A 60,948-nucleotide genomic window follows, 5' to 3' on the forward strand; every position below is an offset into this window, starting at 1 on the left:
GAAGTGGAAGAAAACATAACTGAGTAACCAGAATCACGTAATTGACTAACAGAAGCAAGACTCAAAGTGAGGTTAGGAATATAATAAACATCTGAAAATGAAAAATTAGGTGACGAGACAGAACCAATGCCTGCTAATGGCATATGGGTGCCATCAGCAGTCATAACCGACATAGATGGTGCAGCATTCAAAGACACAAATGATTTAGAATCATATGACATATGGTGAGATGCTCCAGAGTCTAGAATCCAGATGGAAGAAGATATACCTGAAAAACTAGAAGAGTTCAAACCTTTAGTAGAGGAGGCAGACATGGCACGTGACTGAGTGGCAAGCAGCTTTTGAAGCTGCTCTGCAATATCAGATATTTGAGAAGTAGTCTCAGATGGATATGTGTGATCAGAACCAGAACCAATGGTAGTAGGAGCAGCAGCAACAACATTGGATGATGGACTCTTGAAGTTTTTCTTATTTGCTTTCAACAATCTGGGACATTGTGCTTTCCAGTGACCTTTCTCCTTACAAAAAGCACATTCATCAATACCAAGCCCAACCCTACCTTGAGGTTTTCCTTTGTGAAATGGAACAGCAAAAACAGATGGAGGAGCGGAGATAACTCCTTTATTTGAAATCAAATTTGAGTGGGACTTGAGTCTAGTTTCTTCTGCCAATAATTCATTAAAAACTGAATCAACACTAGGAAGAGGATTACGATGCAGAATACTCCCACGAAGTCCCTCAAAATCATCCCTAAGTGCCATCAAAAATTGAACTAAACGTTGCTCTTCTCTTTGATCAGTGTACGCTTTGACAACTTTCAACTTATCTGATTCCATAAGAGCCAACTGATCCCACAAATTAATCATCGCTGAATAGAATTCCTGGATGGTCATATTATTCTGTTTGAGAGCTCTAATATCACTTTCCAACTGATACCGTTTTGCAAAATTAGATTGAGCATACATACGTTTCAAGTGGTCCCAAACCTCCTTAGCAGTATTATATTTTGCGAGTTGCACACCTATTTATTGAGAAACAGAATTATTGATCCAAGTAAGTATCTTCGAATTACTAACATCCCATGTTTCCAACTCTTTTGCATATTTTGCTTCATCCTTTTTATCTGCAGGTTTAACCGAGGTTCCGTCAACATAACTCCACATCCTTTTTCCTTTCAAAATTTTTTTTATCACATAACTCCAATAAGGATAATTTTCTCCAATGAGTTGGACACTAACCGACTGAAGAGAGTCATCTTTATCATTACTCATTGTAGTCAATTATGAAATAACAAAAATTATCACAATTGAACAAAGTACCCAAAAAAGAATTGCCCAAAAAAATATGATACTATAATATATATATATATATATATATATATATATATATATATATATATATATATATATATATATATATATATATATATATATATATATATATATATATATATATATATATATAAATATATACACTAACCAAATTGAAGACTCACTGTATCGTGAATAGCTTTATGGCTATTTCAATTTCAATTGAGAAGTACCTACAAGTATACCTTTATGATACTGCAATTTGCAATTTCCACCGCCGGCAAATTACACATCTAGTAGCAAAACCATAAACATTCAATCAATTATAGGGAAAACAAATTATTGCTCCAAACCGTAAAAATTATAACAAGCTCTTTGATACCATGTTAACAAAAGTGAACATACAGAAACATAGAAAAAGAGAAAGACCCTTTAGCTTAGGGTTTCAATAGAATGAATCAAAATTAGAGAATAAGGGTTACACTAGAGTATAAATATTATATGTTAGTAAAGTACCAAACTACCCTTACAAAGATATAATAAACCAATATAATAATAATAATAATAATAATAATAATAATAATAATAATAATAATAGTAGTAATAATAATAATAATAATAATAATAATAATAATAATAATAATAATAATAATAATAATAATAATAATAATAATAATAATAATAATAATAATAATAATAATAACTAACAACAAGTAGTTGGCAGGGAAGAAATTGATTCTGGACAAAGACAATTAGAAGACTTAAAGGTGTTTTTTTTGACAAAAGAAATGGTTTTGCAACAGTTTAATAACTGAAGACATATAGAATCAAATCAGAGGACAAGAAGCCACGTAGCAGTCTCTGTGTCGAGAGATATTGGTTGAGAGATATTGTTTTTAGTGATAGTAGGTAGATCATATGTGAATATATGAATGGTAATCTCACGAGTTTTTAGAAGAATAAGAAAAAGTATGTTCTAGATGGATTATATTTTTAGAAAGCAAAATATTTGTTAGTTATATAAGAAAAAAAAACACAACACTATTTACACCAGCCATGCAGCCTAAAAAAATACAAATTCTTATTCTATAATCAAGTTTGATTTTGTGTAATTGTAATGTGTATACAAAAACCAATAATCTAAATTCTTAAAAAGATGTAAGTTAGATAATATATCATGCAACAAAAGAATATAGAGATTTGTAGTGAAGAATGAGACCATGTATCCTATTTATAATGAAAACATCATGAATCACATGACCAAAGATATTTTGTCAAATTAAATTAGAAAAGTAATGTCCTTTTTATGTTCGAATGATAAATATACGGTCATTTTAACTCGAGAGGAGAAATTCTTATTACAATAGAATCTAAGAAATTTTTGGATGGAAATAACCCTAAATCTATTTCTTAGGCACAATCAACACTACTAGAAATACTCGTATTACCTGCGGAATTTCCTGCGAAAAATATTCCGCAGGTATACCTGCGGATTTTCCTGAGACTTTATTAAATAAATTAAATTTCCTGCGGATTCAGCGTTGGCAGCAAATTCCGCAAGAATACCTGCGGATTTTACTGCGGAAAATGTATTTTAAACCAAATATCTAACATAAATACAAAATCCGCAGGTAATTTCGCAGGAAATTTTCCTGCGGATCTTCCTGCGATTATCAACTTTTATTAACACTGTAATACAAAATTCGCAGATAATTCCGCAGCAAAATTTCCTACGAAGTTACTTGCAGATTTGACATTTCATTATTTAAATTTATAAAAAATTTAATCATTATATTTTCTACTTTATTAATTATATTTATGGTGTTTTATATTTACTTTAATTTTAATTTCCAATCTTAATTTTTTCAATGTTATTAATTATTTTTATAATGTATTTTAGTTAATTTTTAATAAAATAAATAAATGGTATGCAAATTTTAAATTATAATGTATTTTAGTTAATTACATTTATGGTGTTTTTATATTTAGTTTAATTTTAATTTTTAGTCTTAATTTTTTCAATGTTATTAATTATTTTTATAATGTATTTTAGTTAATTTTTAATAAAATAAATAAATGGTGATAAAAATTTTGTATATTTATATGGTTCTTTATTGTTTTTCCTAATGCTTATATAAAAAAGTTAATAAAATTTTAATGATTAATTATTATTATTATATATATATTAATTAATTAATTTTTTAATGTAAATTGTGTTATTTTTAAATTTTAACTTAAATTTTAATTTTTCAATTAATCTATTCGTATGTTGGAGCCCCTGATAAAAAATCCTTCGTGTTCACTAAAAGAAAAAAAACCACAACTCGTAAAAGCAAAACGCAAGGGAGGAAACCCTAATCGTGAGTAATCTCAATCGACTATTTCATAAATCCTCTCCGTCAACCATTGTGTCAACTCCGTATGGAGCATCTGAATTCTAGGTCGCAGTCTCCGTTTTTCCTCTCCCAATTTCCTCAAATTTCTCCATTTTTTGTCTTTGATTTCTACAATTTCAGTTCACGTCGCTTTTAATTTTCCATTCTCACTCGAATTCCTAAAATATGTTTGCTTTCAATCATCACATTTGCAAGATCTCAGCAAACCCTATCTTTTATGCGGCTAAATCTACCATTTCGGTTCACTTCGCTTGATGCGGAAGCTCGACTCAAGGATAAGAAATCAAGAGATTTTACGGCTTAGTGAAGATCTGAAGGAAGCTCAAGGTTCGAATGTTGGTATTATTGTTGATTGATGCTCTGTTCTTGCTACCAATTGCTTTCAAAGTAAAGAGTTTTTCATCTTGCACACAAGGTGTTTGATGAAAAGTCTCAATCAAGAGTTTTTCATCTTGCACACAAGGAATGCTTTGGTCATGTATTAATTTAATGTTTTTTTTATAGTTTCACATAAGTTGTGTTTGTTGTTGCAGAAAGCTTTAGAGAAATATGATGTCGGAGACTATTTCCCCATATATGGCATCTGCTTAGGCTTTGAACTTATATCGATGATCGTAAGCAAGATGAGTTAGCTTTCTTATGGCTGTTTGGATGAGTCAGATACATGACTAGTGGCCATAGCTATACTAGTTAGGATATATTATTATGTTGCCTTGTTCTATAAAAATTAGTGTTCATGATTTCTTTTTTATTTCAAATTTCCAATACAGAGAAAGTAGAAAGATTAGCTATTTATTTTATGCATATGTTGGACACCTTTAACAATATTTATGATTTGAAATGTTGCGAAAAGTTGAAGACTTTTGACAAGTTACATCCGGTTCTGGTCCTTTTTTTTGTATGTTTACATGTTTGGCTGTTCTTTTTCTTGATGATAGGATAATAATATCCTTGAAGCATTTGCAGCAAGAAACGAGTCAAGTAGCCTTCAGTTTGTGGACAATACAAATATAGAAGGATCTGTATTTCAAAGGTAAACAATCTATGGCAATTGTATCTGTTTGTAGTTGCACATTGATCTCTCGATGGACATACAATGAGGTTGGAAACTGGACTTTGAATTTAAGTTGATGTCTCTCTTTTCCCTGTAACAGATGTACAAAGGAATTGGCCAACTTTATTTCATTGATTTTTCTCTATATCAATGAAGTAGCACTCATCTAAGAGAGAATTTCTTTGCACCACATAGTGAAACCACTTATTTCTGTTTGGCATTACTATAAGAAAGGGACCATTTTTCCACTAGTGGAAGGACCACACAGTGGACTTGACTTTTGCATGATTGGAAATGTGGTGTACATTCATTTTCAACTTTAGGATATACTATAGACTATAGTTATATACTATATGTTATTATGTATTTATAATTTATGTTAATATTTTATAGATGAATGTAAAGTTGATAGCATAAACATTTTAGTGGCATGGTATCAAGTATGAACTAGTTTGAGGTAAACACTATAAAAAGTGTGTTTGAAAACACAGATAGAGGATGAATAAGGAACTTACTTGAGAAAGATCAACCTGTTTGGCATCATCAGCAGTTGGATTATTAGTGATAGCACCACCACTGAAATCTATCATCTCAACTGTGAAAAGTTCACCGCTTGTTGCCTCGGCGACCGGTGGTATCTCTGGATGCCACCGGTTGTGAAGAGGCAGCTCTTGCTCCCATGGTTTCTTGTTTAAATCTACAGAGACTAACAGTTTTGAACCTACACGAGCCATTTCAGTGTGATGATGTTTTCACTAGGAGGAAACTGGTGTGTATATATATAGGAATAGTAGTAGTTTAGTGACTGAGAGGGGTATCTCTATGCAAATGTGGTCTTTTTAATCATTGAGGTAGAAAAATCATTTTTAATGTGGAATTAATCATGCACTTCTTTTTGATAACTTTGATTTCATGATTTCTTATCCTCTATTTTTTCTCCCTGTCGGTATGTGGTGGACCACTTTGCTACTATAATTAGTATTATTGGATTATAAGTGAGTTTAATAAAATCATATGTATTCAATAAAATAATCTATCTTCTATTTTTTATAAAGTTTTGACACTAATCAAATTATTAAAAATTTCCTTTTTTGATAAAAAATATAATTGTTTTTTACAGTGTTCATTGATGGAGAGAAGAAGTTTCAAACAAAGGATCAAGGGCCAGGTGATTTGTACTTCAAGTGTGGGGTTTATGCTGCACCTACTCATATTAGTAACTACATGGAATCAAGGTGGAGAGATATCAAAATATATAAGAAATTATCACCTTTTACTATTTCGTATATACTTTATTTGTATAATATATAGGTTTGTACAAATTTAAAGATGGTTTGGTGATATATATTAAAATTTCTTGTTATGTTAAACTAGAAGAAAGTGTGAGAAATACAATGCAATTATTTCATGTATTCATCCTCTAGTTAACAGTAGAACAAAAGAAGATCAAAGAATTGAGTATTAATCTAAACTAAAACAGATTTTATTACAGATAACACTACTTGCAACAGGTTGGTATGATGGTCAAGCACGAATTTGGCCCACTAATGGTAAGCCATTTCTTCTGCCTTTCCTTCTGTTTTGAGATACTTAATTTTGATAGATCTTAGTGTCTGATTTAGTTGAATTCGTGGTATATATGAAGTCATTGATTATATTGTGTTGTTTTTTATATTATGGTTTTCGTATCCCCTGATGTCAACGTTATCATTAAGTTGTTTATCTAAACGCTATTTTAGATTCATTTCATGGAAAAAGCATTTAAATTAGTACTAGTATATGGATATAAACTTATAAAAGCAAGTAACTAATCATTATGAAATGTTCATTTCAACTTACTTCAATATGCTTCTCATTCTTGTAATAGTGTATTGAATTTTGCTTAATTGATTTGTTAATCCCATAACAAACTTTAAGTATATTGGAATGTTCATTTTAACCCTGTTTTCAGGTATCCTTTCCCTGGTTTTAGAAAATCAGCTTTCACAATTTTGAATCCCAGATCTCAGTCTTGGATTGAGAACTTCATGATTCATGTCTATCTCTTGCTGCATTATCAGCAGCTATATCTTGGCATTTTGACTGTTCAGTTTGTCAATTTTTGATATGTTTCCTGTTTAATTTTTCCATCTCTCTTTTCAATTCTGGTGCTTTTAGCTTTCAATTTTCTTGGTCTAATCACGATGGCCGACGATGACTATGAAGATATCAACATGGGGTTCTCTCTATCTCTTTCCCTCCCTCACTTAATTAATTTGGGTTTTCCCTCTTTGCTTCTTCGCTTTGCTGAAATTATCATTATTATTGAAATTGAAATATTTCTTATGTTTAAAACCTTGCTGATGATGATGATGCAGTTATGAGGAGGAGCCAGCAGAGCCTGAAATCGAGGAAGGAGCAGAGGACATCGAAATACATGACTAAGTATGAGCGAGCTAAGATTCTCGGTACCCGCGCTCTTCAAATTAGGTTTACTTCTGTTCCCTAGGGTTTTGAATTGAATATTTGTAGTTCTATGTTTAAAATTAAGGAATGTGAAGTAGAATCAAAGGATTCTGATTTTTAGATGAAATTAGAATAAGAAATGTTGATAGATGATGCTAAATAAGTACTGGAAAACGAAAATAGTTGATAATACTTGAGTTTAAGGAGTTCCAAAAGGATATCAGGACCAGCTTGTGTTAGCCAAGCTTTCGTGTTCCACATTTGTGCTGGATTAGACTCTGAAGTTTGATTCTTTGGTCAAGCTTCATATGTGGATTTGCTGATATTTCGGGCAGAGTCCCACTGGTCCAGTCTGCCTCAAAGGAACCTAGAAATAGAATAGATGCTGGTTTTGCTATGTTTGTCTTCACTTAGAGTAAACCGGAGTGATACTGTGATAGTGACTATTATGTACCCGGGTATTCTTTTTACAGTTTCTCAGTGCTCTTTCAATGGATGTTGCAGAAATTGACTAGCTTTATTGACAACAGAATCAGAAGCGGAGAACTCGGCCAGAGGTGTGAGAGCTGCATGCAATGATGAAGTAAGAGTTTGATATTGTAATTCTAAAAAGAGAATTTAAATTTATTTGAAATACAGTCAAGGTTTAATAGTTTCTTACGTGAGCCTGTAACTGTCCATAGCTGCATTTCACCATGTTCATACTCTTCTGGATTAATGATAATAAGAATGATGGTGTCACCTTCTCTAGTAATGTTATCCACCATCCATTGCAATGCCTTGATGCTGCATGGAGAGAAATCCATTGCTACACCTAATCTCCTTGAACCTGCCATTGAATTGTTCACTTGTGTTGTAAAATTATGTGTGAATAAGTTTTTTCATGCTCTTTTGGAATGAGAGTGTTCGAGGAACATAACATAATCCAAAGCAATATCTGAGGAACATAATATATAGTTGAATTGAATCTCCATTTGTATTTATTTAAGTCTAGTTTCATATTTCAATCGCTAATTATATGATATCAACTGTCCTCGATTAATTTGTGATGAGCTGTGATAATTAACTAATCTTTTTAGTTTCAATGCATGTTGATAGAAATATAAAGTGTAACTGAAATCTATGTGGAAGTCATTTTGATGTTTCTTCACTCCAATGCAGAATGTTGACTTTGTAGCAGATTTTATAGTAATTTGTTCTATAAATTTGCATTATAATTCAAAATATTTTAAATTATTTTAAATTATTTTAAATTATAATTTTTTTATATTATGGTTACATAGTCACATTATAAAAATATTTTAGATTTTTATAATGTTTCAAAAGATTATAAATTTTTTTTAATTTGATATAGAAATTACCTGCGGATTTAACTGCGGATTTTAGTTTCCTGCGGATTTACCTGCTGAATTTTCCTGCGGATTTACCTGCGGAATTACCTGCGGAATTTTTTGCGGAAAATATTACCCACGAAGGTTTTAGCTGGTGTTAGCTGAAGATTTCGTTTTGTAATATTTGTCCTTCGAAGAAGTGGAAAATCGAAGGAAAGATGGTTACTGATGGCCATCCCTTAAAAATAAAAGAATGGCTACTGATGGTCATGCTTCGAGAATAAAGATTTCTAAGTTCGTTATGAAGATAGTGAATACTGAAAGCTAGTGAAAGTATGTGTCTTCAGGGACTTAGACAAAATTTATAAAATATATTCAAGTATTACTACTTAGCGTGTTTTCGTAGTGTTTTTAAATACACTGCCACGCGTCGAAGACGGACTCAGGCGGGAAGATTTGAAATTCGAAGACGGTTTCGTAACTGTCCAAGTAACAGATGGCGTCGCTAGAAGTTCTTATGAGAGACGTGGCAGCAGATTAGTGTAGGACCGTTAAGGTCGAAACTAGTATAAATAGGAGTCTTAATGTTAGGATTCTGTGTGTTCATTTTGTACAAATCACTCACATATTTACTCAAGTATCAAGCGTTAAGAGAAAGAGTTCGCTGAGAAAATGTACGTATGACACCACCACTTTAATACATGTGTATTATCTTTCGTTTTCAAACATCTTCCAGAATTACTGCATTTCGTTTACTTCTTGCCATTTACATTTCTGTATCTTTACTTTAATGTCATTTACTTTCGAATTACTTTCATGTTATTTACTTTCAAAGTCTTTAACGTTTCTGCATTTTAAGATTCCTTACGTTTTAATAGTCCTTTTAATTTCATATGTTATGTTACTTATCTTTGCGTTGAAATCATACTTACATATAACAAAGTGATTATCAAGATTATTTGTTCTTTAATCGAACAACGCCTGTTGAAGAAGACGGATCATGAATATGGTTCGAATGAACATTGATAACAATCTTTTTGACTATGTGTCCTAGGATCAATCTAGTCGATCCTGCGAGTAACCAAATCATATTTATTATAGTTTGGAAGACTAGCGGTTGTTTACCGGAAATCACCGTAAACAAACTGGCACGCCCAGTGGGACTGTGTCAAGCGGATTGTTTTAATCAATTGCTTTATTTTTGTCTAGACAATATCAAGATCTTGTATGAACCTTAGGAACGGTAAATTAAAGAACAGTGCACAACCGATTCCCAAACGAAGGTACAACAAGAAAATGGCCGCTACGGCCAATGCAGGGGGTGATCGAGATCCCCCACAAGGTTCAGGATCAGGAGCGGCAAATTCGACTTCCACTCAAGGAATACGGGATGCAACGGGTCCGAATGGATCGAGACCTGCAGATAATTCCCAGGCTATGCCTGAAACTAATACAGGACCCTCAGGGACTACTCCAGTTTCAGTGTCGACAACCGCACCCTCATCCACAAGTCCAGAAGACGTACTGTTTTCATCGACAAATGCTGCAAATAATTTGTCTGGTCAAGGCACGAATTCTACTATCGAATGGAGACCAAATAGTTCATATGGGATGCCATACCCATATGGAACAGGCGTACGAGGGGCAGGACCTATATATGCCCCAACTAACAATGCGACATTTTCACCGAATGTTAGTTCAGTGGGTCGAAGTGCACACAACACTAGTTTTTCTACCCAAGTGCCCCACTTTACCACAAATAACCAAGCAGCATTTCGACAAGAAATGGATGCAAGCAACCATGATATGCTAGGGGCTTTGGCCAGAGAAATGACTTCAATTTTAAGCCCACTAATGACAAATGTTACTACTACAAATAGGGAAAACATGGAGACTTTCCAAAAGATATCATCTCAAATGAATCGAATGGCAGAATTTATGGGAGTAACACCACCTAAAAGGAAAGACAAACAGCCTTCGAATCAAGAAGAGAGGCCCATTTTGGAACGTGTACAAGATATAGTTCCGTCATCTAGGACAGCCACTAGGGATGTAGGCCCCTCACGAAGAACAGAGATGTTCGAAGGGACTCCAGTAAAAATCAAAGAGCCATCCCCGTTCGACAGGAAACGGAGGAGGAGCGACCCAGATTAAGGATTGTGGGTAGGAACGAACACCCAGATGAGGTTGTCCAAAGAGTCAGAAGAGAAAATCTGGCTACAGAAAATAACTTAACTGCCATGATAGAAAGGGTTATGGCCAATAATGGCCTTAGTACTGGACTTAGACGTCCAAATTATACATCCCCTATATCAGATTATATCATGCAGACAGAATTGCCTAGGGGCACTAAGGTACCCAAATTTACAAAATTTTCAGGCGAAACTAATGAGTCAACGGTGGAACATATTGCTAGATATTTGACAGAAGCAGGAGACTTAGCGGGAAACGAGGATTTAAGGATCAAATATTTCCCTAGTTCGTTGACAAAGAATGCCTTCATTTGGTTTACTACTTTGCCACCAAATTCGATAGATGCATGGGCATACTTAGAAAGGCTTTTCCATGAGCAATTCTATATGGGCCAAACTAAGATAAGTTTGAAAGAATTGGCCAGTGTTAAAAGAAAATTCACAGAAACAATTGATGACTATTTGAATAGGTTCCGTCTGTTGAAATCAAGGTGTTTTACAACAGTCCCAGAGCATGAACTTGTCGAAATGGCTGCAGGTGGTCTAGATTATTCAATAAGAAAGAAACTAGATACCCAATACCTTAGGGACATGGCCCAATTAGCAGACAGGGTTCGACAGGTCGAACGCCTGAAGGCAGAAAAAGTTAGGGCGAATAAAAGTTATAAGGAGGAAAGAGTAGCGTACGTCGAAGCCGAGGACGCTGATGATGAGTTTTTCAATGACTCATATAGCCCTGAAGAAGTCGAAATAGACTTGGCTGAGTTGAAAGAAGCGCCACCTTATGCCTGTAAATTGCTAAATCCTGCAAATGGAAAAATCCCAGTAGAAAACGATAAGAATGATAGGTTCCCTAAGAAAACTTATACATTCGACATTACCAAGTGTGATGAAATATTTGATATATTGGTAAAAGATGGCCAAATGATACTACCTCCAAATTCCAAAATTCCCCCGTTGGAACAACGGAAGAAAAGAGGTTTTTGTAAATATCATGGGTTTTTAGGCCATAAAACTTCTCAATGTTTCCTTTTCAGGGATCTAATTCAAAATTCTCTCAATGATGGAAGGTTGAAGTTTGCTGACAAGACCAAGAGTCATATGAGGGTCGATACCAATCCCCTGAACATTGCTGACGCCAGCCTCTGTGAGGTAGAAGATATCAACATGGTGGAGGCATCTGAAGTTGAAGTTGTGGAAACTAAAACAATGTTCAACGGAAAGCAGGCTACTGAAAGCCTAAATGGTGACATAGTCTTCAACACTGATGTTGAAGAATCTTCCAAGACAGAAATAATTGAAGCATCGAAGGAAGAAAACAGTGAGGCCACTGAAGACCTCAGGATGAAACTCCGGAAAATCCAGATCTCTGAAGTTCCTCCAGCAGCGGTTAACATGGTCAGCGCCAGACGCCCAGTGTCTGAATTTGGCGAACTAGAGACATGGCTGATGAGGCAAAATGGGGGCATCGAAGTTCCTCCAAAAACCGAAAGCCTCAAAGAATATCTTTGGAATTGCCACGAGAGAAATGGTGGTAAGCAATGGATGTGTCCAAGGTGTTCGATCATGCTGAATCGAAGGGTCGAAGCCAACTTCGAAAGGGCTCGACGCGAAAGATGGGAACACCCAGGAAGAGAGCCAAATCCCCTACTACAACTGTACCCAAGGATGAAGGAAAGCTTAGTAGGATTTTTGGTCAGATGCCACAAAGGAAACACTGAAATTGCTCTGTGCCCAAGATGTGGGGCAGTCTATGATGAAATGCTAGCACGATCATTCGAACGTGTGTACTGTTACATGAGTCGAGAAACTCAGGGGTTGCGTCCTAACCTGTACGGTTTCGACATATGGACTCCAACAAAGAGGCCTGATAGCCCACACCCCAGAGCTCGAAGGGTAACTTTCAAAATCCCTGCAGATGCACCCAGGGATAGGTGGGTGCAAGCTGATGCAAGAACCAACAAATGGCGAAGTTGGGACCAAGGTGGTAGAACTGCAATAGCATATAGGAAACAATTCCAAAGACCCAATCGAGAGGCGTATCGATTGGAGAATTATAAAGGAAAAAATCCTATGTCTCGGTCCCAGTGGAGAAGGCATCAGAGAATAAAAAAGGCTCAAAAGGAATACAGGCCAAGAGAAACTGGAGAATCTAGTAGCAACCAAGTCCCATACCAGGGGGCAAAGTCAAACAAACCTCCGGTGGAACGCAGATTATTCGAAGCTGAAAAACTCTTGGATGAAGAAAAAAAGATGCGTTCAAATTCCTGGAAAGAAGAGGATAGAATGACAAATGATTTTGATTCTGATGGAGTGTCATCTATAAACTTGAATTGCAATGTTGTTTCCGTACTCCCTCACGAGTTTAATCAGGAAACTGAAGTGGAAGACTGTGAAGAGGCCGATATCGAAGAAATGGCAAAACACAGACCTGTGTGTTACTATGTGCTGAATAATGGTGCAGTTGAAGAACAGAATGCTTTCTTCGAAAGGCCTGATGAGGGTATGCGAAATCATCTGAAGCCACTCTATATCAGGGCTAAGATTGAGAACGTTGGCATTAATAAAGTCCTAGTTGATGGGGGAGCAGCAATGAACCTAATGCCTCAATACATGCTAAAAAGAGTTGGTATGTTCGATACGGATATAAGGCCACATAACATGGTTTTATCTAACTACGAAGGCAAAATAGGACAAACACTGGGAGTCGTTCAGGTCAATTTGACAGTAGGCTCAGTTACCAGGCCAACCATGTTCATGGTTATACCAGCAAAAGCAAACTACAACCTTTTGCTTGGTAGGGAATGGATTCATGGGGTAGCAGCTGTGCCCTCAACAATGCATCAGAGGGTGACAATTTGGAGAGAAGATGGTATAGTGGAGAATATCGAAGGTGATCAGAGTTACTACATGGCTGAAGTCAACCAGGTGAATAAAACCAACTTCGATAGGAACCTGGCAAACATAGGCCCTTGTCATGCTGCAGAAGAGATGTATACCCCAAATAAAAATGCATTGTACTATTTGACTTTACACCCAAATGGATTCCAATGGGATAGAGAGATCATGGATGGTCCAGCAGATACAGCACCATTGGAGAATTATCCAGCAGTACGGCCAACAGGCTGGGACGATGACATTAATCATGTCTGAGTCTTCATTCTTCGAAAAGATTTCGGCCTATGTGGCCGAGAACAAAAGGAAGGCGGCTCTCGAAGCCGAACTATCAAATACAAAGGTAGGTGCAGTTCTAGCCAAAGAAGGAATAACAGAATTGGAGATACGTACGAGTTTTGAACTCTCTGAAAACACGGCTCCAGATGAAGAGATCATAAGACAAGAACCAAATCAAAGGTTAGATGCAATATACGACGAGGAACCTTTGGGATTCGAAAAAGACCCAATGGCGTCGAACATAAAGATGTTGGCCCAAGATCCACTTGAAGAAGTAAATCTTGGAGACAATGATCAAAAAAGGATAACATACATCAGCGCGAAATTAGAACCAGAATTAAAAGCAACGGTCATCGAAATACTGAAAGAAAACAGAGATTGTTTTGCTTGGGATTATGATGAGATGCCTGGGCTAGGAAGAGACTTAGTCGAAGATGATGTGTCCAAAACAGCATTTCGTTGCCCAGGGGCAATAGGCACTTACGAATGGGTTGTGATGCCTTTTGGTTTAAAAAACGCTGGGGCAACTTATCAAAGGGCAATGAATTCTATATTTCATGACTTTATAGAAACATTCATGCAAGTATATATAGATGACATTGTGGTAAAATCTACCTCGGGTATGAGTCATCTCGATCATCTGAGCCAATCATTCGAAAGAATGAGGAAATATGGCTTGAAGATGAACCCCCTCAAATGTGTTTTCTTTGTGCAGGCAGGTGATTTCTTGGGCTTCGTAGTCCACAAAAAAGGGATAGAAATTAACCAGAACAAGACAAAAGCCATTAGGGAAACCAAGTCTCCATCCACGAAGAAAGAACTACAATCATTATTGGGTAAGATAAATTTCTTAAGGAGATTTATCTCTAACTTGAGTGGACGCACGCAAGCTTTCTCACCTCTACTACGGCTTAAGCAAGGAAAATTCGAATGACGTGCTGAACATCAAGAAGCTTTCGATCAGATAAAGCAATACTTGACTTGTCCACCAATTCTGTCTCCCCCAAATGGGAAGAAGCACATGCGACTATACATTTCAGCGTCAGATAAAACAATAGGCAGCATGCTGGCCCGGGAAGATGAGAATGGCATCGAAAGAGCCATTTATTACTTAAGTAGAGTACTCAATGATGCAGAGACTAGATATACTGATATAGAAAAGCTCTGCCTTTGTTTGTATTTCTCCTGTATCAAACTTAAGTATTATATAAAGCCAGTTGAAGTTTACGTTTCATCTCATTGTGATGTTATCAAACATATGTTATCTAAGCCAATACTACATAGTCGAATTGGCAAGTGGGCTTTGGCCCTTACTGAATATTCATTAATATTTCAGCCTCTCAAGGCAGTGAAAGGTCAAATTGTGTCAGACTTCATTGTCGACCATGCGGTGGTTGAGAATCATCAGCATTATGTGGACTTAAAACCTTGGAAGTTATACTTCGATGGTTCAACGCATAGAGAAGGTACTGGAGTTGGAATGTTGATAATTTCTCCTGATGGAATTCCAACAAAGCTCAAGTATAAAATCGAAGGTCCATTATGCTCCAACAATGAAGCTGAATACGAAGCATTAATTGCTGGACTTGAGGCTTTGTTAGAATTGGGGGCAACCAGAGTCGAAATTAAAGGAGACTCCGAATTGATCATCAAACAATTGACAAAGGAGTACAAGTGTATCAAAGAGAATTTGATCATGTATTTTGTCATTGCAAATAGGCTACTCAAGAAATTCGAATATGTGGAATTAAAACACGTATCAAGGGTGAATAACCAGGAAGCAAACGACTTGGCACAATTAGCTTCAGGATATAAAGTATCAAAAGAAAAGTTGGAAGAATTGATTGAAGTAAGAGGAAGAGCAATGTTTACTAAACTTTCGCCAAGTGGTCTAGAGAACTCACAATTGGGTTATGCCAACAAAGAACAATTCGAAGCACTAAATATAGACTCGTTGGCAGACACAGATTGGAGGAGTCCAATTATTAACTATCTGAAAAATCCTTCGACGGATACAGACAGGAAAATCAAGTATAGAGCCTTGTCATATTTTCTGATGGGAAATGAATTGTTCAAGAAAACTCCTGAAGGGGTATTGTTGAAATGCTTGGGTGAAGCAGAAGCATATTTGGCTCTGTCGAACGTACATAGTGGGGCATGTGGTGCACATCAAGCAGGGCACAAAATGAAATGGCTCTTGTTTCGTTATGGGATGTATTGGCCTTCGATGTTAAAGGATTGCATAGAGTTTGCGAAAGGGTGCCAAGAGTGCCAAGAACATGCAGGTATCCAACACGCTCCAGCAAACGAATTAAGTACGATAGTAAAACCGTGGCCTTTCAGGGGATGGGCATTAGATTTGATTGGAGAAATTCACCCCAAGTCATCTAAAGGTCAAAGGTACATTTTGGTAGGAATAGACTATTTCACAAAATGGGTCGAAGCAATACCACTGGCAAATGTGGATCAAGAGGCTGTGATTGAGTTTATTCAAAAACACATTATATATAGGTTTGGAATCCCAGAAAGTATAACAACCGATCAGGGATCAGTCTTTACTGGACGAAAAATGCAAGACTTTGCCAGAGAAATAGGTTTCAAGTTATTTACTTCTACACCTTACTACGCTCAAGCAAATGGACAGGTTGAAGCAGCAAACAAAATAATAATTGGCCTTATTAAGAAACATGTGGGAAAGAAACCTAAGAACTGGCATAAGACTTTAGATCAAGTACTCTGGGCTTGTCGGACATCTCCAAAAGAAGCTACAAATACAACTCCTTTCCAGTTGACGTTTGGACATGATGCAGTACTCCCAATTGAGATATGTTTGCAATCGGTAAGAATACAAAGACAAGCAGACATTCCTCCCAACGTATACTGGGAGTTAATGATGAATGAGTTAGTAGATTTGGACGAAGACAGACTTCGAGCACTGGAAATGATAAAAAGGCAAAAGGAAAGAGTGTCCAGAGCATATAATAAAAAGGTGAAAGGTAAAACTTTTGTTAATAATGACTTACTTTGGAAAGTTATTTTACCTGTAGATCGAAAGAATCAGGCACTTGGTAAATGGTCCCCACATTGGGAAGGACCCTTTCGAATCTTAAAAGTATTCTCGAACAATGCTTACGAAATTGAAGAGTTAGCAGAAGATCGTAGGATCTTAAGAGTAAACGGGAAATATTTGAAGAGATATAAACCAAGTATGTATGAAGTAAAGATTGCAAAAACGTAGATACTCAGGGTACTACGAAAAGCCAAAATGGTCAGGCATGAGTCAAAACATATACGCCACATTGATCAAAATGGCTTTACAATCAGAATAAATTGTTAAATGGAAAGAAAAGAGTCTAAGGAGACACCAAAATATTTTTTTTCATTTAAAGCATAGAAGTACATGCATTACAAAAGGATCCAAAGAACAGGATCTGAGATTACAAAAGAAAAAAAGAAGGCATAAAAAAAAACCTAAGGTAAAAACTTGCTAGTTAATCCTTTGGTCTAAACCTTCCAAGGACAGTACAGGCGAGGGTTCAGCTTCGAACATATCCCTGGCTCCAGAATCGCGCATCCGCCTCACTACACCTTTCTTAAGGAAAATGTAACTGAGGAGTCTCCCGTATGGAAGACAGGTCACACTCCCTTGACGGTCGACACCGATAGAGACAGCTTTAACCAGTCCTTTAAAGATCATCAAAGGAATGTTAATTTTCCTCCCTCGAAGACCACAGAGGATAAACTCCAAGTCTTCAACCATGATGTTGTTCTCATCGATCCTCCGAGGTTGGAAGTTTCCCACGAGCATCTGGTGCCAGATCCTGATGACTTTGGCACTGAAGCGATCGTTGTCCATAAGAGTTCTCAACATGAGATGAGTAGTCATGCTGAAACTGTTGTCATCAAAAGTTTCCCCAGAGTTATTGCATCTTATTAGGTTGGCAATAGTGGTGGGAGTGATGCTGAGACGAGCGTGTCGAATTTCAGAATCAATGGTGGTCCTACCTTCAGGATCTATGCGTAAAGACGCATTCATCCAGAATTCTGCCACCATGTTGGGGTAGATAGCACCCTCCAAGACTTCTTCAAAATAGAAGTCCAGTTCTTGGTTGACAAAGAGGGTTTCAATGTTGATAAAGTTACGAACAAGTTCATCCTCAGAGAGTCTGAACTCGCCTTTGATGAGGGCTTTGATGTTGTTAAAGGAAAGAGTTTCAGCCATTGCAAGGTAAGAAAGGTTTTGAGAAAGAAGTTGTGTGTTTTCTTTTTCTGTGCTTGGTTTGGAGAGAAAGCGCATGAATGAAGAAATGAAGGCAATATTAGACCCTTTATATAGACTGGGAATACTGAAGGGTGGTTTTAAATTGTTAATGATTGATTGGACTGCGTTTGGTTTTCCAAAGAGAGAAGTTATGGCTTCCGCCGTTTCCCGCCCTTGGAAGTTGAGAAGTAATCATGAAACTGATGCACGCACGTCTTAAACTGACGATTTGAAGAAAGTGACGTCACTGTTCAATAATGATTATGGTTAGAGAAGTGGAAACGTCAAGTCTAGAGGCAAGGATGCTGCGAAAGATGTTCAGGTTCTACATGTTGTATTAAATAAAAGCACTGTAGAAAATCTAAAGATATATTTTGGCAGAAATATTTAGATTCGCTAAAATAGTGCTGGCAAACATTATAGATATGAACGAAGAAAATAGGAGTCAAGCATACAAATAGATGTTTCTACAATAGTTTCGATTACAAAACGAAAATGCAACAAGTAACCGGATTGGAAACAGCTAGTTGAAATCCTCAGGGAGATCCTTTTTGATCTTCAAGTATTGAGTCTCCCACGAAGACATACGAAGCTCAATTAGTGCCCGTTGTTTCTTCAATCTTTCGATCTCTGGCACTAATTTTTGTGCAGTCTCGAAATGGTTAATTCCCGACTGCACCACTTCGAGCAAATCCTGTTGGTTGGATTTTTGTATGGCCGCCTGACAACGTTCAGCTTCCTTTATCTTGTCCTCGAGTACTTTTATCTCTTGTTTCCAGGAGTTGATATTCTTCTCATAATCATCAAAGGCCTTCTGATTTTCTGAATGTTTAAGCTTGAGGGCCTCACCTTGTTTCGTTGCGTCCACAGCAGAATTCCATGAAGAGTCATGAGAGGCCATTGTCTCAGATAGCTCTTTTTCGACATTTTGCTTTCGAAGAATGTTGGCTTGGAGTTGCTCAAGTAGAGAACCTAGCAGAACAATTACCTCTGAAACTTCTGTGGAGACTTGAAGCAAATCTACTTTCTTTAAAAGTTGATTTAAGTTGTGACTCTTAATAGGTTCCCGGTTGAGAACATCCACAAGATTGACCCCAAAGAATCTCTCTTTTATTTGTCGGAGGAGGCTAGGAATATCTTCTTTATCACTAGATTCTACAGTTACAGCTGGAGAGACATCAAGTTCCGAAGGCGAAGAAGTATTCACATTCATGATAGCCTTTAGGAAACTAAGAGGATCAGTTTGCTTAAGTTGTTCCAGCTCCGAAGGAGTAGGCTTCGCAGGGGCAAGCGTCGAAGTTGTCCCAGAAATGGTTTCTGCATCAAGAGTCGAAGTTCCTTGAGGATCTCGTTTTTCTGGTTTAGAAGTCTCTTCCATAGCATCTTTCTCCGACGCAGTATCTTCGCTGTCATGTGGTTGTGGGTTCGCATTGTCGCTGCCTGAGAATGGGTGATCTTCTTCCAAATTTTTGTCTTGATGAGTAGGTGGGGATTCGTCAGTGGATTGGCTTTCTTCGACTGGTTCATTAGGCAATATGGTGGCGATTGGCCTAACATCTTCGAAGACTGGCGAGAGAACATGAGTTTTGTTTTGAGAAGTATCTGTATTAAACGGAGCAAAGTTAGTCATAAAGATAAGCCTTTGAGGGGTTTAGTTGACGAAAGTTAAAGTTTGACAATTACCGTAAAGTTTGTCAACATTAATGGTAAAGCCATGATCCTTAAAACCTGAAGTGGCAGTGCCAGCGTCATCCTGCAATAACAAGGTAAATGTCAGTTCAATTATTTGGTTAAAATCACAAGATAATATGTGGGGTGGAACCCAAATACCTTGGTTGGGATATTGTCTGGACTTGAATTATGACTTTCCACAACGAAAGCATTACTAGCAGTTTTCAAAGGAGACTCTTCAGAGGACGCCTTATCGCCAGGAGAAGCAGCTTTAGAGGGACTTATCCCTTTCCCTTTTCTTGAAGGGGTAACAGCTTTTTGTCTCTTCTTGTGTCCTTGTCTAGTTTGGGGAGGAGATTTATCTTCGCCATCTGAGGCAGCTGTCGAAGAAACTTTCCGCTTCGAACCTTTTGGGGGTTTCGAGCTCTGGCAAATAGATGATAAGTAAGATGGATACTACTCACAGATTGTACAAGATTAAGAATATGAGATGAGTATGTACCGTGGGCTTCTTGTCAGTGACGATGGAATCACTTTCACTTGGTTTGTTGCTCTTAGATGTCCCAGAATCTTTTTGGGCAGAAGCTTCCTTGATCTTCCTCCTTCGTGCAACAGCTGTAGTTGAAACTGAAATCAGTATATCAGCAAGGAAAAGAAAAGTCAGTCGAAAAGATTGTCTTAATCCAAACCTTCAGGTATTGGAGTCAGGACACGAACATGTTTAAGATCTATATGAAGATGTCCTTTGAAAGTATCCAAGGTATGCTTAGTCGGAACCACTCGTTCAGCACGTTTTTTGGTACTCTCTCGAAGAATTTTGAGAGCATTCCCACACACGAACCAGTCTGGGAAAGGAGGACTTAGAGCCACACCAAAATCAGCACTTGGTAGTGGAGGGAATTTTGGAGGATTAAGTTTGAAAGCCACTTCATAACGTAGTTCTGGTCGAACATACGAGGGCAATTTCAACTTATCCAGTTTGGCGGAAAACTTTTCGCGCAAAATGACTGCAGCCTCACGAACGGTCCGACTAAGATCATCAGGCCTGTAGATAGTTTCAAAGAATTTTTGGAAAGCTTGGATTTCTTTAATATGAGTTGAAGTACCTTTTTGAAAATTTTCCTGCACATCAGTAAAAGCTGCAGTTAGTTCTTGAGCAAGGCTATCAGCATCAAAGATTTGAGAGATATAATAATCCGTCCACCATTGATGAAAATCTGGTGTAGAGCAAAAAGCAGGTTCGAAAGGAACAGGAGAAAGATTGGTGGTGCCAACGTATTTGTTGATTTTTGTTTCACATTCTTCTTCAGTCAAGTACAAGGTATGGAAACACATATGGCTCCTTTTCTCATATAAGCACTTGGGTTTTATTTGAACCAACCCAAACTGTCTCGAGACCAAATTTGGTTGATAGCACATGAGAATACATTGACCTTTTGATGGTCGAAGGCGATGGGAAAATAACCTTGGAGTCAGAAAAGCCTCCCAAATTTCCATAGACTCAGTTTGTTGATCTTGAGATGTTGATGGGAATTTTCGAGTAAACCATTCGGGACCTATTGTTCTGTGTACAAATGGGGCCATAGAAGGATCGAACTGGTTACGCCGGGCAAACATCATTGAATATGACAGAAAGTGTTCACGAAGCTTTCCAATTTCTTCTTTTGGAGTTAGGTAAGCTAACCTGGTCCCTTCTATAGTTCGATTTTTGATTTTGCTATCCTCCTCATTGACGTTTCCTCGAAAAGGAAGATGAGTTTCGAATGTAGCATTAAGCCACAGTTGTAATAGCCAGAAAGGACCAGCATAAAGTAAACTACCGGATTTGAAATTCTTGGTAAGGTTTGCAGCTTCGCTGAGGTTTTCATAAAGAGACCCTAAAAGCAGTTGGCTGAGGTTGAGCTTTTTTCCAGCATGCAACTGATTAGCCATGCAAAGGTACCTCTTTGCAACTTGTATGGATCTTGAGCAGAAGGCACATCGTGAGAGCCACAGCGCTAGGAAAGCAATATGCTCTTCGTCGGATACTGCCGTTTCGGTGGTGATATGGTGCTTCTGGATGAATGCAGTATAAGTGACTTGCGAGTCATTAAAACCAATAGTATCATTATCCATTTCATTGGGATCGAAGGTTTCGCCAGTTGGTCGAAGTCCTGTAATCGCAGCCACATCGAAAAGAGTAGGGGTAACCATTCCACATGGGAGATGAAAAGTGTTGTGAGAAGCATCCCAAAAGTGAACCGCTGCTACTAACATGGGTTGGTTATATTCTAAACCTGTTTTTGACAGTTGAATCAAATCGTATATTCCTAACGATTTCCAGAAGGATTCTTTTTGTTTCTCTACTTTTTCTAACCAAGCATAGTACAAATCAGGATCTTTGGCTAAAGGAATTGACCTAAACACTTTTACAGAGTTGGTCATATAGTTTAACCTAATTTTCGTTAAAGCTAAAGGGGTGACAGTTGAAGTTTCTTCAATGTTAGCAGATTTTCCTGAGGGAGAACAGCCATCTTCATCTATCTTAATTTTGCTAACTAATGGTCTAGTCTTGTAATAAGCAGGGAAGAATCTATTCAGAGATGGGATGTTTTCACCTGGTAACGGACCCATAAAAGCAAGAGATTTTCCAGAAAGTTCAAAGGGAATGATTACCTGGGAAGCGTAAATAGCGCGTATTTCTTCGGTGTTAGAGTTTTGAATGTGTTCTTGTTCCCCAGACCGTGTTGTTGATTGGAGCTTCAGAACAGGTTGAAGAACATTTGAAGATGAAGCCATAGAGAAATTTTTGATTAAGGGAACAAGATTTTTGAAAAGATTGAAGATGTTTGGTTTTTGTTGAAGAAGATGAAGAAATAGGAATGAAAGGTTGTATAGAAGTGCAAGAACAAGTATTTAAAGGTTTAACGGAAACCCTTTTTAAATCTTTTGGGTAAAACCCAAAGAACACGTGGCGGCTGGTGATTTAATCCAACGGCGGTCGAATAAGTTAGCTTCACTCCTAGTATGTAGGAGTAATGATCAAGAAGTAAGGTAAAAACGTGGGAATGTAAGTTATGAGAAGACATCTTTGAAAATGACAAGACGTTTCGGAAATAGGGTCATCAATGATTATGACGTTAGTCAGCAGTCTTGGAACTCTCAAAGATCAATAAAGAACGAAATCTTATAATGACAAGAAACGCCTATTTCTGTTGATTCTCGAAACAGGCATTTATTGGGGACAATTTGTTAGCTGAAGATTTCGTTTTGTAATATTTGTCCTTCGAAGAAGTGGAAAATCGAAGGAAAGATGGCTACTGATGGCCATCCCTTAAAAATAAAAGAATGGCTACTGATGGTCATGCTTCGAGAATAAAGATTTCTAAGTTCGTTATGAAGATAGTGAATACTGAAAGCTAGTGAAAGTATGTGTCTTCGGGGACTTAGACAAAATTTATAAAATATATTCAAGTATTACTACTTAGCGTGTTTTCGTAGTGTTTTTAAATACACTGCCACGCGTCGAAGACGGACTCAGGCGGGAAGATTTGAAATTCGAAGACGGTTTCGTAACTGTCCAAGTAACAGATGGCGTCGCTAGAAGTTCTTATGAGAGACGTGGCAGCAGATTAGTGTAGGACCGTTAAGGTCGAAACTAGTATAAATAGGAGTCTTAATGTTAGGATTCTGTGTGTTCATTTTGTACAAATCACTCACATATTTACTCAAGTATCAAGCGTTAAGAGAAAGAGTTCGCTGAGAAAATGTACGTATGACACCACCACTTTAATACATGTGTATTATCTTTCGTTTTCAAACATCTTCCAGAATTACTGCATTTCGTTTACTTCTTGCCATTTACATTTCTGTATCTTTACTTTAATGTCATTTACTTTCGAATTACTTTCATGTTATTTACTTTCAAAGTCTTTAACGTTTCTGCATTTTAAGATTCCTTACGTTTTAATAGTCCTTTTAATTTCATATGTTATGTTACTTATCTTTGCGTTGAAATCATACTTACATATAACAAAGTGATTATCAAGATTATTTGTTCTTTAATCGAACAACGCCTGTTGAAGAAGACGGATCATGAATATGGTTCGAATGAACATTGATAACAATCTTTTTGACTATGTGTCCTAGGATCAATCTAGTCGATCCTGCGAGTAACCAAATCATATTTATTATAGTTTGGAAGACTAGCGGTTGTTTACCGGAAATCACCGTAAACAGCTGGGGACATAAAACCGCAGGAAATTCCGCAGGAAACGTGTTTCCTGCGGAAATTTAACCAAAATCCGCAGGTAAATCCGCAGGAAATTTTAGTATTTCTAGTAGTGCAATAAGAAAAAAGTAATTTTTAAATTATTTTAATTTTATTTTTAATTGGATTTATGTGGTGTGGTTGAGATTAAGGAGGAGAGGAAAAATTTTAATTTATTTTTTAATTAATTAAAATTTTCTGATTGGTTGTGTGTAAATCAATTTCTTATATCAGTGTCCATCTAAGAATTTTTTATAGAATCTTATTTTTATTAATTTTTATAGTTGCAATATAATTATTTTTTGGTTCATCAAATAATTAAATTTTATAGTAAGTTTAAAATTGAATTAAATAATTTTAGAAAATCAAATATAAATTAAAATTGTGTATAGAAAAGTCAATAAGAAAAAAAACCAAATCCACCTGCTTCTGTTTTCTTTTTTCATATCTCTATAAATAGTAACTATTGTTTTACACCCAAAATTCTAAACATTACTTAATTTATAAATTGTTGGACCAATATTTACTACACTGAAAAAAAGACATAACTTCAGTTTTTATTTTAGACTACTGGATTTGGATCGTTATTGACCTGCATGACAAAAAATCATCCAATAGTTGAGATTAAAACTGCATGACAAAAATATCTAGCAAAGGGATATAGATCTGTAAGTAACTGGAGTCTTATTATAAATACAAAGCAAATAAAACAAACACCAAATAAAAAATAAAGTAAACAAAACATCAGTAAACACATTATGTTACAGAATTTGAAAAATAATTCACAATCACTTCATTCATCACCATGTATTATTGATCTGTAACTGAGGACTTAGTTGTTGATCCTTGAGTAAATTGACTTCCTGATCCTGAATCACTTGACCTTGTAGGACCTGAATACTGGTCACTCAATGATATAGATAATGCTCTTTTGGGTTGCATTAAAAATGGAGGTTCTGAAGGTTCTGGAAGTGGGAAAGATGTGCTACTAAGCATTAGTAAAACAGAACTCATAGTTGGTCTCACATCTACATCTTCTTGAACACACAGTAATCCAACATGAATGCATCTCATCTTTTCATTCTTATTAAAACTTTGGTCTAACATTGGATCTACAATATCTAAACTTGTCCCTGTCTTCCAATTTTCCCATGCCTGCCACAATTTTTCATTTGAAAAAAATTAATCCACAATCAAAAGTTTAAACTAGGAAATTTTAATAACGGTTAAAAGTTGTGAAACTTACATTGTCTAATAGATCTTTTATATTCTCCCCATCACGAAACTTAATGTTTCTCCGACCGCAGACAATTTCCAATATAATTACACCAAAGCTGAATACATCTGATTTGATTGAGAATTCTCCATGTTTGATATACTCCGGAGCCATATATCCACTAGAAAGAAAAAAAAAAAAGAAATACTCCATGTTCAATTATTAAAAAAAAGAAAAAGAAATATTCATTTGAAAATTGAAAAATATATCATCTAGCAGTTTCTTAATACTTACTAAGTTCCAATAACTGTACTTGTCATGCCATGAGTTTGATTGGGGGCAAACAACTTTGCAATGCCAAAATCTGTAATTTTTGGATTCATTTCATTATCAAGTAGAATATTACTTGTTTTGAGATCACGGTGAACAATTTGTAGTCGAGAATCTTCGTGAAGATAAAGAAGACCACGAGCAATATCTTTAATGATTTTGAAGCGTCTTTCCCAATTTAAATTTGCACGTTTAATTGGATCTACATAATCATCCAAACCAAAATTATAGATATAATACTTCAAAGATAACGACGGAGAAAATATAGGATCTACGTAATCATCTAAACTGAAATTTTAGATATAATACTTCAAAGATAAAGTCGAAGAAAATATAGTAATTTACCAAATATGATATAGTCGAGACTTTTATTGGGGACAAACTCGTATATTAGCAATCTTTCTCCTCTATGTAAACAAAAACCTAGTAGTTTAACTAAATTTCGATGTTGAAGCTTCCCCGTAAGTAATACTTCATTCTTGAATTCTGTTTCTCCTTGCTTAGAATTGTTAGCCAATCTTTTGATAGCAACATCAAGTCCATCGAGTGTACCCTAAAATTAATCATAACTTTTAGTGTATACAGATTAAGAAAAATATCTTGACATTCACGTGTGTTTCAATAATAAAAAATGGATAACTTAGTTACCTTATAAACAGTTCCAAATCCCCCTTGACCAAGCGCATTTTCATCAGAAAAGTTGCTTGTAGCTAATTTGATGGTTTCAAAGTCAAATTGCAACAAATCACCAACTTTAAGATCATTACCAGCTCTAACTTCATCTTCATCTTCATCTTCATATGTCTCTTGGACTGCATGTGTTTTCACAAATATTTCATTATTTGTCTTTTTTTGGTATTGATGTTCTAACACAATCAATAACGGTTGGTTAATTATAATTAGTTATATACTGATTTATTAGTTATATACTGATTTATTTTAAAATAAAATATAAATTTTATTAAAGATTTATCCATATGATTTTCGTAAATAACTAGGTTTTAAAGTAGGGAAGGATTAATGATATTTAGATAGGTCAACTTTTTTCAATCCAAGATTATTCACTTTTTATTAGCATTTTATCATCTCCGACAAAACAACCCTACATTCTATATCCCACATTATTATTCTATTTTTCTTTCTTAATTGTTTTCTTTCCTTTAGTCATCATCTCTTTTTTTCCCTCACTCATTCTCTATAATAATGTAGAAGATAATGTTTTTTTAGGAGAGAGATCATGTGGCAAAGAATCCACTGTCACTTTACAATGAAAACAAACAACTAAGAAAACATTGTAAATCTTACGGTTTTATTTTTTATTTTTTACTTTTTTCTCACTGGTCAAACAATTTTAATTTGTGTTTGTGTCTTACCTAAGTAAAACTTGCACATAAATCACAATATTTGTTTACGTACCTTCAATTTCAGCAGTATATTCGGGTTTTGGCTTTCTCCTTTCACAATAAATACATCCACCAACAACTAGTATGCCAGCTACAACACATGCTAAAACGATAGCGATGGCCGTTCTTAATTTCCTCTTCTTTCCTAATTCATAAATAAGGAATATATTCTCTCAAGTCTAATTTTTACATGAAATTATAGCATAAAGATGAAATTACTACATAATTCCCATAAAATGTACCTTTAGTGGTAGTGGTAGTAGTAGTGGCAGTAGAATTCTTGGTGACAGAGATAATTGAGGAAGGTTTAGGAGAAATTGCTTGGGAAGAAGGTTGTGGTGCTGGTGACTCTGTATTGTTAACTATGGACTTATAAAACTGAAATATATCATATCTAGCCGAACAACTCGGTCCAAGATACAAACCATCTTTCATTTCTTTACACCAATATGAAAGATCACCAAAAGCCAAATCCAAACATTTAGTACAATTTTGTTTTGTCAAATCTGGTGTACACTGAACCAACCCATATATAGTCTCATTCTTAGTATTCAGTTCATTTACTTTAACACTCTTTTCACCAAACTTCTTCCGCCAATCACCTTCTGCCGCTGCGCTTTTAAGTTCATCCAACAAGCCACTAAGTGTTTGATTAAATGCATCATCCACCACTGTCTTATTTTGGCTATTGTAAACATAACCATTACTATTCATGACACCGAAAATTGAAGCGTTAGAATAGCGCAAGGTGCACAAGTCGTAGTAACCAATTGCCTCTTTCTGTACTGGACACCGTTCTGTGAGAAGTACTGCAGAGGATTTCAAGCAGTCACGACAGTCATTTGGATTAACGTCTCCTCTGCAGAATCCGATTGCGTTTACTATGTCGGGATCTTTGCCGTATGAGAAATTGTAGAACCCGTAGTCAATTTCTCTGTCGGAATATATATTTTGTAGAACGATGGCACGGTTGTTTGGGTAGGCACTATCGCCGGTGAAGTTTCCGAGATCATTGTTACATTTGTGGTTGCGGAAAATTAGTTGGTCGTTGGCTTCAGAGTTTAGTGTGAAAAAAAGAGGAAGAAGTAAAAACACAAGACAACGCGAAGAAAGCATATTACTCTTTCTTCTATGGAATTGGTTGTTGTGAAAGAATGATTAAAGAAGTAATGACATATACACACGCTGTGGTAGTTGAAATTATTCTCTCATTAAGAATATGGTCAAGTCTTCCACAAAGTCGTCTTGATTTGTAGTTATTCAATAATTGAGTAATGCCAAGTTGGGTGGGAACCATGCGAAAGTTCAACAAAGAGACCAAAAGACAAGTTCAAAACTACTATTAAAATGTACTAACATCTTTTTCTATTAATTTAAATATTATATATAATTAGTGGAATGTTCATAACACTTATGTCTTATTCACATACTCTACGAAATTAAAAAAAAATACTTTTAGATTATGAAACACGTTGAATTCTCTGAAACACGCTATCTCAAAAGTAAAAAAATGGAGTAAGTTTAAATTATGGATTTTTGTGATGTTCAAGAGTTTGTTCAGATATTAAATTTTGTATTCTCCAGTGATATCACAAATTGATTCGCAGTCGGCCAACATGCAATAATGTTCAGGAGTTGTCTGAATTTTGAAATCCTGATTATACCATGTTATCACAAAACTAGAAACAAGAAAAACATAACTTAACATAAATATTCTTGTCAAATTAAAAAAAATACTTAACATAAATATTCGTTATCACATACATAAAATTCGTAATATTACATAGATTTTTGTTAAATTAAATCTAACATAACATTTTATCGTCATGATCGTTCTCGCAACTGTAACATCCATCACAATTGGAATTTTTGTTGCATAACCGTGAAAAGTACTCCATATAACTCTTAAATCTTCATTTCTATGCAGCTCAAAATGGTTGTACTTCATCGTCTCTTTGTTATCAATCGAGGGTAATCAGTACTCGATCTTAACCACTTTTCAATTGTTTGAGTAGTGCAAGAGATTCTCTAATTTGCACATCATATCTACAAGAGAAGTGTCCTCTATGACCCTAAATTTAAGAGGAGATTGTTAGCTGGGAAATTTTTACAAAGGCTTAAAAAGCCTGGCAAGGTTCGAGTGATGATTCAAAGAGGCGGAAAGGAGTCGACAGTCAGGGACTAAGTCTAACCAAAGCATCTGCAAAGGAAATTCAGGTTGGTCGAGAGAACAACAAAAGACTTAGTAAATTTTCTTTCAAGACTTGAACTATTGGAGAAAGACGTGATGAGCAGTTATGAGAACGTGGGAGAGCAGCCAAAGGCAGTTCTGCATGGGAAATGATGTGGCAGACTGAGATTGGTTGTTGAATGCAGTACAGGGCAAGCAACAGAAAAGATTTGGAAATATTGATCCGGGAATTATCGTCCTCAGAGATGGAGAGATGCCATTCAACCGTTTCTATGGTTTCGAGCTCGGGATTGAATGAGCAAAAAGTAAACAAAGATATAGACAGGAAAAGAATAAACACATTCTTAGAAGAGAAATAACTTATCAGGAATGCAAATATATTCACTCTTCACAAACATACACTTACCAACCCGTTATACTCAACCTACGATACTCATCTATGTCATCACGTATCTCTCACATAAGCGTCCATCTCTGGAGCACAAACGAGATCATCTCACAACTAAGGTTATCTCTAACGCAAAGTCACGAGAACATTCGTATTCTCGCGTCGGTGATCTCTCGCGCGCCGCTCAAACACGAAAGCATTAAGTACAGATACCCACAGTGAATGCTAGCTCTAAATCTATCTCTAGAGTTCAGAACCAACAGATAATCATCCTAGATAAAGATTCAAGGAGTTTATCTCTAAAGCAACTCAAATCCCCAGCATAGAGCAAAAATCCAGGACAACATCAACACAAATTTGTAAAGCAAGTTAAATATAACATTATAATCGGTAAATATACATAAGATTCAAGTAAATATACAAACGAACCCAACACAAAAGAAATACACAGAGAATAGAGAAGATAAACCAAACATCTCGCGGGTTGTCAGCTCCGGTTGATGAGAAATCCACCTCCGATCTTCCCAGTGCATGACCCGGTGTTGTTTTCTAAGCTAATCTTGATCTAAGAATGAAAATGATGGAGTTGGAACCAAAAACTCTCCAAAACCATACCCTAGAAATGTTACAAATGAAGAAATATAAACACAATTTCTGCTACGGCCGCTTAGCGGCCAAACCTCGCTGAGCGGACGACACGTATTACAAAAATATCTAGAACAGTAAACAGGGCTCCGCTTAGCGGCCAGAGCTGCCGCTTAGCGGCCAGGAAAATTGGTTCGCCCCTGGAAAGCGCTTACACGCCGCTGAACGGCCCTTGCTGCACACAACTTCTTCCTTTGGCCTCCAAACTTGCTCCAAAATGCCTTTTAACCTCCTAATACTTCCCACAATGCATAAAACCTACAAAAAAACATAAGAAAAGCTTATAAATACTATATAAAACAAATGAAAACTAAAGTATTTGAATATATACACAAAAGTGGGGATTTTATTACAAAATTAGAATGAATAGAATCGATAAGTGCCACAATTATATACTCAAAATAACAACATTTTGGCACTTATCAAACTCTCCCCAACTTAAAACTTTGTTTGTCCTCAAACAATGTCAAATAAATCAAAGAATCAAAAGCAATAAACCAAAGAATTGTGAATCAACAAGTTTTGAAAACCAAAAACAAATGTATGGCTCAATACAAAAACGTATAAACAAAGTAAGTACTTACCACTATCCTACAATGACAACATGTAAACGAAACGAATCCTAAGCACAAAAAGCATACAAAACATTCTAGCACAATACATGCTCACATCATGAATCACACCTAGCAAAAATTCATCAATGGATGAAGAACACACAAAGGTGAAGGACTTTTAACACTCATCCAACAATCTTGCAAACAAAAGATTAAATTATGCATTCATCCAAAAATCACATTGAAGATATAAAAGCAAGAATCACAAGGACTTTTCAAGTTGTAATGTGGCTTGGTTAACAAACAAGGGATATATCCTAAGGCTAATCGAAACAAAAACTTGCCTAAACCTAAGGGAGTGATCAATCCACCAAAGTCCTAAGCAACAAAATCTCGATTAAACTTCTTCCTTAACCACAAGTTTCTCAAACCAATCACAATACTTATTAGCACAATTATTAGCTTCTCTTTTCTTTTTCTTTTTCAAAACCTTTTCTCTTTTTTTTTCTTTTCTTTTCACATTTTTTTCTTTTCTTTTCACATTTTTTTCTTTTCTTTTTTTATTTCTTTTCAAACCTCATAGCAACAACCAAATAAGTAGCAACCATTTCTCTCCCCAACTTGAATTCAACCACACCATCATATGAATTCTCCCTACTTTCTAGGCAAGGTAAAAATTCATACCAAAAATGATGGTTGAGGGTTCAAGAAAACAAAGAATCAATCATCCATGCAAAAATGAGTACTAAACACTCATAGATAAGCATTTAGCAAAAACAACATGGACATTGACAAAAAGGCTCAAAAGGGTTAACAAATGATCACACACTCACAAGGTGAATTGACTATTTGGTTATGGTAGTTGTGCTCAAAATGAAACAAAATGCCTTGATCCTTTTCATGCTTTCATAAAATCAACATAAACAAAAGATTAAGCATAATAAAATCCAGTTAAAATAAAGATTGTGGCCTCCAGCATATGTAAACAATGGAAAGCTTCCTCACATTTATGGTTTGGGAACTAAAGTGATTCAATCAACAAGCAAGTAATGCAAAAGAATGAATGGTATGGTAATTGTACAAATGAAAAGTTTCCTAAACATGTTATGCTATAGAAAGCGATAAATGGGTACCTTGAATGATACAACTTCAAAAACAATATCCTACCATACATCCGCAAGTTGAAACACTCAAGCTTTGGAACATCACCTCAAAAATCTTCGAATCACCGACAAAATTCGAGTACAAACAACCACAAAAGAATTAGAAAAATAAAACTAGTATATATAACTAATTAGCCTTGGTGAGAGTGGGAAAAATAAGGGAACCAAGTGGAATAGGAACCCATTGGTACAAAGCAAGAAAACAAAATTTTACTGTCATCGCTTAGCGGAGCTGAGCTCGCTTAGCGGATGACAGAAAAACAAGAAAAATCAGAACTGCAATAGCTGCCCCAATTTTCTTCCACTTCACCCAAATACCTCTTAAACAGCAATATAAACAATATTTACAACCGTTGGGGGTGCCTCCCAACAAGCGCTTGTTTTACGTCGTTAGCTCGACGCCTTTATTGTTTCGGTGTTTGGAAAGTAGCTTCCTCCAATCATGCCATGGTGACGTCTCACCGCACAAGCCTAAAGAAAGTGTCCTAACCAACCACTCAACAAACGTTACGGGTACAAATATATACAATGATTAAACGAACATAAAAACAAAAGTATACAACTATATACACAAACAAACACATATGTACAAGTATGGAACAAATACAATTATTATCATACAAAAAGAGAAAATTGGTGAATGTTGGATTCATAAGTTAAAAAGTGAAGATTTGTAAGTAAAGAGCTAATCCGAGATCAACATGTTTCACCAACATTCACCAACAAAAGTATACTTGTATGTAACATATACAAGTAAAACTATATGGTGAACATAAACAAGTAAATATGTACAAGTAAGCATATACACGTGAAACTATACAATATATACGTTATATACAAAGCTCAAAACCACGAAAAATATTGCGATGCAATCACAACCATCCCCGGCAACGGTGCCATTTTGTTGAATGCAGTACAGGGCAAGCAACAGAAAAGATTTGGAAATATTGATCCGGGAATTACCGTCCTCAGAGATGGAGAGATGCCATTCAACCGTTTCTATGGTTTCGAGCTCGGGATTGAATGAGCAAAAAGTAAACAAAGATATAGACAGGAAAAGAATAAACACATTCTTAGAAGAGAAATAACTTATCAGGAATGTAAATATATTCACTCTTCACAAACATACACTTACCAACCCGTTATACTCAACCTACGATACTCATCTATGTCATCACGTATCTCTCACATAAGCGTCCATCTCTGGAGCACAAACGAGATCATCTCACAACTAAGGTTATCTCTAACGCAAAGTCACGAGAACATTCGTATTCTCGCGTCGGTGATCTCTCGCGCGCCGCTCAAACACGAAAGCATTAAGTACAGATACCCACAGTGAATGCTAGCTCTAAATCTATCTCTAGAGTTCAGAACCAACATATAATCATCCTAGATAAAGATTCAAGGAGTTTATCTCTAAAGCAACTCAAATCCCCAGCATAGAGCAAAAATCCAGGACAACATCAACACAAATTTGTAAAGCAAGTTAAATATAACATTATAATCGGTAAATATACATAAGATTCAAGTAAATATACAAAAGAACCCAACACAAAAGAAATACACAGAGAATAGAGAAGATAAACCAAACATCTCGCGGGTTGTCAGCTCCGGTTGATGAGAAATCCACCTCCGATCTTCCCAGTGCATGACCCGGTGTTGTTTTCTAAGCTAATCTTGATCTAAGAATGAAAATGATGGAGTTGGAACCAAAAACTCTCCAAAACCATACCCTAGAAATGTTACAAATGAAGAAATATAAACACAATTTCTGCTACGGCCGCTTAGCGGCCAAACCTCGCTGAGCGGACTACACGTATTACAAAAATATCTAGAACAGTAAACAGGGCTCCGCTTAGCGGCCAGAGCTGCCGCTTAGCGGCCAGGAAAATTGGTTCGCCCCTGGAAAGCGCGCTTACACGCCGCTGAGTGGCCCTTGCTGCACACAACTTCTTCCTTTGGCCTCCAAACTTGCTCCAAAATGCCTTTTAACCTCCTAATACTTCCCACAATGCATAAAACCTACAAAAAACATAAGAAAAGCTTATAAATACTATATAAAACAAATGAAAACTAAAGTATTTGAATATATACACAAAAGTGGGGATTTTATTACAAAATTAGAATGAATAGAATCGATAAGTGCCACAATTATATACTCAAAATAACAACATTTTGGCACTTATCATTGGTCGAAATAGAGTAGCAGTTGTATTTTATTTGTCTATATAAGTAGATGTAATTTTTCAGTTTCAAAGGTCGCAATTTGTTACATTGTAAAGAAACACTCAAAGTATCTGCAAGAGATAAATGAGCTATTTTCTGACATGTATGCATGCGTCCATCTTTAATTTTAAAGCAATTTCAATTTAATCTTTTACAAGCTTTCATTTTATTTTTGTTTAGTTATTTCATTCTACTTTGTTTTTGTGCATTTCATTGTTTCATCAATTCAAACACTACAATTCAAATACCATAACCTTTACCAACTTAACACGAAGTCTAGGATTTTGTAGTCGATCTTACAAGTTGAAGGATAGAAAAACACTTAGAAAGGGGGGGATTGAATAAGTGTGACTTTAAATCTTGGACGATAAAAATAAATTGCACAATTATTTTTATCCTGGTTCGCTGTTAACGAAGCTACTCCAGTCCACCCCCGCAGAGATGATTTACCTCAACCTGAGGATTTAATCCACTAATCGCACGGATTACAATGGTTTTCCACTTAGTCCGCAACTAAGTCTTCCAGAGTCTTCTGATCACACACTGATCACTCCAGGAACAACTGCTTAGATACCCTCTAAGACTTTTCTAGAGTCTACTGATCAACACGATCACTCTAGGCTTAGTTCACTCCTAAGACTTCCCTAGAGTATTCTGATCAACACGATCACTCTAGTTACAACCTGCTCAGCCAACTGCTAAGACTTCCTAGAGTATACTGATCACACGATCACTCTAGTTCCTTACAACTTAATGTAATCTATTCAAGAGTTTACAAATGCTTCTTAAAAGCGATAATCACAACTGTGATATTTCTCTTAACGTTTAAGCTTAATCTCACTAAAATATTACAACAGCAATGTAGTGAGTTGATGAAGATTCTGAGCTTTGATTGAATAGTGTTTCAGCAAGTTTATTTTCGTTCAGAGTTGTTAAGAATTGGTGACCTTGCTTCTCATCAGAACTTCATATTTATAGGCGTTGAGAAGATGACCGTTGAATGCATTTAATGCTTTGCGTGTTCCGTACAGCATTGCATTTAATGTTATACGCTTTTGTCAACTACCTCGAGCCTTGTTCACGCTGTGTCTACTGACGTAGCCTTTAGTAGCTTTTAACGTTCCTTTTGTCAGTCAGCGTAGTCTGCCACCTGTACTTCCTTCTGATCTGATGTTTGTGAATACGACGTTTGAATATCATCAGAGTCAAAACAGCTTGGTGCATAGCATCTTCTGATCTTCTGATCTTGAAGTGCTTCTGTTGCGTGATACCATCTTCTGATCTTCAGTGCTTCTGATCTCATGTTCTTCTGATGCTTCCATAGACCCATGTTCTGATTCTGCTTCGACCATCTTCTGATGTCTTGCCAGACCATGTTCTGATGTTGCATGCTGAACCATTTGAGATACAACTTCTGAGCGCTGAATTATGCGTACTCTTTATATATTTCCTGAAAGGGAAATTGCATTGGATTAGAGTACCATATTATCTTAAGCAAAATTCATATTATTGTTATCATCAAAACTAAGATAATTGATAAGAACAAATCTTGTTCTAACAATCTCCCCCTTTTTGATGATGACAAAAACATATATAAATGATATGAATTTGCGATCAGAAAGAGTAGACGGCAAAAGACAAATTACACAGCTATAGCATAAGCATATGAATATGTCTCCCCCTGAGATTAACAATCTCCCCCTGAGATAAATAATCTCCCCCTGAAATAAATACTCGAAGAACTTTGATAAAAGACTTCCCTGATTATTTCGGTAGAGACGATCATATAAGCTTCTGCCTTCAGAGAATTCATAGCTTCTGACTTCTGCTTCCATTGGACAGCTTCAGAACTTGAATTTCTTTAGATCCTTAGAACACTCACAGCTTCTGATTCCTGCTTCCATCGTGGACAGCTTCAGAACTTGAATTTCTTTGATCTTCAGAACATTCACAGCTTCTGACTTCTGCTTCCATTCAGGACAGCTTCAGAACTTGAATTTTCTGGATCTTTTAGAACATTCACATCTTCTGATTTCTGCTTCCCTCGGATAGCTTCAGAACTTTGAATGTCTACCAACATCACTTCATGCTAGATTTGTATCAGAACATTGTTGAATGTACCAGAGCATCATCAGAGCATCTCTACATCCTGAAATGTTACAGAACAAAAACTAAACGACAAAAGTCAGCATGAACGAGTTAGAACATAAAATGTATGTTTGAACACATTATATGTATCAGAGCCATATAGGCTGAAATAATGTATCAGAGCAAATAATGTATCAGAGCCATAACATTATATGTATCAGAGCAAATAGAATTTTGTCAGAACAGGATAGACAATGATATTCAAATTCTATTATCAGTGCTTCTGATTCATTCTTCTTTCTTGCTTCTGATCTCTGAAGCTTGACAGCACTCAGCTTGCTTCAGTTTCCATGGTTTTGCTTCAGTTTCCATGGTTTCCATGGTTCTGAAGATTCACTTCACTTCTCTGTACCTGCAAAACACTCAAACCATGTAGAACTTGCAGTTCTTGTTAGTGAATGTGTGGGAGCCTTTACCCAGCAACTGATAGATTAATCAAATCATTTATCATTTATCTTCTCCCCCTTTTTGTCATAACATCAAAAAGAAAATTTAAAAAGATTCAGATGTATAAAACGACAAATAGAATCACTGGAATGTAAATCAAAGAAACTTTTTCATTGATAATCAAAAAGGTTTACAAGACAGGAATGCAGGAAAACAGATGCAACAAGAAAAGGAAACTACAAAGACCAAATCCTAAGATCCTAGCCTACGCAAAATCCGCGCCAGAACATCATGAATCCCGTCAGTGCTTGTAGCTTGCCTTGTCATGAAGGAACGAAACTCAGCATTGGCTGCTTCTTGCGCGTCCAAACGAGAAGCCAGCATAGCTTGATTCTGATGAAGAGTTTCCAAGGTCTCCATCAGAGCTGAGGTTTCACCAGAAGAAGAAGCACCAGTATTTCTGCCCAGAGGGACAGCAATCTCAGCAGGGTGATCTTCTGGAAGATCTTCAGCTTGTGCATCTCCCATTTCCTCATCTGAGTCTGACTCAGAAGGAGCCTTGGCATATTCTGGTTCAGGCAGATCAGAAGTTCCATCTTCCAATGCTTGAAGAATAGCTGCTAGGTTTGTTGGAGGAGTAGGACTAGCAACTTCAGCACGATAAACCACTACTGGAAAGACCATGAGAGGTGCTTTTTCAGAAGGGTTCATTCTGAACCAGTTGAACAGCCACTGAAAGTCTCCAGTCAGCACAGGAAACCAGAGCACAGAAGACCGGGGTTTCCACACCACGATATCTCTGCAGAGATTTTCTTCTTCCAACTCATCTGCAGGTATCTTCTCTTCAAGAACGCTTCTGTTCCTGATGAGACAGTGGTGGCTGCTCTCACCAACTTCCAACCGGAGACCATGAACACCAGGAGCTTCAGACATAATCCTTCTCTGAGTGTCTGTAGCCTTATCCAGAAAATCCTGACGAAAGGTATTCCAGAGGTTGTTTGTAGCATACTCATCCAGATGATTAAGGTGAGCAGCACCTAGAATCTCCAACCAGCCATTTACATCAGCATGTAAAAGCTCCAGATATGTTTGAGTGGTAGGGGTTGGAGGGTTGACAGTGAACCTTGAGTTGGGAAGAACAACACTATAGGGATTAGGTGTTCTGGTGGGAAAAGGGTATGAGAGGGATGAAGAAATATCTGATGGAGGGGTTAAAGGAGAGGAGATATCAGATGGTGAAGAAGGTGGTTCCGAGAGGATGAATGAGGAGGAAGAGGTGGTGGAGGTCTTTGAAGAGGGAGGTGATTGACGGGAACCGTCAAGGGGTTGATACACTTTGAGAGGGTCATAGGAGATCCTAACTCTTTTAGGTTTGGTTTCTGGTTCAGCAGATGCCTTTCTCTTTTGTTTCCTATCATTGTCTTGATTCCCAGAGCTTGACGATGGATTCATGATGAATTTTCAGATATTGGAAACTGCTAGGGTTTATGATATGAAAAGAGAGAGATGAAAAAGAAACCGAATGCAGAGAGAGAGAAATATGAGAGGGAAAAGAAACGTTTGAAGAGTATATAAAAAAAAACTGAAAGAGAGTAAATGATGAAAAGCATTTAATGTTACGTGACATGAGGAGAGATAATAATGACAAAAGACGTGATTTGCACAGTTACCTAAGTAGACGTCCCCTCAACTGCACGCACGCTTGTCCAGGAATAGTGAACACGTGTTTACCATTTGGATAGCCAGTTACAGTCATACGTAAGAATTTCTCATCTTCTCATTCTGAGCTTATTTCTGAAGACCCAATTTGTGCCGATTATATTGAATCCATCTGGTTTAGGAACAAGATCCCAAACATCATTCCTTGTAAACTGATTCAGTTCTTCTTGCATAGCAATTATCCAGTCTGGATCTTCTAGAGCATGATCAACAGAAGTTGGCTCGATCAAAGATACAAGACCTAATTGACAGTCTGCATTGTTCTTAAGGAATGCTCTTGTTCTGATTGGATCATCCTTCTTTCCAAGAATGACATCTTCTGAATGACCAGAGATAAGTCTGGATGATCTTCTGACAGATGGTTCTTCAGAAATACTTAGATCCTCCAGAGAAGCTGATACTTGATCTTCTGGTTCTTTGCTTCTGAGGAGCTCTGCTTCTGATGCGTTGCTTCTTGGCTCAACAACTTCTGATATATCAATATCACAATCTGCAAAATTATCAAACTGCTTTGGTTTTTCAGAACCAAGCTTATCATCAAACCTGATATTGATTGATTCTTCTACAACCAATGTTTCAGTATTGTATACTCTGTAGCCTTTTGAGCGTTCAGAATATCCAAGAAGGAAACACTTTTGAGCTTTGGAATCAAACTTACCAAGATGATCTTTAGTGTTCAGAATAAAGCATACACATCCAAAAGGATGGAAATATGAAATGTTGGGCTTTCTATTCTTCCACAATTCATAAGGAGTCTTATTTAGAATAGGTCTGATAGAGATTCTATTCTGAATATAGCATGCAGTGTTTATTGCTTCTGCCCAGAAATGCTTAGCCATATTGGTTTCATTGATCATGGTTCTGGCCATTTCTTGCAGAGTCCTATTCTTTCGTTCTACAACCCCATTTTGCTGTGGAGTTCTAGGACAAGAGAAATCATGGGCAATACCATTCTCTTTGAAGAATTCTTCAAAGGATCCGTTCTCAAATTCACCACCATGATCACTTCTGACCTTTATGATTTTACACTCTTTTTCAGATTGAATCTGAATGCAGAAGTCAAAGAACACTGAATGAGTCTCATCCTTGTGTTTTAAGAATTTTACCCAAGTCCAGCGGCTATAATCATCTACGATGACTAATCCATATTTCTTTCCTCTGACAGATGCTGTTTTGACTGGTCCAAACAGATCAATGTGCAAGAGTTCTAATGGCCTTGAGGTAGAAACAACATTCTTAGACTTGAATGCAGGTTTGGAGAACTTGCCCTTCTGACATGCTTCACAAAGAGCATCTGATTTGAATTTCAGATTAGGGAGTCCTCTGACCAGATTCAGTTTGTTAATCTGAGAAATCTTTCTCAAACTAGCATGACCTAATCTTCTGTGCCAGACCCACTGCTCTTCAGAAACAGACATAAGACAGGTCACCTTCTGACTCATAAGATCTTGCAGATCTGTCTTATAAATGTTGTTCTTCCTCTTGCCTGTAAATAGGATTGAGCCATCCTTCTGATTTACAGCCTTGCAAGACTTTTGATTAAAGATTATATCATAACCATTGTCACTCAATTGACTGATAGATAAGAGGTTATGAGTTAATCCTTCTACAAGAAGTACATTAGAAATGGAAGGAGAGTTACCAGACTTTATAGTTCCAGAGCCAATTATCTTGCCCTTCTGATCTCCTCCAAACTTGACTTCTCCTCCAGACTTAAGCACCAGGTCTTGGAACATAGACCTTCTTCCTGTCATGTGTCGTGAGCATCCAGAGTCCAGGTACCATGACATGTTGTGCTTTGTCCTTCTTGCAGCCAAGGATATCTGCAATAGGAATAATCTTATCCTTAGGTACCCACATTTTCTTGGGTCCTTTCTTGTTAGATTTTCTCAAGTTCTGATTGAACTTGGGTTTAACAGTATAAGCAATAGGAGGAACAGCATGATAATTTTTAATGTGAGTTTCATGATATTTCCTAGGTTGTGTCACATGCTTCTTGGTGTGTGTTATGTGAAAACTTTGAGCATGTGAAGTGTGCCTGATATCATGAGAGTGGCCATACTTGAACTGATCATACAATGGCTTGTATGTAATTTTCATTTCATCAACAGGTTCAAGTTTGTATGGGGTTTCACCCTCAAAACCAATGCCAACTCTTTTGTTTCCAGATACGGCATATATCATAGAAGCTAGCTGACTTCTGCCAATACTTCTAGATAAGAACTTCCTGAAACTTAAATCATATTCTTTCAGAATATGGTTTAGACTAGGAGTGGATTTCTCTGAATCAGAAGGAGATCCAACATTATTGGATAATTTTAAAAGTTTTTCTTTTAATTCAGAATTCTCCAACTCAAGCTTCTTTGTTTCAAATTCAAATTGCTTTTTCAGCTTTTTGTATTTGAGACTAATCTGAGACTTGAGTTCCAGAAGTTCAGTTAGACCGGAAACTAGCTCATCTCTAGTAAGTTCAGAAAATACCTCTTCAGAATCTGATTCTGATGTAGATTCTGATCCGTCATCTTCTGTCGCCATCAGCGCACAGTTAGCCTGCTCATCTTCTGAATCATCTTCTGACTCATCCCAGGTTGCCATAAGACCTTTCTTCTTATGAAACTTTTTCTTGGGACTTTCCTTCTGAAGATTTGGACATTCATTCTTGTAGTGTCCAGGCTCATTGCATTCATAGCACATGACCTTCTTCTTGTCAAATCTTCTTTCATCAGAAGATTCTCCACGTTCAAATTTCCTTGAACTTCTGAAGCCTCTGAACTTCCTTTGCTTGGTCTTCCAGAGTTGATTTAGCCTTCTGGAGATCAGGGACAGTTCATCTTCTTCTTCAGATTCTGATTCTTCAGGATCTTCTTCTCTGGCCTGAAAAGCGTTAGTGCATTTCTTGATATTTGATTTTAATGCAATAGACTTACCTTTCTTTTGAGGCTCATTTGCGTCCAGCTCTATTTCATGACTTCTCAAGGCGCTGATAAGCTCTTCCAGAGAAACTTCATTCAGATTCTTTGCAATCTTGAATGCAGTCACCATAGGACCCCATCTTCTGGGTAAGCTTCTGATGATCTTCTTTACGTGATCAGCCTTGGTGTATCCCTTGTCAAGAACTCTCAATCCAGCAGTGAGAGTTTGAAATCTTGAAAACATCTTTTCAATGTCTTCATCATCCTCCATCTTGAAGGCTTCATACTTCTGGATTAAGGCTAGAGCTTTAGTCTCCTTGACTTGAGCATTTCCTTCATGAGTCATTTTCAAGGACTCATATATGTCATAGGCCGTTTCCCTGTTAGATATCTTCTCATACTCAGCATGAGAGATAGCATTCAGCAAAACAGTTCTACATTTATGATGATTCCTGAAAAGCTTCTTTTGATCATCATTCATTTCTTGCCTTGACAGCTTCACGCCACTGGCATTTACTGGATGTTTGTAACCATCCATTAGAAGATCCCATAGATCACCATCTAGACCCAGAAAGTAACTTTCCAGTTTATCTTTCCAGTATTCAAAGTTTTCACCATCAAATACCGGCGGTCTAGTATAACCATTGTTACCGTTGTATTGCTCAGCAGAGCCAGATGTAGATGCAGGTGTAGATGTAGACTTTTCACTTTCATCAACCATCTTTTAAATGAAGCGTTTTTCTCTTCCTGAATCTTTTCTAAACACGGTTAAGTGCTTGCACCTTAGAACCGACGCTCTGATGCCAATTGAAGGATAGAAAAACACTTAGAAAGGGGGGGATTGAATAAGTGTGACTTTAAATCTTGGACGATAAAAATAAATTGCACAATTATTTTTATCCTGGTTCGCTGTTAACGAAGCTACTCCAGTCCACCCCCGCAGAGATGATTTACCTCAACCTGAGGATTTAATCCACTAATCGCACGGATTACAATGGTTTTCCACTTAGTCCGCAACTAAGTCTTCCAGAGTCTTCTGATCACACACTGATCACTCCAGGAACAACTGCTTAGATACCCTCTAAGACTTTTCTAGAGTCTACTGATCAACACGATCACTCTAGGCTTAGTTCACTCCTAAGACTTCCCTAGAGTATTCTGATCAACACGATCACTCTAGTTACAACCTGCTCAGCCAACTGCTAAGACTTCCTAGAGTATACTGATCACACGATCACTCTAGTTCCTTACAACTTAATGTAATCTATTCAAGAGTTTACAAATGCTTCTTAAAAGCGATAATCACAACTGTGATATTTCTCTTAACGTTTAAGCTTAATCTCACTAAAATATTACAACAGCAATGTAGTGAGTTGATGAAGATTCTGAGCTTTGATTGAATAGTGTTTCAGCAAGTTTATTTTCGTTCAGAGTTGTTAAGAATTGGTGACCTTGCTTCTCATCAGAACTTCATATTTATAGGCGTTGAGAAGATGACCGTTGAATGCATTTAATGCTTTGCGTGTTCCGTACAGCATTGCATTTAATGTTATACGCTTTTGTCAACTACCTCGAGCCTTGTTCACGCTGTGTCTACTGACGTAGCCTTTAGTAGCTTTTAACGTTCCTTTTGTCAGTCAGCGTAGTCTGCCACCTGTACTTCCTTCTGATCTGATGTTTGTGAATACGACGTTTGAATATCATCAGAGTCAAAACAGCTTGGTGCATAGCATCTTCTGATCTTCTGATCTTGAAGTGCTTCTGTTGCGTGATACCATCTTCTGATCTTCAGTGCTTCTGATCTCATGTTCTTCTGATGCTTCCATAGACCCATGTTCTGATTCTGCTTCGACCATCTTCTGATGTCTTGCCAGACCATGTTCTGATGTTGCATGCTGAACCATTTGAGATACAACTTCTGAGCGCTGAATTATGCGTACTCTTTATATATTTCCTGAAAGGGAAATTGCATTGGATTAGAGTACCATATTATCTTAAGCAAAATTCATATTATTGTTATCATCAAAACTAAGATAATTGATAAGAACAAATCTTGTTCTAACACAAGTAACCTTCAAATAAGAGGCAAGAGATTGTTTGCCAAAAATATGTGCACACAGAGAAATCATATCGTTGAAGTTAACAAATGTGATATATCATTATTTTTCCATAGGTCGACGCGTGACTAACCCACCGCGACCTCTAGAGGGGTGGCTGCCAAAGAAGAGTAGACTGTTATTGTTATTTTGGTCACTTTTCCACTTTCCTTTTGTGTATGTTTTGTGTTGTGGGATTTTGATTGTTGTGGTCGCACGGGCCTGGCGTTTGCAAGAGCACACCTCAGTCTTTGTGTTGGGCATCTATTTCTTCGGTCGTGCCCCAGACTTGTCGCTACCTTACACAGTCACAAAGAAATGAACATTTCAGAACTTGCAGTATTTCATTAATAATTGGGAATTAATCCTACATTAAAGAAAGATGATTATATAAAAATAGCGTCAAAAGCGAGATATATAAAAACATAACTAGGTGAACCGGCCACCGCTTATTCTTCTTGTTTTGTTTCTCGTTAGATCAGTCACTTTTGAAAAGCATGACGATCATGTCTCTGAGCTGGCCGGTTAGGGATGCCACGTTGATTTCGATCGCCTTGCCTTATACTTGGTCTTTATGGAGTGCTAGATATATCCTTTTCACCCTTTTGAGATCAACATTTATTCTGACTGACTCTCCTTGAAGATTATGGTATTTGAGCTTGATATGGACCGTTGAGGCCACAATGTCTAAAGTGGCTGCAAAGGGCCTTCCGACATTGCAATTTTAAATACTTTTGCAATGGACCACGAAGATATGTGAACTCACTATTAACTCGATGTATCCCCATGGATGGGTTATCATGTCATTGAACGTTAGCAAATCAGAGCCTTCATACGACCATAAGCTTCCCCTTTCAAGACCCATCTTCTCGAATAGTTCATAATACACGATGTTGCATGAGCTACAACCGATAATTAGTATTCGAGAGAGATCAAAATGTCCAATCGTAGTTGTTATAAGTAGAGGGAAGATTTCATTAGGGGTTCCCCCAACTTTCTCATAGTTCGAGAAACCATGCATTAACCGATCATGGGTTTTGGTTTATGTACCTTTGTCATTCTTATGGATGGTCAGCATCTCGTCAATCTTTCTTTTCCCGAGGTGTCCTTTCCAGTGATATCAAAACTATATTGGTGTTTCCACTTGCTACCCTAATTATCCTCACCGATGGTCCCTGCATTCATGGTTTTTAGGGGGATTTACTCTTGGGAGAATCTTCTCCTTCTCTCTCCCATTTTCCTCCTTTCACTTATTCGGGCAACCAGTCTCTTTTTAAGAACCCCGCATTAGCATCTTTTAGCTGTATGCATTCATTGATGTTGTGGTCGTGGCCTTTGTGGAAGCGATAATATTTTGTCTTGGGTGGTTCCGCATAAATTTATATTTATGGGTAGTTCTACCTTTGAATTTTCCTAAGTTGATTCTCTTTCAATCTTGCTCAACTCGGTAAACTCTTCCATCCTATTTGTTCCATTCGGGATCCATAAATAAAGGATTTAAATCCACGAAGAAACAAGAAATGATGATATGATGATGGTCTTGAACGGTGGCTCTGATCTCCTTTACAGCGATGCGGGGTGGACCTGTATGGTTAGCACTCAAACATCCAAGTAAGTTAAAGATTCAAGAAGAGTGATAGAGGGACAAGTGCATTTAATGTGGTTCTATCATTGAGACGCTTCATCATCCATTCCTAACACGTGTGGTAACGTGACCAAATATGGAGTGGTGTAGTTCATAAAGTGCTTGGGTGCACTTGAGTTTGGAGTGTTTCCATTGGTGGAATTGTAGTCGTTGATCTTTTTATTTCTATTTGTAGTCAGTCTTGATCCTTCGTCTGTCAATGCTTATAAATAGAATAGTTGAATATTTAGGAGTTTTATGTAACCTTTTAACCTTCAATATTTCATTCACTCTTTTAAAGAATATCATTATGAGCGATTCTAAATTTTGCATACAGCTTCCACCTTCTTCATTTCCTCCCACTTCATCAATCTCTTTAATCAAGTATTCCTCTACTTCAAGCTTTATTTTCAACATTTCATGATTTTAGTTAGGATGAGTCTTGACATCGTTGATTTTGTGAGTGAATATGACGGGGAAACTTCATCTAGGTCATCCTATGATTCCCATCATCCTTCAAATGGTAGTGATTATGTAGGGTCATAAATTATATCAATATATGAAGATTCTATGTTAGAGAGGATGTCCTAGGCTTCCTTGGAGGAATATACCTCTTCCAAGGTTATCGCACGCCCTTATACTGAATGTTCATGGGGGAATTAGTCGTTCTGAAATCCATGCCCCCTCTTGTTTTATCGGAAGATGGGGTACATACCAATTCTTAAAGGAGGGAAGGCACTAAAGATTTCTATCAAGTTCTTACGAGAGCTGAAGGTCGTGAGCGTAGGAACACTGAGGTGTTAAAACACTTAAAATGTTGCACAGAGCCTCCAAATTGTCGGGGACAACCCTAATCACCTTAGCAAGAATATGAACAACCATATTTGTTCATTGTCTAACAAATTTATCACAAAATTTGTAGTAAAAGATAAGACATCAAATATCGAACAACTAAAGAGCTAATTTCATGGAAGTTCCAGTGTGGGTTGATACCCGACCCACAAGAATGTGGAACATCTAAAGTCGGCATACTCAACTTGAATTGAGGATTTGTTGGTGTTACAATAGGCTTTGAGTTTGACACCAAATGTTGGGAATCTTCTTTAGTTATGTCTCTTGAGATAAGCATAGTCTCGACTGCTTTCTATCTCTTCGGATGTCAATCCGAAGAATCCTGGTGAAACCTCCCAGAATCCTTCATGTGGAACTCTAATCGAGTTATGCCTTCACCTTCATAATATCCTCGACACTGTTGCTTGGTATGAGAATGTCATCCACATAAAAGCAAAAAAATTACAACTGAACTTAATTCCAGATTAAAATCTGAAGTAAACACAATGATTGAATGGCTCGTAGTGAAACCTATGTGTTTCATGAACTTGTTGAATCTCCTATTCCCTTGTCAGGGAGATTGTTTCAGACCATATAACAACATATTCAACTTGCAGACATAATCTTCCTTTCTTCTTTCTGCATACCCTTCAGGTTGCTTCATCAAGATTATTTCATCTATATCACTATATAGGAAGGTTGTCTTCACATCCATTTGTTCAAGTTCTAGGTCAAACTTTTCCACCATGGCTAACAATATTCTAATGGATCTATGATTAACAACAGATGAGAACACATCATTGAAGTTGACTTCTTCTTTCTGAGTGAACCCCGTAGCAACCAACCTTGACTTAAATCTCTTCGATATCACTCCTTTGATTCCTTCCTTAACCTTGAAAATCGACTTACAGTTGACTAACCTGGCCCTTGCAAGTTTTTCGATCAGCTCCCAAGTGTTATGATTGATAAGTGCCAAAATGTCATTATTTTGAGTATATATTTGTGGCACTTATCGATTCTATTCTTTTAGTTTTTATAATGAAATCTCAACTTTTGTGTATATATACATTCACTTGAGTTTTGATTCATTTTATGTACCATTTGACCTTTTTCATTTGTTTTATAGGTATTGATGCATATCGGAGCCTCGAGGAATAAAGTGTCGAAGGCACGACTTTGATTATGCAGTTTTTAAGCAATAAAATGGAAATTATGTAGAAGCTCTCTAAGCCAAGTTCAAGCACACTTACATAAACGTAAAATAGAGAAGAAAATTTTTCTAAGCACACTGAGTCAGGATCTCGCTGAGCCAAGTCCACTATACCAGATATTTTTGACAGCTCACTAAGCCAGCCTGCGAAAATTTTTCTTTATATTCTTTTATTTGTAACATAGTTAGGTTATGGGGTTTTGAGGATTTTTGCTCCCAAACTTCATCACTCTCATTCTTAGGTTAGATTAGGTTAGAAAACAACTAAGGAACTTGCATTTGGATGATTGGAGGAGGATTGATTGTTGAACAGAGCTAACAAACTGGGAGATTTCCGGTTTATTTATCTTCCTCTTTGTGTCTTATCTTATAGTTGGATTTTGTGTATGTGTTTACTTTGAACTCATGCATATTTTTCGCCAATGGCGTTATATAAAACCTGCTTTACAAATCTGTGTTGATTGTTGTCTTAGATTTTTGCTCTGTGCTCGGGATTTGGGTTGCTTTGGAGATAAACTTCTTGAATCCTTATCTAGGATAATTATCTATAGTTTTTGAACTCTAGAGATAGATTTAGAGCTAATAATCTTTATGGTTGTCAAAGCTTAATTCTTATGTGTTGGTTGTGTCGGTTGAGAGATTATCGATACGATTGATATGGATGTCTATTGTGTTGTTGAGGTTAGCTGGGAGATCGTCGCCGAGATTATATAGTAGTTCTCTCTACTTTGGGTTAGAAATGACTTAGGGTGTGAGTGATGTCAGATGACATTGACGAGTATTGTAGGTTGAATATAACTGGTTGATAAGTTTAAGTTTGTAAGAAGTAGATTGTCTGTAGCGCTTGATAAATCTTATCTTTCCGAAGAATGAATTCTTTTGTGTTGATATTTACTTTTCCGTTTTTATACTTTTGTTCATTCAAACCCGAGTTCGAAACCATAGAAATCGTTGAATGGAATTCTACACCATTCTCTGTGGACACGATAATTTTCGAATAAATATTTCCAAATCTTTTGTTGTTTGCCGCTATGCTTGCTTCAACAATTGTCATGAAGAGATTTCATCTCATCATCTACAACTTTCAGCAATTCAGTCTTATTTCAACTGTTCATAGCTTCCTTGTAGTCTCTAGGTTCAATTCGTCAAGAATCTCATTTGCAGAGATTAAGGAAAAAGTTATGAGATCTGCATAACCAAGTCTTTGAGGTGACTTGATGACTCTTCTCAAATTGTATCTTGCAAGCAGGTAGTCATTATAAGTCTCCTCATCTTCATTAGCAACTTGTGCTTCTTCTTCGATTTTATCTAGGTTATGCAATTCAGCATCCTTATGCTCTACCTCAACATAAATTTCTTCTTGTTCCTGCTCTTCTTCATAGATATTTGCATTTCGACCAACGCCATCAATTTTCTTGAACGTCATTTATGCTTCATTGAATACTACTCATGAATTGTGATATACCTCCTATGATCTGGTTCTAGGAACCACATCCTATAAGCTTTAACTCCTTCAAGATACCCAAGAAACATGCATCTTAGAGCTATAGGTTTTACTTTGTCTTGCCTAAAGCATAGGCTACACAACCAAATAATCTAAGTCTCTCGAGATTAGATGGATTTCCAGACCAGACTTCTTCAGGTGTTTTCATCCCCAAGGAAGTCGAGGAACACCTATTTATCAAGTATGTTGCAGTCACTGCAACCTCAGCCCAAAACACCTTCTTCAATCTTACACTAACCAACATGCATCTAACCCTTTCTAGGATAGTTCGGTTGAATCTTTTAGACATGCCATTTTGCAGAGGAGTGCCCGCTACAATCTTGTGCCTTACAATACTAAGCGTAGCACAACAGTTTTCAAAAGCTTCATTCCAGAACTCAAGGACATTATCGGTCCTCAACTTCTTGACCTTCCTGCCAGTTTGATTTTCGACCAGAGTATTCCAACTTTTTGAAAATCTCAAAGGTTTCATCCTTAGTCTTTAGAGTGAATATCAATAACTACCTTGAATAATCAACAACTATGTAAAGAAAATAACTTGCACCTGAGTGTGAGGGATTTCTTGCAGCCCCCCAAAGAACAACATGAATGTAATCAAGGGATCCATGTGATCATTGTTTGATTTTGTTGAACTTTACTCTGCAGGTTTTACCAAACACATAAGGTTCAAAGAACTATAGCTTTTCGACCTTATTACCACCTAGCAGATTTTGTTTCCCCAATTCGACCACATCTTCACTAACATGGCCCAATCTCATGTGCCATAGTTCTGTCTTTGACAAGGGTTTTGTGGATGTAATATATGTCGAACCACTTACAACCTCAGCCTCCAGGGTATACTAGTCTTACCTATTGACGCCTCTCAAGACTTCCTTTCACCCTTTTACGACTTTTAGGATATCGTACTCTCCTCTAAAAACATGTCCTTTCTTGTCAAATTTACCAAGAGAAATTAAATTTCTCTTAAGATCAGGTACATACCTGACATGAGTCAAGAGCTTTATTGACTTATCATGGAGCTTGAATCTCACAGATCCAATACCTGTAATCAGACTTTGTTGTTTCCCAGCATCACTGATTCACCATCTTGATCACATAATTCCTCAAGCACGTCTTTGTTTGGAGTCATGTGCCTAGTTCAACTTGAATCCATAATCTAGTCCTTGCTAAAGTTGTCTCTTGAAACCATTAAAATATTAGATGATTCATAATCATCTTCCATAATAGATGTGTTGCGATTATCCTTACCTCCATGATTATTTAGACGTTCAGGACACACCTTTCTTGTGTGAGCCTCATTCTTAGAGTGGTAAATCTTAATTGCAAGAGCATCACCCCCATAAGACCTATGTTGACTTTTACCATTCTTCTTCTTCAAAATCTACCATCTTTATTTGAAACTTTTCCCTCAACGGACAATCCTTCAGCAAGAAACAATGGTTTGTGCTCCTTTCATTTGTTCAAATCCTTATATTATAAGCTTAGTTGAACTTTTTCAAAGGTCGTGGATTCTCTTCCATACAGGAGAATTTCTTTGAAATGAGCCTGTGATTTAGGTCCTGCACACAGTAGCAGCATGCTTGATCTTCATCACTAATGATAACATCGATATTCTCCAAATAAAAAATCAGCTTGTTGAACCTATCCAACTGATCAATCAAGACTTCATCTTCATTAATCTTGAATGAATTCAGAGCTTGTTTCAAGTAGAGACGATTTACCAAGGATTTGCTCATGTACATACCTTCAAGTTTCAACCACACACCAGCGACCGTTTTCTCCTTCGAGACTTACCGGAGAACCGTATCACCAAGGCTCAATACGATGACATTATGAGCCTTCCTGATCATTGTCGCCTTCTCCTTCTCTGTTAGGGCAACATCCATGACTTCGACTCCTTTAACCGCTTCTAACAAACCTTGTTGAACAAGAATGTATCGCATCTTTAAGTGCCATAATCCGAAATCATTGACTCCAATGAATTTCTCCATCTCAAACTTCGTTGACGGCATCTTGATCCACGCTCGCCGCACCAGGAACGAAGCACCGCTTTGAGATAGAGAGGTTTTTTTGAACAAACACAAGCAACCATTCAATTCATGATGATATAGAATAGAGGGAGAGGGAGAGAGGGATATATATATATATATATGGCATATCATATGAGAATGATATATTTATATGAGAACGTGAAAATGAATCTGAACCATTGGATTTTAAAATAAATGGTGGAGATTATGGGTGAATCTTTTTTTCTCCCATAATCTCCACCATTTATTTTAAAATCCAATGGTTCAGATTCATTCTCACATTCTCATATAAATATGACATTCTCATATGATATGCCCTATATATGAGGGCATATCATATGAGAATGCCATCTTTATATGAGAATGTGAGAATGAATCTGAACCATTGGATTTTAAAATAAATGGTGGAGATTATGTGTGAATATTTTTTTCTCTCTCCTCCATCATTAAAATAAAAGATTGAAGAGAGATAAAAAAAGATCTACATATAATCTCCACCATTTATTTTAAAATCCAATGGTTTAGATTCATTCTCACATTCTCATATAAAGAAGGCATTCTCATATGATATGCCCTATATATATATATATATATATATATATATATATATATATATATATATATATATATATATATATATATATATATATATATATATATATATATATATATATATATATATATATATATATATATATATATATATATATATATATATATATATATATATATATATATATATATATATATATATATATATATATATATATATATATATATATATATATATATAGGGGATGTATCAAGTAGGAGAAATTATTAAATAAGAGATAAGAGGATTCAATCCAAACCATTGGATTAATCAAGAGAGAGAAATTAAATTAATTATTAAAATATTAATATAATAATTATTTCTCTCTCTTGATTAATCTAATGGTTAACATTGAATCCTCTTATTTCTTATTTAAAAACCCTCATACTTGATACATTTCCTATATATATATATATATATATATATATATATATATATATATATATATATATATATATATATATATATATATATATATATATATATATATATATATATATATATATATATATATATATATATATATATATGGGGACGACTCAAGTGAGAACACTTAGTTATTATGAGAAATGAGAACAATCAATCATGACCATTAACAAATAAAATTTAGAATATTTTGTAATTAATTGTAGATATTTTCTATTCTTAGAATAGTTCAACAAATAAAATTTAGAATATTTTGTAATCAATTGTATAAATGCTCTTGTTGTTATAAATAGAAACAATACAATGAAAAATGCATCAAACCGAAATTTGTGACAACATATGCCTAGGGAAGAAAACTAGAGGGCAAACCTCGTTTCCAAACTCTCTAGCTCCAAGGATAGAGATAGTCTTCCTTTTTACTATATCATGTCTATTTTGCCATTCCAAATAAAATAAACTAATGATGTGTTTGCGTTTAAAATTAATATTAACGAGGAGGATGATGATGTTGTACAGAAAATATTTAATATTTAGGTTGAAATAAAAGCCACATTACTTGCTCCCAAGGCCAAGAATAATGTTAAAGGCATGATGGATGCACTAATGTTTCAAAATCTAGAGGTATTTTGGAAGAAGGCTCTGTTATTATGAAAAATTACAAAGATCAATATCAAAAATGTGTTTTATTTGTAGGAATTAACCATATATTCATTTTTTTAATTTTATGCAGAAATCATTTTATGAAATTATAGCTAAGAATTGGTAAAAGAATAACGGAAAGTTGACGACATTCCTTCCATTGGAACTTCATTTGTTTCTTGGTGATGAGATAGTGCAGTAGAACTTAAAGAAATGAATTATGAAATTGTAAGATAAAATGGTGTGAAAATGATCAATTCACATATAGAATTAGTTCAGAGTATTTACAATACATACAAACTACATAATGTAGCTGCTACACCAAAGTTTGACAGGATATGAACATACACTCGACGGATCAAAGAAAACATAAATACAATATCGTTTTATCGAGGGTGCACTTCAGTAATGGATACATCATTGACAGACCATGGAATTGATCCGGTGGTAGACTGATCAGAACTAAACCCTTGCTTTATTCTGTCAGGTGTTCTTCCACGAAAGAAAGACGGTGGCTGTCGAGGTATTGACAGCGTAACTGAATAACTGTTGAGCATAAGTGCAACAGTTTCCATGGAAGGCCTGTCATGTGGACTTTCCTGAATACACAATAAACCGATATGGATGCATCTCATAACTTCGTTTCTTGAATAAGAATCGCGCAGCATTGGATCAAGTAACTCCAATGGTGTTTGCTCTGACCATTTTTTCCAAGCCTATGGTATAATACATAATATTGTTAAGCTAGTATTGCATCAAAAGAGCATAAAAAATAGTGATATTTTTTTATACTCACATAGCTTAAGAGGTCATCAGCATCATTCCATTGATTTAGATCCGTATTCTTCTTGCCACTTACAATTTCCAAAACTAAGACACCGAAGCTGAACACATCTGACTTCACAGAAAATTGTCCGCGCATTGCATATTCTGGAGACATGTAGCCGCTGGAAGACAAAATTATACCAGCTTGTAAATAATAATGTAAACTCTTATACATGCAAATGTTGATGACAAAAAGATGTGAAACTTACTAAGTCCCAACTATACGTCCTGTATTTACTTGAGTCTGATCTCCTTGGAAAATTCTAGCCATCCCAAAATCTGAAATCTTTGCGTTCATATTTTCATCTAATAGAACATTGCTAGCTTTGAGATCACGATGAATAATTCTAAGTTGGGAGTCTTCATGGAGATAAAGAATCCCTCGAGCAATTCCAACTATAATCTTGTAGCGTTTTGACCAATCTAACTCCCTTTGCTTAGCAGGATCTACAATATTGTGTGAAAAGATCAAGATCAACAATAGTAGGCAGGTACACTATCACTTTGGAAGCTGTAATTCTATAAGGAAAAAGGTAACGCCATACCGAATAGAAAGTGATCAAGGCTTTTATTTGGTATGTATTCATAGACAAGAATCTTCTCCCTCCCCTCCAAACAAAATCCGAACATCCTCACTAAATTTCTATGTTGAAGCTTGGCCACAAGGGAAGCTTCATTCTTGAACTCTACTGCACCCTGCAAGGAGGTTACCGACAACCTCTTCACAGCTATCTCATGTCCGTCGGGAAGAATACCCTAAACAAAAACATGATCGGATCAGACTCAAATTTAGCATATCAAAAACATGATCGGATTCGTTAAACTAACTAATATCTTACCTTACAAACCACACCAGAGTCCAGACCAGTTTACTCAAATTTAGCTTAGAATAAACATAACAAATTTCTTACCTTATAAACCACACCAAAACCACCTTGACCAATCTTGTTCTCGTCCGAGAAACAATTTGTAGCAGCTTCAATTGTGGCAAAGTCAAATTGCAAACACTCTATATCAGTAAGTTCCTCCCTCCGAACTACAAAGACAGTAAAATACAATATCCATCTTCAACCAAATTACAATAAACTGAACTAAGGAAACAAATTAACCAAGCAAAAAATGTAAAATTACTTGAAGATGAACCCTGGATGAATGTACTATTATACTTATACTTCTTCCTCGCCCTCTTACGCAGGAAATAGCAGCCGATAATCAAAACTGCCACAGCCATAACAATTGCGACAACGACCCCAATAATCATAGCAACATTGCTCTTTCCTACACAAGTTCGTCACATTAAGACACCCCGGAAACAAATCTAAAACCACGATAACAATATCATCGTTATATAGATAGATACCTGATGAAGGAGGAGGAAGTTGTGGCTGAGTGGAAACAGCAGAAACGTTGTAAAAAGGGTAAAACTCATATCGAATATTACAACTCGGAAGAAGTGATCTGGCACCTCTTTCCCCATCACAACAATTTCCAATAGAACTAATAGCACCTTGCAAACACGTGTTACAGTCAAAAGTAGATAAATCAGGTGTACACTCTGCCAAAGAATATACCGAAGAAGCTAAGAATTTTTCTTCTTTTGCAGCAAATTTTTGACCCGAAGGAGAATTCACAGCTTCATATGCTAAATCCTTCAAAAGACTTGCAAGAAAATTACTGAACTGGGAAGCTTCTGTAACAGGGACACTCTCATCTGATTCTAAGTCCGTTGCTGGAACCATGTGATTCAAGAATGAATTATTGGAGTAACGCAGAAAGCACTCATCGTACCAGATGATAGATTCTGTCTGGTTGTTACACAAATTCGTGATGTTATTAGCTGCTGCTGTTACACAGCGTTGACAGAGGGAGGGAGTGATGTCTGCGCGGCAGAGGAAAAGTCCTTTCAAGTCGTTGAGGGAATTGAAGAGAGGGATGTTGACGGTGTAGAAACCGTTGTGGAGGGTGGAGTTTGAGATGAGGGAAGAGAGAAGAGTTTTTAAAGCGGTTTGGAAATTTGAATTGGGTTTGTAATAAGAGGTGTCTGTGCAGGCGAATGAGTTGTATATTGGAGAAGCTTCAAATGGAAAGGTAAGTAAAGTTAACAAGGATGCAACTAGAATCAATTGGGTTGTAATAATTGTTGGTGATTTGAAGATATGCATCTCTGGTTCTGTTTCTGTATGTTTGTTTATCTGAAATTTGTGAAGAAAATGGTAGCGATGGCTTGTTCTGACTGCAACAGAAGCTACTTGAAGATCAATGAGGTAGAAGAGTCAAACACTCGTTTACCTGCCATTGGTTGGAAACATTACTTTTTGAATAAAGAAAACATGAAACTGGGAAAATAATTTACTGGCAGACATTTTAGGACCGTCATTTAAAGAGTTAAGACTTTGTTAATGGAAGTTTCTTACCATGAAATTTGTATTTCATGGAGAAAATAGTTATTTCAGTTTTGCTGAAAAGCACGAATGAAAACACTAGTATTCAACTTGAGAGATTATCATTAGCACCGACACCTTTGAAAAATGGTGGGTTCATGTTAGTGTCAGACACCGACGTGTTCATGTTAGTGTCAGACACCGACGTGTTCATGTTAGTGTCAGACACCGACGTAGACATGATACCGATATTTGTTATTATATTCAATTTATTTATTTTTTAAAACTATTACCGATGTCGACCTGTCATTATCAATGTCGCGTCTGTGTTTCATAGTCATATTGTTCTGGACATCCCATAAATCCCAAAGGGTAAAGGCCCAATAGTAATATGAACGAATAAAGCACCAAATAGGTAGACACTCTTTTCTCTTCTTCACATACGACATTGAAGTCCTACTGACTGTCCAGATCATTATGACAGCTTACCGCGATCCACATCTCATTTCACGCTTACTGTTTCCAACGACTTATTCTATTAAGAAGTAAAACGCTCAGTTTCTAAGAAATTCAAATCTATTCTCAGGGCTGGTCAATTCCCTCTCCACTGCATCGAAAGTTCAGGACCACCACAGCAAACTCTGCATCGTCGTTTACAGATCAACTTTGGTTCCATTACTGAACAAATACCAAGGTACTTTAAAATACTCAAATTTGACGGCTTGAAAATGGTGGTTTTATATCAAGGAACGTACTTGATTACATCAGCTAGTACTAACAGAAGACAAACTCTCAAACTCTTCTGTTAGTTTGTTTGTTTTATTTTGGATTAATAAGTACTTGAGGTTTTATATCTTCCAACGAAATTTCCTTTTGTTTGTTCCGGTTTACGAAGAAATTCAGTGGCTATACTCCTTCATAAATATTGTGTCATTATTCTTGAGTTGCATAAACCTTATATCATACAACATGATGTATTTCTGCTGCAACTAGAGGGGTGACACTATGACCGATACATGTTATTATTTTCCACATTGAAAAATAAGCCAATACACAATATTACAAATTTACAAGGTTTTGAACTCAATAGACAATACTCCTAAAATCTCCTCCTATTTTCTACCTTTATCATGATCTAATTACAAACACACATCTCGTTGACAGACTTTGGTAATCAATTGTTATCAGATTGACTAATCTGTATTGTTGGCATCTGCTGATCAGCTCCACTCTGTAGAAAAAATGCAGGCTGCTTCGGTACTGGTAGAGTAACAGTGTGACTATCTAGCATGAGCACTATTGTTGGCATTGTAGGTCTATCATCTGGATCTTCTTGGACACATAATAAACCAATATGGATGCATCTTATAGCTTCATTTGGAGTATAGGATTCTCTTATTGTGTGGTCCACCAATTTCAAAGGCGTTCCATTGTTCCAAAGTTTCCACGCCTGTTTCAAATTTTCATCAAACATTTGTTGAAATGTGATCACTATAGAGTAAGAAAGAACAAATAAAACTCAAGAAGAAAATTTTACACTTTTCTCTACTCACATAGCTCGCTAAATCCTCAGCAGCTCCTGTTTCATAGAAAGAGCTGTTCTTCTTGCCACTTATAATCTCCATGATGAGAACTCCGAAACTATATACATCAGACTTACTAGAGAAATTTCCATGCATTGCATACTCCGGAGACATGTAACCACTAAAACACATATTTTATCATCAATAGAAAACACTGTTAGTATGGGGAACAGACATAGAAGCCTGGAAGAATGACAATGCTCGACTCAAATCTAAGATGTTTGAATTGAAATATATTTATTTTTTTGTATTTTTTGAATTGGTTATAAGTATTTTTCATGAATATATATGCTGCAAGAATGATAATGTAAACTTGTACTTACTATGTCCCTACAATCCTACTGGTATTTCCTTTAGTTTGATCCACTCCAAATAATTTTGCCATGCCAAAATCAGAGATTTTTGGATTCATATCTCCATCCAACAATATGTTGCTAGCTTTGAGATCACGATGAATAATTTTAAGCCTAGAGTCTTCATGAAGATATTGAATGCCCCGAGCAATCCCTCCAATAATCTTGTAACGCCTTGTCCAATGCAACAACCTTTGTTTTTCAGGATCTGCACAAATATTCCTTTCATAAGATTATGATCTCCAATAAAAACAAATCAGTTTAATGAAACAAAAATTCGTCAAGGAATTCTATTTTACATTTTTCCTCAAATTTTGTATTATTACATAATTATTGAGATAAACCTGGTAAACTAAAATCAATGCATGCATATAAACTGTGAACTATAAAGAATTCAGATAGACGAGCCTACCAAAAAGAATATAGTCAAGACTTTTGTTGGCTACAAACTCATAAACTAGTATCTTTTCTTCTCTTTCCAAGCAAAACCCAAGAAGCCTCGCTAAATTTCTATGTTGAAGTTGTGCAACCAGTTCAACTTCATTCTTAAATTGTTCTCCACCTTGTCCCGACTGTTTAGAGAGTCTCTTGACAGCTATTTGTTGTCGGCTCGGAAGCACGCCCTGAATTTTCACAAAAATTAAATGGAATATAATACAACAATTGGTATAATTTCCATGTTATGAAAAAACAAAAGCATCTGAACTTCATACCTTGTAAACCTCGCCAAATCCACCTTCACCTAGCTTATTAGCTTCTGAGAATTTGTTGGTGGCTTCTTCAAGTGTATTCAAATCAAATCTCAAGGATTCCACTGTGGTAATATCGATTTCAGCTAAGAAGCAAAAATTGTAGATCTATCAGTTATATCACAGATTATAAAATTATGAAACAAATTAATAGTAAGATCTTCTTTTTAGTTAACTCACACCCTTACTTTTCGGATCCTGTGCTGCAGCAGAGTCATGCTTCTTCTTCCACCCTCTTATACATAAGAAACAAATTCCTATGATAAATAGCAGCGCAGCCACTGTAATTGGAACCACAATTGCAACAATTGTCCCTAATGAGATCCCACTACTTCCTGAAATATTCCAAAATGAAGTAATTTAATTACAATGGCTTGTTGTTATGGACAACTGAAATTCAAAGATATGTATGTTTCTATAAAGTATTGCATATTGGTTCTACTGTCTGTTAGTCTTGATTCTCTTCATTTACTTCTAGTGAAATGCAAGTGTACAATACTTGAAAGCATGAAATTTTTAACTAAGCCTCATTTGGATTAGTCTCTAACTTACATGAACTTTCTGACTTACATAGAAGCTAATTTTACCTATTAAAGTTACGTAACTATTTATCAACTGTCCATGAAGAGGATTTGAATTCTATCCTCCTAGGTTACAAACTTAAAATATCAAACTCTTACCATCAAGCTGGCGCGTCATGAACTTCTACCAGAAGTTATTATTTACTTGTAAAAGAAATACTATGTTAGAGATTTTCTCAAAAAAGTGAAATTCAAAAGGTAACTTAAACTTAAATAACAAACTATTATTTGAAACTGGACTTGTAGGGTGAGGATCGTCAGTGGTTGGGCCTATCTCAACCATACAAAACCAGACCCTGATACCATGTTAAAGTTCATGCCATATATTATCTGATACGAGACTCTTAACTGAAACCTAATGGTAATTGTTAGAAATGAATCAAAATTACCTCCCAAATTAGAATTGGTTGTTGGAGGAACAATCACTGGTGGTGCTGAAGGCGCTGGCGAGGGAGCAATGTTTCTATAAAAAGGGTACAATTCATATCTAATGTTACAGCTAGGAACTAAAACTCTTCCTCCCGTCTTTCCATTACAACACTGTGGAAGATTTGCAATGGCAACACTAAGACACGTACTGCAATCTTGTGAAGATAAATCGTCTGTACACTGAGCCATACTGTACAGCGTCTGAAACCCAGAGATTCTAGCTTCCTTTGTAGCATATTTCTTAGTACCGACAGAAGAATTCGCAGCTGCTTTATCTGCTGATTCGTTCATAGTAACAGACAACAAACTCATGAAGCTTTCCTGGTTCGTTATATTAGCGGTGCTTACTAGGTAAAAAGCTGGACTTGTAGTGACGGTGGAGAAAAAAGAGGTGTTGGAGTATCGAACCATGCACTCGTCGTACCAGATAACAGCCTGTTTGGATGAGGAACAATCTGTGTCTGTGGATAGTTTTTGTGTTGCGTTTGCGACGCATTGTTGGCAGAGGGGAGAGGAAACGTCGCCTCTGCACATGAATAGACCGTATGCAGTGTTTGAAGGGTTTTTGCTAGGGATTGTGGTGTTGTAGAATTCGTTGTTGTTGGTGGCGTTGGAAGATAGTGAAGAGAAAAGGGTTTTGAGGATTGAGTGGTAGAGGCTGTTGGAGTTGGTTTGGTTTTTTGTGCAGAATTGGAAGAGGTAAGTTGGGTTCTGTGCTTGTGTGGTTGAGTTGATGATGAGGAAGATGAAGAGAAATAGAAGGTTGAAGGAATTCATGATTCTGTTTTGTGAAATGAAAATTGTTAGAGGTTTGTGATGGTTAAAAATGAAGTGGAAAGTCAAGTCAAGTCAACCATGTGTTATGTTATGATGCAGTTGAGTCCTTGTCATTGATTTTTCTTCAAGTGTTTATCACTCTGTGTTGAAATTGTTGTGCAGAAAAATGTACAGTATGAGAAAAGGTCAAAGAGAGTGATGGAAAACTGTGAGGACATGGAAATTTCGAAATGCTGAGCTGGCTTTTGACACCATTTCCATGAGAATGTGTTGGGAGCAAGTGGAGTATAGCTTCTAGTTGTGGATTGCGCCTATCACGGTTACTTCCTGTTTTTGTTTATGACACCAAACAAATTTCATTTACAACACTTGTAATGTTAGATCCGCCTTTAGGTAGGGGTGAAAATAGGTCAGGCCGATAACAGGGGCCTACAGTCTAGCTTATATAGGCTCAGGTCAGGTCATACATTTTTTTTAAATAGAGAAGGCCTATGCTTTTTTATAAGCTTATATAGTTAAAAAGGCTAGGCCTCAGACCCTAAACAAAGTCTTTTAAGCCTACCAGGCTGACCAATTTAAATAAATATGAAATTTTTTATTATCATTATGTTATGTTTTGTACTTTGAATCAAAATACATAAATAAAACTTGATTATCTTGAAGACCTTGTGAAAATTAAGATGAAAACATGTCATGAACAATATTTTCATAAGTTCTCTTAAACAAACAGTCTCACATAATTAATATTAATAGGTAAGTTAAAATAAGTCAATGCAAACAAAATTTTAGTCTCTTGCTTGTTTAGTTAGTTGGTCTATTTAAACATTATTTTAAATGTTTATTTACATATGTATAAAGTAAATAGGCTTTTATGTAGGCTAACAGGCTAACAAGACTTTCGAAAAGGCCAGGCTTAGGCCTAAAAATTAAGTCTACGATAGGCTACAGGCCAG

The 60,948-nt window shown here is 36.4% G+C and overlaps 3 protein-coding genes and 1 long non-coding RNA gene across 4 annotated transcripts; 1 reads left to right on the forward strand and 3 right to left on the reverse strand.

Annotated features, from left to right (window-relative positions):
- Positions 1–3,608: 3,608 nt before the first annotated feature.
- LOC131611360 (uncharacterized) lies at positions 3,609–8,176 on the forward strand. Its single transcript, XR_009286868.1, has 4 exons — positions 3,609–4,033; positions 4,240–4,739; positions 5,881–7,229; positions 7,710–8,176. It is a non-coding gene; the product is annotated as an uncharacterized LOC131611360 (long non-coding RNA).
- A 16,555-nt stretch (positions 8,177–24,731) lies between these two features.
- LOC131611367 (cysteine-rich receptor-like protein kinase 10) lies at positions 24,732–28,226 on the reverse strand. Its single transcript, XM_058883410.1, has 7 exons — positions 27,275–28,226; positions 27,046–27,177; positions 26,278–26,441; positions 25,975–26,182; positions 25,594–25,831; positions 25,330–25,480; positions 24,732–25,238 (listed from the first exon to the last, which is right to left on the reverse strand). Exons 1-7 carry the CDS (start codon positions 28,146–28,148, stop codon positions 24,894–24,896), a joined length of 2,112 nt encoding a protein of 703 aa, XP_058739393.1. The 5' UTR covers positions 28,149–28,226; the 3' UTR covers positions 24,732–24,893.
- A 24,335-nt stretch (positions 28,227–52,561) lies between these two features.
- Positions 52,562–55,572, reverse strand: LOC131643427 (cysteine-rich receptor-like protein kinase 44). The gene is made up of 7 exons (XM_058913639.1): positions 54,503–55,572; positions 54,274–54,420; positions 54,054–54,178; positions 53,688–53,898; positions 53,352–53,589; positions 53,114–53,264; positions 52,562–53,033 (listed from the first exon to the last, which is right to left on the reverse strand). Exons 1-7 carry the CDS (start codon positions 55,302–55,304, stop codon positions 52,704–52,706), a joined length of 2,004 nt encoding a protein of 667 aa, XP_058769622.1. The 5' UTR covers positions 55,305–55,572; the 3' UTR covers positions 52,562–52,703.
- Positions 55,573–56,438: 866 nt separating this feature from the next.
- Positions 56,439–60,212, reverse strand: LOC131643428 (cysteine-rich receptor-like protein kinase 10). Its single transcript, XM_058913640.1, has 7 exons — positions 59,179–60,212; positions 58,397–58,543; positions 58,173–58,294; positions 57,872–58,082; positions 57,430–57,667; positions 57,077–57,227; positions 56,439–56,973 (listed from the first exon to the last, which is right to left on the reverse strand). Exons 1-7 carry the CDS (start codon positions 59,993–59,995, stop codon positions 56,698–56,700), a joined length of 1,962 nt encoding a protein of 653 aa, XP_058769623.1. The 5' UTR covers positions 59,996–60,212; the 3' UTR covers positions 56,439–56,697.
- Positions 60,213–60,948: the final 736 nt, after the last annotated feature.

Source organism: Vicia villosa, linkage group LG1 (assembly GCF_029867415.1).
Source record: "Vicia villosa cultivar HV-30 ecotype Madison, WI linkage group LG1, Vvil1.0, whole genome shotgun sequence".
NCBI classification, from domain to species: Eukaryota; Viridiplantae; Streptophyta; class Magnoliopsida; order Fabales; family Fabaceae; genus Vicia; species Vicia villosa.

Excerpts from the sequence above, each read along its gene's own strand:
- LOC131611367 (XM_058883410.1), bottom strand. The coding sequence starts at position 28,148 with ATGCTTTCTTCGCGTTGTCTTGTGTTTTTACTTCTTCCTCTTTTTTTC. Across the intron at positions 25,481-25,593 it reads AGTACAGTTATTGGAACTTA|TGGATATATGGCTCCGGAGT; the intron begins GTAAGTATTAAG and ends TTTTCTTTCTAG. Across the intron at positions 25,239-25,329 it reads TAAAAGATCTATTAGACAAT|GCATGGGAAAATTGGAAGAC; the intron begins GTAAGTTTCACA and ends AAATTGTGGCAG.
- LOC131643427 (XM_058913639.1), bottom strand. The coding sequence starts at position 55,304 with ATGCATATCTTCAAATCACCAACAATTATTACAACCCAATTGATTCTA. Across the intron at positions 54,421-54,502 it reads ACTTCCTCCTCCTTCATCAG|GAAAGAGCAATGTTGCTATG; the intron begins GTATCTATCTAT and ends GAACTTGTGTAG. Across the intron at positions 53,265-53,351 it reads GGACGTATAGTTGGGACTTA|CGGCTACATGTCTCCAGAAT; the intron begins GTAAGTTTCACA and ends TTTGTCTTCCAG.
- LOC131643428 (XM_058913640.1), bottom strand. The coding sequence starts at position 59,995 with ATGAATTCCTTCAACCTTCTATTTCTCTTCATCTTCCTCATCATCAAC. Across the intron at positions 57,228-57,429 it reads AGTAGGATTGTAGGGACATA|TGGTTACATGTCTCCGGAGT; the intron begins GTAAGTACAAGT and ends TATGTGTTTTAG. Across the intron at positions 56,974-57,076 it reads CTGAGGATTTAGCGAGCTAT|GCGTGGAAACTTTGGAACAA; the intron begins GTGAGTAGAGAA and ends AATTTGAAACAG.